Here is a 66,760-nt window from a genome sequence, read left to right on the forward strand (position 1 = left end):
TAATAATGTGCTTATTTTTTTATTGAAATATTTATTTACAATTCAAATAAAATATGGTATGATATTGTGAAACAAAATTATGTACTTCATATACTGATATTATAGGAATATAAACAGTAAAAGCGCACTCTTGATTTACACCTTTCAGAGAACGATACACTTACTCATTAAACAATAATTATTTATTTAATATTTATTTATCAGGAAGCTTTCACCTCTTATGCATGTCAACTGTCAATTATACTTACAGTCGCTTTTTCAGTAGTATCAATAAATTGATTTTTATTTACACCAAAAAATAATGATTCTATTATCACAATTTTTAACTATTTTTACGATGATCATAAGACATCCATAATTTACATAGAACTTACTTTTGCGATATTTTAAAGGCTGTATACAATAGTTGAATAATTTATAGCCACATTCTCATATAGATACAAACTGCAGACTAACCAACACAATGCTATCAATTACTAGAGTCAGTAATTAATATGTAAATAATATGTGGTTAGCGGTTTACGTTCAAATTCTAGTAATTATCGAGTCATTTACAACAATACATTTTCGTATATTTATGGTTTGAATATCAACATCTAGTATGAATATACAAATAATAGAATGAACTTTATTAAGCCCCTTTCGAAAAAAATATGTCTAGGTAATAAGATGGATACCTATATTTGTGTGAAAAATATTTAAACTCAGATGAAAACCTTGTGTATTATTTACATAAATGGGGCCCCGTAATGTGATATTATTACAGTACTTAATATTATGATAATTTATTACAGTATTATAACAAAATAGTCGTTTATAAATAATATCGTTTATTAATTACATAATTAATGATTAATATTAATAGTGTACTAATAAATATTACGTTTTTATCATTAATTTTATCTTTTATTCATCAAATTTAAACTAAAACAAAAATTGATTATTATTATCATTGTATTGTATGAGATATATAATAATTAAATAATTTATATTATTACAATTATTTGAAATTTCATTCCTACGATTTAAGATTTTTTACATACCTATATATCAAAATATAATTCATCAATATAAACTTCATTGATTCGTGAACCACTAATTATATTTTCTATTAAAACGATTGTTTATTATTAAATAACATTCCGATTAAATCAAAATATACAGACAGGAACGTTTAATTTATGAACTATGAAAACACACGACTTATCACCAACTATCCTGCACCGACCGTATATCATTTGTGTGTGTATGGTGTGTTGTAGTGTAATAACTGAACTACAAATACAAATACATTGTTTACTTTAATTAGAAATTAGTTATTACAATGTATTTAGTTTAGTATATGTAATTATTTCAATCAGCGGTAGAGTTCAAGATTGCCAAATTAATACTGATGAGTTACGTTGGTTAGGTTAAGTAATTTGGGTATACCTATAATATAATACTATTTTGGACAAATAGGTATTTGTGTGTTGTGTATGCTTTTTGTTTGTTTAATACCTATTGAACTTACTATTTACTTACTAATATGTACGAGCTCTCGTAGCTTATGAGTTACAATTGATTACAAAGGAATAATATGTAATACATAGGTACCTATATCAAAATCGGTTTATAAAACATAAATAAAATTGCACTTTTATATATTTTTTCATATGACAGACTATGGATAAATGTGTAATGTACTTTTTTGAAACTAACAAATAATACATAATATATTAAAAAAAATATACTAAAAATGAACATAACTAAGCTTAACAATCAGTTATTTAGTATCAAAACTTCCAAAAAAAAAAGTTAATTTAGGTAGTACAAAGATGTAACTACATTTGACAAATTTCATGAATGTATTATATTTACAGTATTTTAATTATTTAAATTATTCATTTTAATCAAACATAGTAGACCAATTCTTCAATCCACCAAAATGAAAATCTAAAAAATATGACGTGTTGAACGTAGGTAGTTATCTTCCATCTAGTGCCCTAGTGGCCTAGTACATTACACTTAGGAGTTTTGAAAAATTTACACCCCTACATAAAATTAGACAGTATCAGTATTAGATAAGAAATCTTATAATCGACTTTCAATTATTACTGTTATGCCAAGCACTTTATAATAGCAATACAAATAATTCAATAGGTACACAGTATTGCAGTATACCATTTTTTTTACTGCATACAATTTATTATAACAGGATTAAATTCTAATTTTCTGATAACATGTCTTCTAAATCAAAACTACCCATAAATGTGTAATAAACTTGAATATATTTTTTATCATTAACACATTACTTACCAATCGGCAATCAACAGTATATTAAATAGATATAAAATGTATTGCTTTTCAATCCTATCGGTGGAAGAAAGTAACATTATTTTCTGTTTCTACTAAGTAATTGTAAGTATCTTTAACCAGTTTAACCCCTATTTTAAAGTTTAATTTTTGACTTGTGAGGACATTTTTTCATACGATTTCATACACGGGCTATTTAAATACGTATCGGTTGTTGGGGTCCGGTTGATGTATTCGAATATTCCAAACGGCGCAATACATCGTAAATCCAAACTAACTTTCATAATGTAAAATATTCGCTACATATTTTATCGACTAACGTGTCTGTAAGATAAGTGAAAGTACGAATAAATTCACTTAAATGAAATAACGTGCTCCATATTTATCATCCTTCGGTAGCTCAGTTGGTAGAGCGGTGGACTGTAGTGGCGTTAGATCATAGATATCCATAGGTCGCTGGTTCAAATCCGGCCCGAAGGAAATTTTTTTTATTATTTAAAAATTCGATAAGTCGATATCCATTTGAAAATATTAGTTTTGAATGAATATTATTTTAAATTTTAATTCATAAAACCCCAACAAGAACGTTCCCTTTAGGTTAGGTTAGGTAACTGAAGTTAATTTTCAATATTAACTTCACAATAATATTTAACTTCAATATTTATATACTGATATTATATATTATAAAAAAAAAAAAAACATCGAACTAAATAAAAACAAAAATGTTAACATAATATATGTAATACACTTATTTTATTTAGAACATTCTTGGACTCATATAAATTTAACATTAACACTGAAACTGAATGGTGTACATATCAGTGGCGTATATAGAAATTAATTTTGGAGGGGGTTAAAAAAATGTATGATAATAGGTATTATATATTATATTATATAATATTTTAACAATCAAAATCAATGCCCATATCAACCATACATTTCAGTTAGGGTATGAACCTCTAAAACCCCCCTCTATATACGCCACTGGTGTATATTGTATACTGCTGAAACAATTTCTATGTTAATATCAAATTAAGATACAAACGAAAATGGAAACAAAAATGTATTATCTGAAGTGACTCGCTTAGTGCACTTATAAGTATGAAAAATAAATTCAATCATAATTAAAAATAGACTTAAAGAAGTAAAAAAAAACGTTAATATTATTATAATATAAATACCATTAAATTTTCAACTCTTAGCTACTATATTTTTCATAATTTTTAAACTATAAAATTTACAATTATTCTCAATTTTAATGAATTTTGTCAATACTTAACTTCAAAAATTAATAAAAATAAATTCTGCCCATGTATTCTTATAATTTTTGATTCACTATAAGACTAACTCATAAGGAACTTTGTATTATATTTTCAAATATTAAAAAAAAAAAAATTCAGAAAACTATTATTAAAATATTTTGAAAATTTAACTGTGTATAGATAACTCTAATATAAACATTTGGTGAAAATGTCAAGTATGTATATAATTACAGTGATTTGTTTTTAAATTACAAATATATAAAATCGACTTTGTCGTAACTTAGCTATTAAGCAGTAAATAATAATAAAAATTAGTTTATATAAAGTAAAAATATTATTTGTATGAACTAAAAATTGTTTAGTATTATTATAATACTAATAATTTTGTCATACGCAATAATTTTTTTATTAGTTTTAAAATAAGTATTATATTTATACTTTGAACCTATTTTTACTTTTTTTACGATATTTATATCGTATAATCTTTATCTTTATCGATTAAATATAGATTTTAAATTATAATATATAAGTTTATATAATATAGCATAATACATATAATCATATTTCATAATGATTAAATACTAATAATATGATAAATGCAATATGTTTTGAAAAACAATTAAACCAACTTACCTACCATAATATTATTAAAAACAAAATACAAATAAAAAAAAAAAATGACATTAATAACTAGGCGTATCAAAAAACATTTCGTCAAGCATAAATAATTATAGTGCGGTATAGGATGATAGGCCTAGAAATATTTTTCGTGTACAATGATAGACCATTGAATTTTTATTAAACAGATCTACAATAATGACCCACTCGACATCTAAAACAGATAGGGACCCACTTGCCTACCTTTATTTTCTTTGTAGAGTATATTGGAAAATGTAAGTAATATCCTTAGAATTTCGAGTTAATAATACGTGTTATATAATACAATTATCCAACTAATAGTATTATGGACATAAAGTTATTAAATGAAATCAATACATTTTGTAATAGTCACTATCATATTGTACGTATGTTATAATTTTTTTAACTTATGTCATGTCTACAAATTATTACATAATATTCTATCCAGTCAAGAAATCCATTGACAATATTTTATTCTTAAACACGGTTTCCTAACATTGTAAATATAATGTATAATATACACTATGCAGACGCAATATGATAACAATAAGTCACTGTAGTTTTAATTATGTTGAAGATATATTTTATAACAAGTTATTACCTTTGAAATGTAATTATTTTTACACGTGACATACGATAAAAACATATTCAACCTATTTGTCAATGAATCTTTTTTTCCCCCTAAAATACTAAATAATATTACTAAATATTATAATATTAAAACTAACTACGCTCAGTGAAATTAAAAATAAATAAAATTGAGTACATTTTTTCTTGGGTCTATTTTTATTGTATTAATATAACTTATCATATTTTATTTATAACAGAGGTTTTTTGTGCCGATGAACTTTTTCCTGTTTGTGCATAATTTATACGCCGGAAAAAAACAGACATCGTTGTCAAAATTATATTGCCATATACACGGAAACTTCATACTCTGGGGACTGGTAGACCTGCCGTCGCGTAATATGCGGCGAGTATTCGTCGAAATATTCTCACAAAACCATCCCAGATACAGTTATTTTTTTTTTATTAGTAGGTATATATGCTGAGTTGCTCAAGATTCTTACATTTTATATACTTAGCTACATAATATCTAAATGGCTATACATAATAAGTGTGTCTTAGAAAAATTATACGGTAAGAAGCTACACACGACGACCATATTTTAGCGGTGGATATCCTTTCCGGTAATTGGTTACCGAGAGGATTACGCTCTCGCGTATTTGTGTGCATTTAAAAACAAGGTGACACCGAGTTGTTGTCTCTAAAACATTTTTATTGTTTTATTTTTTTTTTATTTTTTTAACTTCACGGGACGATGGATATCACAATATCATCACTTACTATTCTTCTCTATGAGATACGCGATCCCCTTCCGTTCACTATAATGTCACACCACCGCTGCGTCATTCACTCTACGTTCGTTCTGGAACGTTGGTAATATAAATTTCCAGTGGCTGTTCGGGTGACCATTAATTGTCTCGTTCACGTCTCAGCACACGGTCCGTTTATCGTAGAAGAAGTACAAGATAGTGTCTCGTTAAACCAGATACGATGTAAACCGACGTTATTTTGCAACCAAAAAAAACCAAATGTAGTTTTAGGAATTTTATTAATTTGTAATTTTTTTGATTTTTATTCTCAATAATTGATAGATCGTCAACATACGGATCAAACGTAGCTCGGCACATTTTATAAAATTTGTTCTGTTCGAATCATGCAACCTGCAGACAGATCGCATATGGCGTTCCGGGTAGCATTGGCTACGTTATTACTCACCAACGTCGCATACACGTCAAAAAAAGTAAGGAAATATAATATAAATATTATCGCTTTTAAATTATCCGTTAGTTAGAAAACGAAAAGTATAATTAAATTTCAAATATTGACCACTTGGTAATTTGTTGTTTCTAAAAAATCTATACCATAAATACTTCTACTCTAGGATTTTTGTATAAAATCATCAAAATAATATTAACATTTAGGGTTGTATTTTTTTTAAAGAAACAATCTTTAAGTAATCTTTAATCTTTTTTAAGTTTGGTGTTATGAATTTTAGAAATAATATGCATAGACATTTTAAGATCGTTTAAATTACACAATATTTATAAGTTTTTATTCTCAAAATTATTTAATTTGGTTTACCAATGAATAATATTCATAATCTTCATTACAAATGTTGATAGAAGTATTATTTATTAATTAAATGATGACCCAGTGAATACGTTCATGTATTGTTGTCATCGGTTTTCTTTTTTTAGTATAACTCAAAAGACTGTAGATGATAAAAATGATTATTTGTTTTGAATATACAATTTTCAAACTGTTGATAAGGAATTTATATTCAATACAATGAATTATTTAATAATATAAATCTGACAAGGGAGTTATATTTAAAATATAGTCAAAACTTTGTTGATGCATTATATATTTAATATTCAACATTTTAAATTTATTCAGATTACCTATTTAGTTTGTTTGATAAATTAATTGCCAAGAACAAGATAAATCTGTTTTCTGGTTTTAATAAACAAACATAACACAAATTTAAAATATACCTAATACAATAAAACAGGTATTCAATTTGTTGATTTATTTTCTTTTAAAATTTGCATTTAATAAGGCTTGATCATTTATTATTATAATATAATTATATAAACACATATTTTTTCTTAAATTATGTATCATATTATGGAAAAAGTTATTACTTATTACCTAATAATAATAACTAATAACATTTATTTTATGCGTCCAAACATTTTTTAAATAGAGTTAATTTTTATATACGAAAACTGTACTTTAATTTAGAAATTGTATTAAATTATTTAAGGATAATAAATTAAAAAATCTAAAATAAAATTACGTTCTTACAAGATAACGGTTGTTGACCTCGCCGTTATTTTTTCATCACAACTAATTTCATTATTACATTTTTTCAAAATATATAATCACAATTTGTAGTAATTACATAATAAAAACGAACATAACATAATACAATAATAAAATTATTGAATTTCTATTGAGTAGATATGCAATATTTCTGTTTTAAAATGTTATATATTTGTATATACAAACGTGTATATTATTATCGTGTACAATATTTATTTTTAAACTATTTTAGATTCTGAACGAAACTATGAATGTATTGATTTTACAATAATATGTTTTTTTGTGTGTGTGTGTCTGCAATATCTACAATCTACATACAGGATAAATAGTAAAAAAAAATAATTCCATTTTCAACTTTGAGAATAGAAAAAAAAGAAAATTTTACATAGAAAATTAAAACTAGTTTATACTTTATAGGTATCGAAATTAAAAATCTCAGTACTTTTTAAAATAACTTGAAACAAAAAATTAAAAAAATAAAGAACATTTTTACCCAAATCAAGTTTTTGGTAAAATTAATTTTGATTTTTCTATTACTCAAAAATGAAAAACCATAGATACCTACTTGAAATTATTGCTAAATGTTTATAAAAACACTTAAGTATAATTTCAACTGTTTTTGAGCTATTTATAGATAATTAAAAATTGTCTATGTTTTTAGTTTTACTTTGCATTATAAATTTCAACAACATTTTTTAATCAGTTAAAAGATAGATAATGTAATACAAAGTCTCACATAAGTTTTATAGATATCTAAAAATATTTAAAATATTTAGACACTTATTTTTAAAAAAAAATGTAGTTTAAATATTGACAAAATTTGTTATAATTTAAAAACATTACAGCGAAGATCTAATATGTCTTTTACGTTTATTACATTATATTATATTATAATAAGTGATGTAGGTACACTGATAGACAATCTCAACTCAGAATTGTTTTTTGTATTCAATTATTTACCACTTAGTTCAAATTTAATACACCTATAACAGCAATCCACTACATAAAATCTTGAAAAATACCTAGCTACCTATTTTATAGAAATATATCAAAAAAAAATCCATGTTGTATCTATAGAGTATAGATCATTCCATACATTATAATAGTTTGAAAACTAAACAGATTTATATTAATATTATTATGTCTATTCTATTTTAATAAACTTTACTTGAAATTAACACATAAAATATATAAATAACTAATATGTAAAATATATAAACCTTTACCTTTCTTAAAATTAATAAAAATATATAATATATCTTATGACACGCGATTCATGTAATATTTACAAGTTACAATACACTTCATTTAAATTATCATGTTAAAAATTTAGAATTATATACTTTTTTTCATAATAACATATTTCATTTAATATATTTTTTATATTTTTTCCAAATTATTCATTATTGGTTTATACTTTTTCTTCTAAAGATAATTTTAATCTTAAAATAAGTACTTATGAAAAATACAAAATAAGGATTTGTCTGATAAAACTTCATAATTAAATAAAGTTTACCAATTTACCATCGTATTTATGTGAATAAAATTTGGTACGTGACGATTTTCTTAGCTATCCAATAACAGACCACAAGACAAATGTAAACATATTACCTACTTCTATAACTATATAATTAAAAACTAATTGTTAAATTATTTCAAGAATCAATGTAAATTTAAAATATTAAAATTGTATTTCAATAATAAGTAGCAGTACAAACGTGATATCACTTTTACAGCCATAAAAGGGAAGTAACTTATTTTTCCATTGTTTAACTAACAATATATATCTACTTCAATAAATTGTATTTATTGAGTATACTAAAGTATTTTTATTTATGTTTGGATGGTTTAAAACATAACACATATACATTTTGGTCAAACAAAACAATTATTAGGTTATGTTAGTTTTGCATAATTACAAAATAATAACAGAATAATATTGATAAATAATTTTATTTTTTGTACCTAAAATTATATATAATAAAATATAACATAAACATTAATAAACTTAAGAGTCAACATAGCTGCATATTTATTCTCATCGTACAAACGTACGTCAAAGCAAAATATTTGGATTCAGAAAAAAACCATTTTAAGTCTAATATTACAAAGTTAACTGATCTATTGTCAACATTTTAAAAGTAAAAACTTTCTCTATATTTGTAAATCAGTTTTTTCACAGTTAGTGCTTATGTTTGATTATAGTTCAATTCATTCTGATATTAAAATCAACAAAAAAAAAAAAATGTTCTTCTGAACTTAAATATTTTACTATAATGCTGAATATTTAACTTGACAGTCGTAACACATATGGATGTAACGTCCTCTCGATTATTTTTTGTTTCTATAAAAATTGCATGATCCTATTTTCTGAGCTATTTTTTGATAAGTTATCATAGCTTACAAAATATACCCAAGTTGAAAGCTGTGTTTAAAATATAATTTGGCCCATAAGTTATATTCAACATATTTATTATAAACTTGAGTAATTTTTTCTACAGCAAAAGCGTCAGTTATTCCATGAAAACTTGTTGCCATACTTTGGAGGTAAAATACCTGAGTCTGCATTCCAAGCAGACCGCTTAGCATTAAATATGTTGAACAAAGAAGGGATATCTGTACCCGATGGTATTTTGTTTGAAGCTCGGCCAAAAGAATCGTTCCACCAAAGTCCTCGGAATGATCCAGAATTATCCAACTCAATACTCAAAATGATCCACACGCCAGACAACAGGTAAACAATAATACATAAAATACAATATTAATATCAGTACATTAAATACATATTCTTAAAAATATAATATAATATTCATTTAGGGAATTGATGTAAGTAACGTTTGGTATCTCATAGTAGTATAAAATCAACAAAATTTCAATTTTTATAATATTTTACACACAATTTTCTTATCACTAGATAGTTTTTTTATCCCGTATAAGACTAAAAACTAAAAAACGTAACTAAAAAATTAGTTTCTGTATTAGAATCTGATCGATCGTTCGATAGAGTATCATTCCTAGGTTGCTCTCAATTTTTAAAACTTATATTTTCTATAAAAAATTACAACCCATTAAAATATATTAATACTTAATTAATTTGTTGATGCATTTCGCATTTCTAGAAAAGATTAAATGTATTTTAAAAATTATTCGATCCTTTAAACCCAATTGAAATGTGGTTTGTGTAGACCTATTATACACTATACGTGAATGGATTTTTGACCCTGTATTCAAAAGAAGAGTTTCTGAAAGCAATATCGTATTAAATTATAATTTCCATACAAATAGTTATTAATAATTATTTATTTTTCAAATTAATCTTTGATTAAATTATATACCTTTTATGTATATAAAACATAATATTTTTTATAACAAATGATATTTTAAACACTTTATTTTATAACAATTGCATTCGATATTATAAGATATTAAATTATAATACATTCCCCGATATATAACAGTTTATAATTTTTATTTTTATTTTTTTAATATACGTATAATCTGTATTACATAGAAGATTTTTTTAATTTTATAAATAGATACTAAATATAGTAGGCACCTACTAAAATAGTAATTTTTTTATGAATTCAGGACAATCCTGAACCATTATCAGGTGTAGAGTTTCAAGCCAAGTTTTATGTCTTGAAATTAGGTTTATTCCTTCGGAAGGAAAGTATGATGCCAATAGCGAAGTGGAGACAACATATAAGATCTCAATACCCACATATATGCAAAATTACCAACTACCAAAGTTTAGGCCGATAACAGAAACACTTCAACTTCCAGTTCGGCAAGTATTCGAGAACGGATTGCCAATCAGTAACTTAAGGGGGCAACTAGGAGTTCCCTTCAACACTATACCAAAGGTAAACCATCTGTAAAATAATTGTCAATTATTCTTATCCAGTATTATGGTTTTTTTTTTTTTTTTTTTATTAGCTTTCAGTATAACTAAAAGTATTATGGTTATTTCCCTAATCATTAGGTCTACCAACATATTCTTATTCCATAATATTTAATGAAATTATTAATGTTTTAAGATTCTCTGTCTAATATTTTACACCAGTTTACAATAAATATTAAAATATTTAAGTTATACCTACTCTTAAACTATTTTCAAAGTTTTACCTTTTTAATTTATTTTACACTGTACGCACTCAAACAAGTTTATAAATATTTATAAAATATACGCCAACGTCATCATAATTTAATTTTTCAAAGGATGTAAAAATACACAGTGTAAATAAATAATGATATTATATTGAAAAAAATGTCTTATGATTTGATTATTTTTTTTCTTAAACTCTTTACCAAAACTATAAGATTTGCTCAAAATGTTTTAAAACATTTATTTTATAATAAATTAAATATTTTTTCTATTTATTTGTTTTTATTTGAAGTTCTCAATTCATTAAAACCATTACACGTTAATATAATTTAACTCATTATTTTGTGCTTTATAATTAAAATAATATTATTCGTAGAAAGTATAATTATTTTGTATAAAAAAAAATAGTGACTTACGTGAAATGCATTGTTAACTGTATGTGAATTGTTTATGCTATATAATTTTCTATGAACAATATACCCATCTAAATTAATGAAAAAACTAAACGTTATATTATATTTTTCGTTATCATTATATTTTTTTTCATGCATGCTCGACACATTATACGGATAGATGCATTACATTTGTCATGATTACCATTAGCATGATTACCATTAGCATCATTAAGCCATCATTTTGTGATATTACACAATTACGTTTTAATGAGTCTTCCATTTCCAGTTTATTTCAATGAAAACAATTTAATGAACAATTTATTTGAACACAGATATTTTTATATTATAATATTAAATTTTAAACATATTCTATATAAAATCATTTATATTATAATTATCAACCTATGGAATTTTTAATTTAAATTTAATTCTAACCATAGGTTAAATAACAACATAACATATGAACTGAATAGATATATTTTATCTTGTTTAATATATCTGATTATCTGAATATCTAATATATTAATCAATATCATGAACACTTTGTTAATAGTATTGTAATCCAATTACACAATCATTAGTTAAAATGTTTCACAAAGTAATATTGTCTTTAATATCGAATAAATATAAAATATTTAAATAAAATGATAAATAATTATAATAGCAAAATAATGAATATAAGAATTATTCTTTAAAATAAATGGAATGTCTCTCCCTTTTGTATAAAAAAAGTATTGTATATTTTATTTTTATTTTTAAATGTTCTAAATTATATATAGAATGTACTAAATTTCAAGATGCAAAAGGGGTTGAACTTGAGTTATTTGAGGAAAACCCCTAAAAAGTTCAGCATGGGCCAACGGAGGATATTGTAACCATTAAAATAATATCATACAATATGTACTTAATTGTAAAATAATAAAAATAAAAATAATATAATTAAAATAGTATTTGAATTCACAAGGATTGGGTATTTAAAATAAATATTATATCAAATAATAAATTCCATAAATAATAATAATAAAATGCAAAGAAATACTTATTTTACCGGATTTCACTCTACCCAGAATACAATACGACCATATCTCTGTGAAAGAATTGAAGTGTTCAATATTTTATTTTGTTCTTTATTTATATTTAATTAGAAAAAATATTTTTATATATTTAAAATCAGATATTTTTATATCAACAAACGTATATCTACTAGTCAAGTCTTAGAACAAAAACAAATAAATAATTAAACATTAACTGTCTTGTTAATATGTAACACCTGCAGACATATAAATATTATAATGTTATGATTATTTGATTAATGAACCACTATTTATTTTTATAGCAAAAGTGTCAAATTGAATTGTGGAGTATAAGAAATAGTAAATACTGTATATCTGTAAATAGTTGTACTTTCAGTTTATAAAATTCAACAACTATTCTCACTTCAATTGACAATGGGTACACGCATGACAAACTCATAATGTATAGATTTTGATATGTCGTTTATAACCGTCTACGTAATAGAAAACAATAATAAAAGCAATACATAGCCTGTCATTTTCTAAAAGAATATAGATAACGGTTTATGAATTATAAGCCTACTGGATGATATTTTGTTCTCCAAAGCGCTGTATGTGCCGATACATCGTTGTCGTGATATAGTTATCTTTTTCCTGTAAACATTTAAAAATATAATAGCTATTAGCTAATATATATATATATACACTTGTTTATATATAAAATAAACATTTTATTGCAATGTTGTAATGTTAAGGTGGGGAATGAATAAGAAAATCAATACAATGACAATACAACAACAGTTATCCAGTATTAATCATTTATCAATCACCTGAAAAATCCGACACCGGAAAATTTAATAGATAGTCTATTAAACGAGGAAATAATATCCTGTTCCAATATATATTTATAACACTAGGGTTCCAAGAACTCGTCGGTGTTTCTTTATGATCAAGGTTAGGTAATTAATATCAAATCAATTTAATCATTCACAAAATTATTTCGTGTTTAGTATAAAATAATATAATACAATATTATACAACCGTTATAATTAAAAATTATTAAATAATTAGTTATTCAAATAACTAAAATAATTTATTTGTTTTGAAAAGTGTTCAATTAATTATCAAATGTTGTGGACTTACTAAAAAAAATTAATTTATATTTTGATATGCAGTTGATAACATGATTTAAACATGTACCAACTAAATTTTCGCCCAGTTTAAAATATCTTATTACAATAAGTATTTAATGATATGGTAAGAATCTGTAAAATAATAAGAAATATTAAAAAATAATTTCAAAATATGTAGTTCTTGGCAGAATGCTATGGAGTGTGTCAAATTTAAAAAGAATACACAGATTCCAATTGAACATTTTGAGCATGATAACTAAGGTAAATTTCTTCGTATATTTCAACCATACACTTCAAACAAAGCTACACATCAAAACTGCTTCAGAAATGTGTTTAATTATATATAATTATATAAACGTTATCGTTCACGACTAAAAAATCACCCTCATTCACTAAATCAAACACTTGACTCAAACTCAATACCTGTAAATTCCCAAAGGAGGTTTAAGAAAAGATAATGTCATGACCTAAACTCTTAATCGTAAATAAATAAAATTACATACATCGGTATGTAATTACAAACAGTCCATTACTCGAATATTGTTAAAACCTACGATTTATTATTTTACCTATATTCGTATAATCGTATACAAATATTATTCAATGACCATTTTGAGTTTATTAAATGTTATAAAAAAAACTACAAAATACGAGTATACTGCTACACAAACAATATAACTATTTGTAGTACGATATAGTTATATATATAGGTTCGATATTAAATTGTCTACATGGTAGTCTGTATGGTTTAAAAAATGGCAATTATAATAAATAAATGGTAATGACATCTCGTTTTCCTAAATCAACTAAACCATCTCTGTCCATTAAAGGAGAAATTACTGTCTTATTTTCTAAAACAAAAAATGTAATACTATAGTTAACAGTCTCAAAAAAAAAAAATTAAAACATTGTTACAAGAAATAGGATTGAAGCATAACAGTAAACTGGGTAATCTTGAATTTTCTACTTGCATGACTAATTGATTTGGAACTACCTAAATATACATATATATATAAATAAAGTATTATATATTTTTGGCGTATTTACGCTTGGACACTCTTAAAAACTTAAAAAGAGGACTCTATAATACATAGTTATAGCACCTACCACCTATATTTGATTTTAATTTAGTACAAACATTATTTCTCTTGTGTTTTTATTTGTACATTACAACTATATTCCTTAATTTATTAATATTTCCAATATGCTAATATAAATTTAAAATTATTCAACTAGTCTCAAGAACGTTTGACTAACTTGTACTTAATCTGTTAACTGTAATGACCACATAATCATCAATGCATATTACATACTTATTATGAATTAGACCATTGCAGATTTTCGAATAGATTAATTGTACTTGTACAATATATTTCAACAAAACTTAATACTTTTCCAATATAAAATCAATACATTTATTATTTAAAAATTCATTCTATGTAGGTACAATGCAATTACATTTTTAATAATAAAACAAAAATCATTAGGAAAATGTAATTATATGTTTGTGTACAATTCAAACTATTATTTAAATAATTAAAATAATCGAAACTATCCTTTAATAGCCACTATTCTTGTAAAAATATTAATTATAATCTAATTATAATAAGGATTGATTTATAAATAAATCAATAAACAATACCTAATTAATTTGTATTTTACGTGTGTTATAATGCCTACTAATGTAATTTTTCAATACAAAATATATTATTACAAACTATTTATATTTGTATTAATTTTAGTTTTATATGTTAAATAATAATTACACTAATTTTAAATTTTAAATGGAGCAAAAAATGCATTGATTTTATAACTCTGTGTTGTTGTTTTTTTGTATATTTTAAAGTAAAAATACTTCAAATTTCAACTTTAGAGATAGTTTTATGTAGCGAATTGGATCTAGTTGCTAATTTTTAAAGATTAAAAGTTAAATATTCTCAAAATCATCAGAAAAAATATTACAAAAGATAAAGAAAAATGAAAATTTTTATGTAAAACCAATTTTAAATATAATGTACTTATTTTTTTATTTGTCATACTTCAAAAACAAATATTTGTAAATAATTTAAATTTTTACATATTATTTAATATATTATTATCAACTTTACATGGCGGGATTTTCAAAATATTTTGACTCATTTGAACTATTCATAGTCCATAGGTAATTGCCAATTTTTTGTTTTTTTGATATTAAATTAAAATGTTTTCATTTTTAATTTCAATATATTTTCTAATAGAAAAGTAAATTTAGTTAGAACTATTGAGAATAATGCACATTGTTTAACATAATAATAGAGGGAAAAAATGGACAAGATTAGTAACTTAGGACAACGATTTAATTTATTTTATTTTAATTTTAAAACATTTTTTGTAAGAATTTGAAACTTTTAATTTTATGCACACAATTATTATATTTTTAAAAAATTTAGATTGATAAAATTGTATGCTATTGTTTATTTATACCATGAATCTATTCACACAGTTCTGGGATAAATTATTATTCGATATTGACTCAAAAATTAATAACATTAATAAACAATATAAATAACTATTGAAATAAATAATAACTAAATATTTTTAGTATAATACGTCATGTAATAGTTTCGAAAAAAAAATAAATCAATCTATTGTAATACCAATTATTAAAGAAATTATTATTTAGTTGCAATATAAGTATAATATAGTAAAATATATTTAATTATATCATCTTACAGTTTTTTTCATATTCATTGGTTTATCATTTTTTTGAATTTAACATAATATTCATTACTCACTAAATGACAATATACACTCTACAGTTTAAACTTACTGTACAGTCGATTAGTTACTTACATTCTCTCTTTTATTTTTTTATTCAAACTTCATTCAAAATATTTACAAAAACCATTTAGCTTAACATCAATTATGACTTGGTATACATGAAAAAAAGGGTAGCTCAAGCAATTGATTAGCAAGGATAGCTGAGGAGGCAGTGGCCATCTTGAAATTCCAATAAAACTTAAAAACAATTCTAAATTTTAGTATTTTGAGGACTGTTAACGTATTAATTACGTTTGACTCAACTATATATTATAATAGTAATTTGTATGAAAGCTTCTGAAAAGTTTGAAATATTATATAACCACGTTACAAGTATACCAAACTTAGTAGAGATCATAGTTATGCCTCCCATATAATAAATTATCAGCCCCTCACCCCCAAAGCAAAATCCTTGCTATGTTGGCTTGGTAGCAAAAATGTTTGTACATTATTTTGAAAAATGTTATAATTAAATTATATTATAATTCCTAAAAGATTTTTTTTTTAAATTAAAATCACTTTTTTATATATAAGGTATTTAAATTTGTCTAATAGAATTTACTGAATATTTTACTAAAAATACTTACTAATAAAATTAAAGTAAGATGCTAACTCCATCTATAAGTAGTTAAAAAAACGTGTATTAAGTATATTATATAAGTACTATTAAAAAATAAAAAAACAAAGTTCAAATTTTCAAGTTAATACTCATAAGAAAAATATCTGGTTAAAAATTGAACCATGTAATAGACCACCAGGTGTAACGTTTATTTGGTTGAGGAGAAAAATAATATGGAATTCCATTTCATCACGTTATAAGCAATCACAAAATATTATGACATTCTGTACTTATTTCTTGTTACTTTACAAAACGTTTTGTAGTGTTTTTATTCATAATTACAGGATGTTACGAACAGCTGTATCAAATTTGACATAGTTCTGTATTATACACAATTTAAAACATAATAAAGTATTTGGAAAAATACAATGCCTTATAAAATATATCATATTTTATAATAATTTTACGTTTCACTGTTGATCAAATCGTTGCATTTTTTGAAGGCAAAATATTTTTATTGAGAATAAGAATAATAAATCAAAATAATTTTTTAAATTAAACAAGAACATGTATACATTTATTTTATTAACCATCATATTATATTATTAATTTCACTAGTATATTCTGTGAAGAATCAAAAAAAAATTATGGAAAAACGTGATTTCTTTTAATATTTAGGCATTTTGAATTTTTTAATTCATTAATAATTTTTTACTATAAACTATAAAATGTTAATGCTATACCAAGAACCTTAAAAATGTAATACAGCATCCAATATAATAACTAGTTACACATTAAACACATTGAGTATCCACATGAATTTTGGTATAATTATTTGAAATTTAAAATAACGACAATTTGCAATTTTTTTGTAAATTAATTTATATACTTATACTAACTTATAAGTTAGTAACAGTATTAATATTATAATATTACTATGTCATTAATTTTTAACAAAATTAATTCATCTTACTATTTAATTAAAATAAAAATAAATCACTAATGACTATAGTTATCAAACTTATCTATAAACACCTAATCAGTCCGGTCTATTTTATCAGTCTTGTATAATATTTATCTTACTATTAATATTTATACTAATTATACCAATTTTATGTAAATAAATCATATGTTGTAAATAAAGAAAAATAATGTAGTATGTATGTAATATGTATATTATGTATAGTAATATGTCCTTAGAAATAGACCAACAAAATCGCTCAGAATCATTTTTCATCATAATATAAAATGATTTATTATTGAATTAAAATGTAACACATTCATTATTATGAAGTACTTTTAACAACTACTCATACTATTAAATAGTAGAGTGAGTTTTCTGGTTCAATTTTATTATTTTAAATTTTTATATTGAATATCCGACCATTAATTGGAAATTATTATTGCTATCTGTTTTCAATTTTTCATAATATAAGTAACACATATTTTTATGTGTAACATAATTATTATTGATATTATAACACAATTTATATAAAAGTCAACTATCATAATTCAAAATGTATTTTAAAAATATAAAAAAAAAATTATTGAGAATACACAACTACACAAGTAAAATAAAAAGATACTTTCTATTAATTCATGGGTGAATTCAAAAGATAGATATTTTAAGGCAGACAATACACACAAATCTAGTGCAAATGTAATTTAGTAATTATTAGTTAAGAGAATACGGACTCACCAGATGTATTCACCGTCTCATAAATATACCACACAGCAAATTTGTGTTCAGTAGTGTAGTTTCAACTTTGTGTAATAAGCTTTTATATTATAGTAAATTGACCTATTATCAAACTTAAACAGCTAAGAACATACTCGGTACCTAATTTCTGGTGGATTTTTTTTTTTTATATTTCAACTTAAAAGTGAATTAGGCGACGCATACTAGTTACCTCCCATATAGAATTAAGTAGTGGTTCATAAACTTCACTAAAAAATTCCATATAAATAGATGAATTTATAAAATTAACAAATATACTTAATATAATATAATATTTTGTATAAAATAGTTAACATTTTTTATGTATGAGACCAATTAATTTTTATTTTATTATTCTTAAAAATATCAAAATTAGATATAGTATATGGCATTTATACAAAAATTACTCAACTAAAAAAATAATAAATCAATAAATGAAACAAAATAAACGTGAACGTTGTTAGAAATCAACTAAACGTTACTCGATCACATTATATAATTTACTATAGTTTGGTTCAGATCTGGTTAGCATTATATCTCAGCATTACACAAAAGAGTATAGTATTATCTCAATTTTAAGTCGTATATATATAAAATATATAATCGTATCAAATATCAATTATAAAAAATGGCATAAATTATGACTTTTAAATTATAAACTTATTTTAATACAATATGATGTTTGAAAATGTTTGGAACCACTTAATTATTTATTACCTGACTATTATGAAGCAACTTGTACTACCTAGATCCTTTTCGTTATGATTAAATTTAAGGCGGTAAAGCACGATTCCGTACGTTTTACCTTTTTAGGAACACGATTTCGTACGATTTTGATCAAACAATAGATTATCAAAAACACCCCAAAAACAACACGATTACATCGATTGTCTGTGCAATGTTGCCATTTAATATAAATTGTCAATTTATTTAAAACATAAAAAAAAATATAAAAATTTTAAAATTTTTTAAAATGTAAAAAACTAATTATACCTAATTTAATACTTTGATATTTGTTACAAAATTTTGACAAATATTTTATACGTCGTTTTTTAATATTTATAGACAATCCGTTTAAAATATAAAAAAAATTGTAAAATTGTAAAATAATAATTATATAATACTTGATAAATACTTATATACTTATGATATACAACAAAAACTTATCTGATAGGTATATATCACTGTCGTACGTCAAGTATATAAATGTTACTAAGCAGACGACCGGATTTACAGTCCGATTTTTATATGTAGAGTTAGATTGTGGTAAATTGACAGTGCCGTTTTTCGCTGGAATCAGTAAGTTCACCCAGTACGCTGGTTCCGGCATACTGTACTTGGAGGAACAGGGCGACCGGCCGGCAAAATATTATCGTGTGTTTGGACCCTTACTTATAGTTAAGTATAAGCGAAACGTATGTAAAACGCTCTAATTAAGGCCGGGGCTATACAAGGCGTTTTCCGCCGCGGATTACAACGCGGCGTATTACGTCCGTCGTATATAACTATTAGCTACTCCGATATAAACTTTCAATTCGACGGGAAACGCCGCGGAAAACGGCCCGGAATACGCAGCGTACAAAACGCGGTGGAAAATGACGTGTCTAGCCCCGGCCTAAGCCAAATAGACTAATACCATGTGGAAATCTGGCAACATTGCATTAAACTCATGGATATAAAACGTACGGAATCGTGTTCTACCCATTTAAAGTACGTCTGGAGGCAATTCGTATAACAATTATTGACGTCTTTGACTTTGGAAGGAAACTCGAATACGCCGAATTAAAAGAGTTTTTAAATCATAATAAATAATAATGTACAAAACACTCACATCATGCCCCACCTAACCACAACCGTCAAAGTAAAAAATGTATGTTTTGTATAAATTGCTTAAAATTTTTTAAAAAAAATCAAGAATTTACTATGTAAGACGGAGTCAACAGATCCAGGGTGGTATTTTTCAACGATCAGTATCAATGCAGACTTATAAAATATATAAATCAATATATAAATGGAAGAACCTACGCCGATATCCAAATTATATAGTAATGGCTGACATGTAGTTTTCAACTTGACAAACATCGAAAGTCCTTAAACCACATACGTACAATACGCCCTATAACTATAGACATATGCCATATACTGAAGATGTGGACTTTTGATTAGAGATCGAATTTCTAATCAAACTAAAACAAATCATAAATAAAAATTTTACCAAACACTATTAAATTGAAAAAAAGTTAACTTCATATATTATATACCTAAATAAATATTATGTAATAATTACATTTATTAAATTATTATAATTTCTTACAAGAAAATTGATATGAGAAATATAAAATAGTTTTTTTTTAAAAACTCTAAATTCTCTATTATATTATTGTTTATCATACATCTGTTTTTTTGTTTATTTGTTATATTATACAGGCCAAGGGCTGAAATTAATAAGAAAAAAATAAGAGAAATAATTTTTTTTTTTAATGCGGCAAATGGGTCTACTCTACTTAACGTTAAGTTGAGTGGGCCACTGTGATGGATGTGTTAAATTTGAATACAATAATATACTATTATATATAAAAAAACGATTCTAAGGGAAGACGATCTATCAGTTTATATTACTAAGTTTATTTGATGTTTTCTTTTTTTGATATGCTATAAGGTAAAGTAGTTTATTTTACAATTAGTAATACAATAGATTGAATTAAATTTAGCCAAAAACATTGCATTTAAAAATAGCATTATTTGTACAAAACAATATAATATTATAGGCACATAAAAGTTTTATGCCCCCAAGAATAATGTTTTTGAACTTTAACCAAATAATAAATATTATTATTTTTGTAGTTTAATTTCGTTTATATTTTAACTTGAAATGTCTATATATATAATACCTAGTTATTTTCATTTCAGTATGATGATTACCTTTGAGAAACTTTGTTTTAAATTTACAACACTTTGCTATAAAATTACATGTTTTATATATTTTCAATTGCAAAACAATTTACATATTATTTTATTTTTGGCGAATTTAGTCGAAATTTGAATTTCAAATCCTTATAAAAATCAATTGTGCCTATGAGTTTTAATGTTTTTACGTATCTATGAGAAAAGCTTATGTGAAGACTTGTATTCAATTTTCAAACTTTTTGACTGATCAAAAACATTTTCATTGACATTTAAAGAAATAAAAATAAAAATAGAAAATGTCTATAGATAATAAATTTAAGAAGAATCAAAGTATTTTGAAAAAAATATTATTTATAGAAGATCATTATATAAATACTAAGTATCTATGGTTATTGTTTTTCGAGTTATATCAAAAAAAAAAAAAAAAATAGATTTTGTTGAAATCCAAATTTACATAAAAATTCCTGTTTTCCCTTACTTTTTTTTTATATTTATTCTCAGAATTAAAAATAAAAACTTTACCTGTCTAAATCATCTATCTCATGTCTCAAACCGTACCATTTCTTAAAGTATAACTGTTAAATAGCCAATAGGTATACTAACAAGTAACAACATTGATTAACATTTTACAATTTCAATGTGGGTACCCAATAAGGATTTTCCTTTTATTATCTACTAGCCGTCACCCGCGTGCTCTGTCCCAGTGGAAAATTGTTTGCAAATTATGCTATTTCAAATCCTGTTTAGATGAAATTACAATTTTACGGGAAAAACAAAAAACTATAAGTAATAATATATTTAAATGAATTATGGTGATCCAAAAACAAAAATAAATGTGTACATAATATGTGTATATTGAATATTGTTCTTAAGTAATGACTCTATAACAGCTCTAATATGTAATAAGTTGTTTTTTGAAAGTCAGCAAAATAAAAGTTAATGAAGGATATAACCACAAACCTGTCCCCCTGGGAACACCACTGTAACTTATATAAAATAAAATAACTTAAATAAATATCTCTTACCTTTTGTATAATTAATAATTTATATCGATGTTTAAACAATCTGCCTTGATTGAAGTCGATCTGTATTGTTTTTATTTAAAAATAAATAATAAAACAAGAGAATAGTACCTATATTAATATTACATTTTTAATCAATAAAAAGAATTATTATAATTTATACAAGTTGGATAAAAATAGATAGGTATTCTATGGAACAAGCGACTGAATGCCGTTTTACTTGTTGTATGGGTTTTATTTGTATTTAATGTAAGATGCTGCCTTTAAATATAATCAAATTGTAAATTGAGACATGACTCAACCATATGTGTGTTGAATATGTGATACTATTATTATGTTAGTATCTTAAATTAATGATTATTATCAATTACGTACATCCCTTGCAAATATATTTATTTTATTTTATTCTAGGGTTTGAAATTACTTGATACCCGCAGGCCATTTATTAGCTTATCAAATAATGCTAATAAAATAATGGATTTTCAACAAAATGATAACATTATACCGATGGCGAGTGTTGAGTGTGGTAGACCGGGGAGAATATATCCAGATCCAGAAACACAGTGTCAGGTAAAATATTTTTCTTATTTTCATATGTTTTTGAAAATACTTATTGGCTATTAGATTATTATAGTTTTTCGTAACACAATTCAAAATAACATTTAATTTAATATTTTTATTTTAAAAATTATGAGGTAATAAACAAAACCATAAAATTCTTTCTGTTGTAATAGTAAGTTTCAAGTTTCAAGTACAATATTATCAATAAATAAATAAATAATGAATTTTTTAGATTTAAATTCAATAATAAATCATTATTGAACATTAAAAATAATTCTTTGTGGAAATGGAATGGGAATTTAAGATTATATTATAATATTATATATTTTTATTATTATAATTTGAATACGGAACCTACTAGCTAGTAGCTGATCCCAAACGGCGTTGCCCGTCACAAATTAAATAATAATAAGTGATTCATCTGTGTGCAGTTTTACGTAAATTTTTTTATTTTTTTTTTATCAATTTTTATATTACAGATTACTTTTTGATGTCTCAGAGAAATGTTGAAATAAAATATAGCCTATTTAATTATTACTTATAGTATAAACTTAAGTTAAAAAAATGTTTTTGAATCGTTTTACGTATAATTATAATTTCTTCTTGTTATAATTATTATTCTTATTATTACTATAATTGTTATTATTATTTAGTAGTTCACCTTGTTTTATTAAAAAAAAATGTTTCTAAGAATTCTTTAAACATGGATGCTGCAATCAGGTACAATATTCATATTATAGGAAATATTAATAAATTGAATATTGATAACACGATAATATAAAAATAGCCATTTATTTATGCCTCTAAATCGCGCATCATCAAATTTAGAATTATTCACGTAACACATTTTTATAAACTGTCAAGTTAAGTGCTTGCTAAAAGATAGCTAAAATATTTATTTTTATTTTATTTGCGCTTATTTTAATGCTGAAGTTCAAAATGTAGTATTCTAATATTTTCTTAAAGGATAGTTGTTATTTAAGCTGGCTAGTGAGCGATACAATTTTTATTAATTTTATACACTAAAGCTATAATTTAATTTTTACATAAGATTGTAATTTTATTGATTTATGAATTTGAAAAATAGTAAACATTGAAGGTTATCTAAGTTATCTGAATTATATTAAGTAGACAGTCATCAGTCGAACCATTCTCTTTAGTCGAGTACCAATCACTTATCAGCTGTCATTTTAATACAAATATTTATTATTGATTCAGATTTAATTAAAATCAAAATTTTTCAAATAAAAATAAATTGTATTTAATATTTACGTAATTACTTACTTTTATTAAAAAAAATAATATTAAATAGTAGGAAATTGATTATCATGATAATCAATGATTGATGTACAAAAATCCAAAAATCCGTAATATTGTATTATAATTGTTTTCTAATCTCTGATCCACTGCTAATATACTGCAGTTGATAATAGCGCATATTATAGACTACTTTAATTCATTTTTTTCGGACATCCTGTTGTAACAATTTTAAGCAGTCTTCAATTACTCATGATTCTGTTAAAAAAAACAACAGTGAAATTTTAAAGTTTGAAGAATATGAAATAGCTAGTTTAATTACATCCTAATTACATCCTACATCGTGATGCAGCACACAGTAGACTTCTTACTCCATGTAAAATATTATTATTATATTTGACAGGGAATACGATAGTTGTGTTAGTGCTTTCAGTGCAGAAATATAAGAACAAATTCAATAAATTTCTATTTTTCATTATTATAATTTATATACGAACGACAATATGTGGCTGTGACACGATTTGTGTATAGGTATAATAGTTAGGTACATAACAAGACTTTTAATCATTGTATGTGTTTTTGTATTGCACCTTTGTGTTATTGTGACTACGTTCATTTTTTTCTTTAACATTAAATACAGTGAATTTTAAAATAGCACATCTTACCAATATTCGTCTTTATTCTAGCCATTTTATAGTAAGCACGAATGCGTTCACCTAACCATCAACTAAACAATAACGACCTTCGCAGAAACATTATTTTCTTGTACGTACGCGAGAAATCGACAGTTCACAGGTGAATGTTTGCAGGTCGGTGGAGAAATCGTTCCCTCTAGACGTGTCTATAACGACTCATTTCCCCCAGAGGTCTCCACGAGTAACCCGTATATAATATTCTCCTTTATCAACAGACTAGCACGATTTCTGTTGCGTTGATTCCGTATTCGGGATGGTACTATAAGAATTAAATCTCACCTTTTGGAATGTCATTACATTTTGCCTATAAATTTATCATATATGGTGGAAGACGAGAAAATCTTTAAATAATCATCGACTAGAATAGTGAATATCCTGATATGAAATATTTGAAAAGGCGTTTGTTCAGATCTAGTTTCAATCAAAACTTTAGTAATTTTCTTATTTCACTTGATACGGAAAAACATGAGCTTAACTTTTAATTTTTTTTTTTAGATTATAATTATTTTAATTTCCATTTATACAAATTATCTCTCATAAAAAATGCATTTTTGTAAAATGTATACTCAATTTATTTTTAAATTAATATTATTTGTGATTTGAACGTTTTAACTAAAAAATACATAAAATATGCATTTACCAACAATATTAGTTCAACTTGTGCCATTTTTATTGTGTGATAATAATATTACATTCAGTATTTATATGATTGAATATCATATTAAAATTTGTCAATAAATGATAAGTCTATTTAAGTACATCTTATTTTAAAACTATGATGAATTAATACAATATTTTTCAAACTTTTGCTATGTATCCAAAATTACATAAGGAAAAATGATAAATATATATTAACTTTTAAGTAAAACAATTTTGATACATAATATAATAAGTTTAATGTACATAGTCAGTAATCACATACATACTCGTATTATTAGAGCTCGGATTTTAAAGCATATTCTTTTTTTGTATATAAGATAAAAATTTAATTTTTGTCTTACGTCATTCTGATTTCAACTCAACCAATTTATTTTACTTTTTTTTATGTAAATACTGTTTTTGCATTTTTCAATTATTCCAGCTGTAAAGTATTTACATGTTTGCGTTTGACCACAGACTAAAACTCAAAATTAAAAATTAGTAATTGGTTCCTCATATAGACAATATTATCATATTTAAAAAGAAGAAGAACCTTCATTTTATGTTATTAAATTCATGGAACTTTGATTTTCAATACCTTTTAAATTTCTTTACGAGTAATGACTATCGTCGTATATAATGCGGCATAATAATTACATAGTTTATTTGATTATAAATAAAAAACATACCTTAATGCTTAATAGAAAAAGTATAAAATTTTACTTTTTTAGAGATATTTATTTATTAATTATTAAAGATACTTGAAAATTTAATACAATACTCCATATATACATTTTACTAATTGATATGTAAAAAATATAGACTCACTTTATTTTTGTATGAATTTTTTAAAGTTAATATGCTAGCAAAATTTATCAAAATCTTGAAAATTAGCAAATTTTTTTCAAGTTAAAAATGTATTGAAATGTGCAATTTTTATAGCTAAAGCTTGAAAATTAAAGTTCTTCATATGTATTTCATACATCGCACAGAAACCAAAAAAGTTAAATATATATATGTATATATATCAGTAAATTTTTTTTATGGACGTTTGAAGTTCAGTTATGACTTATGAATAACGATATCCATTATTTTGTTATAATTTAAAACATTAATCATGGACACATAATATATCTTTTACGTATATTATTATTTTTATACACAATGATATTTTAAAATGTAAGTTTTTTAGTAAAAATAATTCAATTTACTGTATAACTAATAGTAAAATAAAATGTAAATTACTTTATCTAATAGCAATATTAAAAAAAACAAAACATGAAATATACTTAGTGATATAAACGGAACACGCTGATAGACCGTCACCGCTTAGAATCATTTTTCGTATTAAATTATACTCTGTTCAAACAAAGAAACATAATATTCGGCGGCTGATTAATGCGCAGGGGAATGGCTAAAATACGAGGCAGTCACATAAATAGTGACTCAGTAGGGATGACAAACTATTGTTGCCTGACGAAAACTGGTAGCTACCGACAATGTATCTTAACTTAAACAGAGTATAAATATATTATATAATATAACATTTAATTCAAATTTAACACATCCACCCACTCGACACTTAGAGAAGTGCCTATCCACTTTAACTAGTTTATTTTTATTGTGTACCCACTGTAGATGTTGGTTTGTTACAATCCATTAATTTTACTTATATAGTTAAATTTAATATTTTTCAGGCTTTTCACTTATGTCATTACAATGGATTCAAAGAAACATTTGTTTGTCCAAAAGGAACTAGATATGATCCATCGGTACAAGAATGTCGATTTTGGTACACAACTCATTGTTCAGACATGCGCAAACCATTTAATTAGATATTATGTTAATAATAATAAAATTATTAACATTTTTATCATAGTAAGTAATTATTGAAATTTTGATTACCTTAACTAAGTAAACCTTGTATCTTTTAATAAAATTTATATGATAAAATAATAAACAAAATAATATTATAATATAATATTTTGTTGATCAAAGAACTGTATAATACATAATATATTTGTGATTTTTTTTTTTTTTTTGGTTTTAAAACGTTCGAGAACATTATTTTATATGTGTTTCTAAAGCATCTTCAGTGGGCGACTTCTCACTTGATTCAAGTTTTTTTTCAAATGTTTTACTGTTTTGTAAACATTACTTTACGCTTATTATACATAATTTGTATAGATATATTCACAAAATACATTTAAAAATATGTGTAGCTACATGATAAATCAAAATACAATTGTATAAACTTAAGTGTGTTATATTTATACTAAAACAATGTGATTTTTTCGGGACTATTAATTAATGTGTTTTCTTTAATTTATTTTTTCTATTATTTTTCTAAGAATCTTCTTCAAATAATTTTGATTGAAAATAAAATCATAGTCATAAATTTCCAATTATTTACTTATACATTAAAATAAAAATAAATTATAAGAATAGACTATTTCTTACAAATTTATAAATTATATTTTTTTCAAATCTTAATCGCCGAATACTAAGGTTTTTTTGCTTTCATATATTTTAAAACTATTTAGTTAATTTTGTAAAATTATAGTGATAGAAATTGAAAATCACTCACAAGCACTCTTTGTTGTGAGTTTGAATCTATTTTCATAAACATTATCATTTGATTATATCAATTAGTATGTTGGAAAAATGATATGACTATTATACAATTCTCACGTTGCCATAATTATTTCAAAAAGTTGGCAGATATAATGATGATTACTAAATTAAATACATTATTTTTTTTTTTTTGTTTGTTTGTAAAACTCATTATGTATAATCTTATTTAAAAACCAAATTATGTAATATATTATTAATTTAAATAGGTACTTAATATTTACTTTTACAAATTATTATGTCGTAAAATACGATAAGTTTCAAAATGTGTCAATAATTTTATTTTTATTTATTATTGTAAAAAATAATAAAAGTTAATAATGTATTTTCACGTTTTTGTATTTATTTTTTGCTTTGCTATAAACATATCGTATTAATATTATAATACCTACGATATTAATATTTCATAACAGATGAAAACATTTTATGTCATTTCTTTGCGAACTTATAACTTTCAAATGTGTTTAAGTACTTTACCGTATAAACAATTCTATTTATTTTCAACAGCTAAGCAACAAATATTACGATACAACTTGACCGTTTATTTATAGTTAGGTAAATAAAACGTTGTTGTTTAGTAGTCTTGTTATGTAAGTCGCCAATTCAATAATATTTACACGATGGTAAAATTCCTACCATAAATTAATATTTTTTTGAATTATAACAAAATAACTTTAATCATTAGTTGAGAAATTAATATTTTTCATTTATTTCGAATATCAAAATTTAAATTTTTAATGTCGACAAAAAGGTTGTGCTTATATATTTTGAATATTTAATTTATGGGAAACTTTGTATTATATTTTCAAAGTTTTTAGCTTAAAAAAAAAATTGAATCAATTTTAATAATAAAAAAAAAAAAAACTAAAAATTTTAAAATTTCTAATCTTAATTAACTCAAAAAAAGTCAAAATATATTTTAAAAAGTTTGTATTATAATATCAAAATATATAATTTATAATCGAATAGGAGTGTAGCTCATAAACATGTAATAATTTTTCTAGAAAAAATATAAATGATGAATACCATCCAAAAATCCATTTCTGCTTGTAATAATATATTGTTGTAATTTTCAATGAACTATGATGCATGGCGAATAAATGGTAAAACAGTTATTTTTCTTCATGTTGGTGGTTCATAATGAAAAAGGTAGGTACTAATACAAATTTATTCACTAATATTATAAATTTATCATAATATTGTTATGTATAATAAGCTATTTTCATAAAATTATTTAATGTAATATAAGCAGATCCACAGTAGTATAGTCAAGAAATTAATCAATAATTAAGTGTGATCGCAGTTTTACTATTGAAATCAAATAACATAATATGTAATAATGATTGTATACATTTTTTTTTTAATTTAAAAAAATATTATATATTATGGTTATACGGCGTTTTGAATAGGCAACTTACTTCATCATAATAGTCGTTTTCACTGGAGGTATAATTAATAATAATATTATACTTAAATTAATTAAATTAATACGTTTCATTTATAAGTTATTAAAATTAATATAATTTGATTCAAATATAATATTTTTTAAATTAGAACTTATCAAGGACTGGTACATGAATTGATAAAAAAACAACATTTGACTTACAAAAACAAAGATAAAATATAATATAATTTTACAAAAATTATTTACTATTTACAAAATACAATATACAAACACGCATAAACGATGTTATTTAATTAAATTAATATACACTATAAATAATAATAATAATAAAAAAAAAATGTTTAGGTAAAACACACCATAATTTACTATTGTTTAAAATAACGTTCAGTAGAAAAAAATATACAAAAAACAAACTAAACGTTTGATCGAAAAGAATATAAAATTTAGCTACAGTTAACCTAACGTGTTATATTAAATTTGAATTAAATATTAATGATAATCCTATTATTCTGAATTAAGGAGAGGGTAATAGTCCTGCGTTTTTTAGGATGAGAAAGATTTTCTCTCTAGGGATTTTTTCTGTTTCCCTATCAACAGCATGTTGCTCGCCAGGGCCAAACCAACTGTTTTGGGCCAAATGTTCTGCTATTTTCGGGTTTTTGTAAAACGCATTTTGCATGTGCGGAGGCAACAAAGCATCTCTCTGGAACGCGGCCACCACAATAGGATTAGTTGGCTTGCTGATAGAATTGATCTGAAAGAATATACAAAATTTTTGGTTTTTAAAGTTCATGTATTATTATTATATAGATTATAAAAAATAATGTCGTCTAACATAATATTCATACGAATTTTATCGGATATTATTATTATAATTAGTTTATATTTTTTACTGTTTATAGTATACTTATGCTTATGAAGAGGATGCGTTAAACTAACTAGTAAATTAAAAAGGTCTAATTTATATTTCTAAAAAAATATTAGGTTGGATTCAATCCCATCTATCTTAAGTTTACGAATAGACAGTATTAAAGTTTCTTTTCTCCTGAGACTATTATCTATACATTGTCCACCGTTTAGATGAATCAATTGAATGGTCATAATTCATAACCTCATAAATTATGAAAAATTATTAAAGTATAATTTGTGCTTTTGAGTGTATATTTCCATACATATTTTACAATTTAAAATACATATAAATTCGGTCTTTAGTCATAATAATTTCACAATATTACGATATAACGTAAATAATATCTAAATAATTAATATTACAATTATAATTATTTCGTTTGTTTAAAAGGATGTTAAAACTGGGCAAGATTACACAGCCAGGACTAATAGTGTTCCTTGAGCAACATGTTCTATTGAGGTAACAAGAATACTTAAAAAGTGTATACGCGTAGATATAATGTGTGCTGATAAGTGTATATGCCTGTACATGCATTAAAATGAAGAACTTCCCCACTCAGTAAAAAATAAGGTTCTTATCAAGCAATATTATAGTAGATACATGTAAAAGTACAATTCAGATATTCTTTACTCTGAGGATATAAAATAATACATATTAATTACTTCTGGTTTACTTATTATTTGGAACAAATCTACACCGAAATCATTTTGATAGTCATGGTAGGTAATTCGATTTAATAATAATATAAGCTATAAGAGGTAACTTAAATTATTGACTAAATATTTAACACATAAACATGTTTAATCAAAGACTGTCTTTTGATTACTTCATTGATATGATGTTAATACTATGCATTATGTATATATATATATTTATATATTATGCTTTGCATCAATTGGGTAATGTGTTTTTAAAATCTAATATTATATAGGTTTAATTAATTCGATTAATTTGTGTCACCTAAATGCTTTAAAGGATGTATGTTTTTGCACCAAAAAAATTAAAATAATATATTATAATCTACGTTATGTCCAAAAACCAATGTAGGTAATCTCCACCACTACCAATAACGAATTATAATATATAACTTGCACCACACCTAATTTTTAAAAGTTATTTCTATTGTATTATATATTATATAACAATTTATTTATAGGTGATGCAATATACTAATTATTTCAGTCAAATAAAAATTGGCATCAAATATATGTAATAACCTAGCCGTATGTTCAAAGTATTTTTTTAACTTAACGGTTCATTTGCGATTTTTATTTTACCAATATAAATATTAAAATTACGTTTTTGAATTTTCTTCGTTTTAGTCCAAGGAAACTATGCATATTAACGTATTTTCGCCGTTAACCTCTGACACGGTCATAAAAATTCAAGTATATAATAAAATATAATAATGACAAGCAACCATGAACTAAAAATTAAATAGGTGAACAATTAACATAAATAGAAATCTTACTTGATTTTAATCCTATATTGAATTATTATAGTAAAAAGTAATATTGTTCAACAAATTTTTGATTATAGAAAAGAAAAATTTGTTTAAGATCATTAGATTATAAATTTGAAAACATAAAATACAAAATGTATTCACTTTAGTTATCTTTGTGTTTTTTGATATTATTAATAATATTTGTGATTGAAATACTTAAAAATATATATAATGTAATCATTTTTAATAACATAATTATTTATAAAAATATATATATATATATCTCTAATTAAAACTAAAAATAGAAAAAAAATATTATAAATGAATTGAGTGCTATTTTTTAAAATATCTATAGTGATATTCATAATTAATTTTAATTTATAGACATCGTTTCGAATAAAACAATTTTGAAGAGACACTTACAAGATTCAAATTTTCATATCTGAATTTATATTGCTAAATATCAGTTTCTGTGAAAAGTGCGCGTATTGTAGGTATATTAAATATTTATAAACTTTATATTAATTCTATACTCATATTCATCACGTATGTATTTTGTTGATATAATTTTTAATTTATGATAATATTTACCTACAGTGCAAAAAAAAACTTTTAAATCTTTTTCTTTTTATCGATTATTTCTTTAAATTGTTTTTTTCTATTTTAACGAAACGAAATGCATTTTAAACCCCGTAAAAATAATTTATGTGGTTAATAAATTATGATTTAATATTAATACTGGTAGGTAATGAATAACGATGTACACTTCGTAGTTCGTACATTTACGGCACATGTTAATAATATGAGAATCGACCAACATTATTCGAGAAACGAACGGTGATCAGGGCACACTTTAGTTATATAACCTTTATATGTAAAAATAGTTATCGTGCGGACTTACTGAAGGATTTATGGCGTTGTTTTGTGGCGGTGCTACGAAACCCTGTTGGATTGGCGGCACTAGAGATAACGGCAATTGTTGAGGGCGTGCAGACGTGAACGCCATGACCGTACACGCCAAGAAAAAGAGTTTGATATACATGTTACGATGTATAGTTTTTGAGTGTCTGCGAATCAGAAAAATATACAAATAAACGTGGAATAGGTACATTCAATGATAATATTAAGTCGTTTTTGCCCAAGCACCACGACGATCGCGGTGGCCGGACGTTAATATTTATTATAAGGGGTTAATCGTTCCGTGGGTTATTTTATAGTCGGAAATCTCTCAGCGCACTTCCTGTGACTGAGGAGTGAGGGCTTACCGGAACTCTGGGCGGCGAGAATCTAAAGAGGTGACCTTTCATACAGTATCCGGTGTGTGTACTCTTGACTGCAGAGAATATCTACCTATTGATGAGAATATTCCAGGAGGCTGATCATTGAATGAAAAAATAATATAAACGGACTGCAAACAGTTAAATCTCAACAAGGAAATTACTACAAAAACAAAAACACTGACCTCGCGTCTTTGGATTTTTTCACCTCAGAGATGACACCGAAACGGCAATATTCAAATAATTATTATATGTCTCGTTAATTAAGGTACTCGTTCTTACACTATGTTTGAATTTTTATAGTGATAAATACTAAAATACTAAATTACTTATGAGCCATTATTTCGCATAACTATCGCAACGGTAATAGTGCCTATTATTGCACCGAGTAACTATAATAACAAAACATCCGATTACCTACTATAAATAACCCATAAAGTCACATTTCGGTTTAATCTCAATACCGCATAGTTCCCGATCAAGTCTTAAGCGGCGGTTTGTGTATCTTAATCCTCGGCTACAACGAATACTCAAAATTCCTACAATCCCGCATTTTCGCGCCACTGCAAACCAGCAAAAATGTTTTTGTCATTAATTATTGTTCATTTGGTTTTTCGTTGAATAAACTAAAAACTTAAATTACCGTATACCGATTAATAAAAAACTGTATTTAATTTATATCGAAAACTTATTTAAAAAATTAGCTTGTTTATCATATGAAAATAATCCCGTAGTTAAAACTTAAATATCTACATTACACCTTAGTGGTAAGTCCGATTACGTTATAACATCGAGTCATAATTATTTTTGATTTATTATTGTTACAATATACCATGATAGTGACGATACTATGAATATTAAAGTAATAAAAATTAAAATTTACAAATAACCATGCTTGTATTACGCATGAATGGTTGAAATATGTGATGATAAGGACTTGTAAAAGGTCACACATTTTCATTTCTACTTGACACATATAAACCATGTGTTCAAAATACGTCACCTAGTTTATAAACAAACGGAGGAAAAAAAATCAATATTTTTATAGATGACAACGTAGTATGAATGGAGAACCAGGAATCATTATAGTAAAATAAAAATTATTATTTTGTAACAACCTGGAATGTTTTGTGGTCTACTCGTGCATTTATCTATTCGTCCTCACCGTGAACTATTTATATGGGTCGTGATTTAGATCAATACTTATACATGGGTACACTTACGTTATTCGTGGCACATACTTAAGATATTATTTAAGAAATAAAACGATTGTTCCAGAAAAACCAACTCGACTTTGAGCACAATTTGTAGCCAGCATTATTGTGTTGAGTAATATTAAATATTGTTTACTGTTATGTTGCATACATTTTTTTCTGTGTGTCGTGAGTTGCTTGTTTAGAAAGACAAGGTTATTTATATTTGGCCATAATATTCTTTGTAGATGTAAGTCACTAGCCATAATGTCAATATAGATCGCAAAGAACATGGCATAATATTATTTGCCATTTATATATTCGTTCACTGGGAGCTTTATATGCTAATAATTACTACATGTCTATCCTTTATAGTATTATGTTTATGGATTCTTATTTCCTATACTATAGTTGTTGTAAACCGTACCTACAAATAAAAATAAATGTTATTAGGGCTTTATTTTTTAGCGTATTATGCACTTGCTTTTATACAATCCAAATCTTTAAATATTTACATAAATTCTATACTGAATATTATGTAGTAATTTCATACTTATTTATGACTTATGTAAAAAATACATTTTTATTTTAAATGTCTATGCAATTTCAACTAAATGTTCACATATATTATGCATATTGAATATTATTAATAGGCATACAAAATATTTAAAATACAGTTAAAATTAAAAACCTTAACGTTAAAATTTAAATTAAATGGTTTTAATCTTGAATTTTGAATGGGCTTTATGGAATTAATAATAGCAAGAAAAAATATTATCTCACCATTATCTGATTTTACATTAAAATGATCACAAAATAAAATTTTTTAAGAATTAAATTTCGTGATTTGAAAAATGCAGAAGTTTGAGGGTTGTAATTTTTAACATCAATAGAAACATTTCTCGTTTGATTTGCGTTACATTTAAAATTTTCAATTCTTTCTATTTTTTTTTATTTTGCATTATAAAGGAACAAATAATTATTAATTACAGTAAATTGCATACTAATTTTATTGAACTAATTATTATGTAGTACCTTAGGTACCTATAAAGATAATATTAATTATTTTAGGTCAGAGATATTTCCTAACAGGCAGAGTAGGAGCAATTTATTAATATACCATCGTTAATAAAAGATTATCAAATGTAAAACTTCCATTTAATTTGTAAATTAACAGTGGTAATTACCTATTTTGAAGATAAAGATAAGTTCTGTAATTTAATGTTTGTGTTTGACATTAATTTAAAGCAAATTAGAATTTATTTTTGCATAGATGATAATTGTTTTTAATAAAGTAAAAAAAAAGGTTATACATAACTTCTAAGTTCTAGCATTGATTATAGAAAAATCTTATAATAGTTTATAATATCAATTATGCTATACCTATAACAGTACTCACTTATAAGAAGGGTAGCAAATTTCTAATGTCTATATCCGTAAAAAAGTTAAATATTCCTCTAATAATCATATTATATAAATCGATTAATGATTTATTGCACTTATTTTAGCATACATAATTATTTATAAATTATAATGAATCCATATGAATAATGATTTATGATAGTTATTTATTAGTAAACAAATGCACAAAATGTTTTTCTGATCAAATTAAACCAAAAAAGAAAGTAGGTAATTGCTCATAAAGACATGCATCGGTTCATCTTAAGCTTCCTGTTAGACAACTGGTTTTTTAGTCCCATATACAAAGATTTTGATTCTTCTATTTAATAAAAATGATTACCCATGGGCATATTTCAGCATTACATGTATTTTTACGTAACTACTTCAAAAAAAAAAAAAGGAGTACTAAAAAAAAAAAAATACAATGAGAAATAGTTTAAGTCACTCAATGTTAAATTAGATAAAAAAAAAAAATGGCTAAAATATTTAAATTCCATTTTAGTTTATTATAAAAATCTAAAAAAAGTATATTATTTTTTTTTAATTTAAAAATAAATACATTTTATTTATGAATTAATTTACACATTAGAAATGTACTATTTATATTTTTAATCTTTAGCTTTATATATAAGCAACACACAAGTTAAGAAATCAAGGAATTTACTCTGTGATTTTTCAGGGACCTTCTAATTGAGTTAGTTTCTATAAAATATGTATTACATTTGAATTAAATTATAAATTATCAAATAAGTACACAAATTTTTTCTTGTAAGAAAAACTATTTTAAATAGAGAAGGGAATCTGTCTCCATTTCTAAGGATATTTTATATTATGTTAGTAATATTACTATGATAATTAATTTTTCTATTAATAATATGGTAAGTTTGATTTTTTTCCAAAAACATTTTCTCAATATTATTACATATTATTAATTTGTATAATATTATATACTCATATAAAATATAATTTAAAATAGTTAATGGGTATCAACGTAAGATAGAATAAGCATTTGAATAGATTTGTAGCATATAATAGAATACAAAATTACAAAAATTAAATTATATGCATATTATAATAATATACTTAATGATAAGTAATTTTTTTTCTCCATGACTAATATTTTTTTAAATAATATCAAATGTCAAAATATGAACTTCATTATGTTCATTGTTCATACTAAAAAATTTCCCACGTAATTTTGATATTTTTTAATTGCTTTAAAAACAACTTATAAGGGATCTTTAAATAAAATTGTTAAACATTTTACTAAAAAAATTAAAATATGATAAACATATATTAATTAAAAAAGGTGAACATTTTATGTCTAGATACCTAGCTCAAAAAGAGTAAAATATTTTAAAAAAGTGTTGTTGCATAAATATTGCGTTTAGCTATCGCTTTTTGTTTGTATTTTTAATTATTAAGAAGAGCAACGTGAGTTTCTTATTATTTTTAAGTATCACGATTATGTAAAAATTAAATATTATAAAATTACCGACATTACTCCATGGTTTACACATGGAGTAGTCCATACTACTTATTCTAACCATATAACTTATAGTATAAGTTCTATGATTCTAACATAAATCATTTTTAAAACATAAAAATACCCTAACCTTACTGATTAAAATAATAATACTCAATAAAACAACTTACCTAAGTATCTAAAAGTCGATGGTATACTTAGTGATTGTCAATCACTGGCTAAAAATATGGCGAAAATTTAGGAAAATGTGATGCCGGGTGGTAAGAATACTGCACTTTACGGGTACTAGAACGAAATAATACTTTTACTGTTGAAGGTTTGAATCGTTTTGCCAGAAACTGTCGTACTGCAACTAGAACCTTCGTCCTACTTTCCACCACAATACCTACCAACCACTACTAATAAAAATACGCCTTATTGGTACTTATCTGACTACTTGAATCGTGTATTAAGCAATACCTAGCCGATTTAATTAAGCCTCGAATGCTGCTATATATTAGTGTTTACAACACTATAGTACTGTATTAGTTTAATGATCAGTACCTTATTATAAATAGTAGATATACAATATTATGCACAAATTCATGCGTATTCATACATTAATTCGCATTTTAGTTTTGAAATAATAAAATAATCGTTTACCTATTCAATAAATCCTTGAAATCAGTAATAATTGTAAAAATATATTTATTATAAGATATCAATGTATAGGAAATTGTTTTTTTTTTATACCTATGTTTGCTAAAATATAAATAAACAAAAAACCGATTTTAAACTACAAATAAAATATAATATGGAGGTTATATTATAATAATTTTGATATAACCTACATTTTTCGATTATTGAAAATGTCCATTAGATATAAATTAATATATTATAACAACACATCTGATTTACATGCTAAATTGAATAATACAAAAAATTCACTTTGTTCAGTATAATCGTATAACGATAATAACGATATGCACAATACAATAGGATCAAGAAGAATAGAAACGCTATAAAAAATACTAATAAATAGATAGTTAATATTAATATAATATAATTAATCATAAATATACATAAATATTATTCTAAAAAATTTACTTATTGTATCACTTATGCAAATACAGATTATAAAAAAAAAATAATAAAATATAATATATATATATAGGTATACGCAATGAACATTATCATCATGGGGGATATAGAAGTATATAGGACATTAGGACTATAAGACCATAAGAGTATATGTTCGGCCTTGGTGAATAATCAGGTGCCTCGTTGTTGCGACCGGCGATGCTGAGTGTTTCATAGTATACTAATATATTCATACGTAATATGCAATTCTATTTGAGTTTGAACTAAGATTATTGTCCGGTATCAAGGAAAAAATATTATTATCCAGATCTATAGAAAAAAGGATCTATTAAAGACAGGTCAAAATTTACTAAAAAAACTCATCTTTTGAGGGGAATTAATTAGTTTTGTCTATAGAGAGAAGTCTTCGCCAAGTCAGGTTTTACTGAAAATGCTGTCTTGTTATGCGTGGAAATCGATCGTAAAAATTATTATAATTCAAAAATTTTCAATTATTTTAATGTTATTTGTTTCTGTTCATTTATTATAAATATAAATTGTAATATAAATAAATTGTATTTAAATTATAGTAAAAATGTAGTATAAGACGCTTAAAATATTTATATTTTAGTTATAACTTAAAAAGTTACATATAAATAATAAATATTCTTTAAAACGATTCTATTTGTTATTAAATATTAGTTATTTATTGGTAACTATTTTAGAAACATTATGGAATAATATAATAAGGTGATATAAGAAAACAAATTATTTATAAAGTACATGTAATGAATGTTGATGCACTAGCTAAATCCAAATTTTGTTGTTATGTTCATTATTCATGATTGAGTTAACAACATATTTTAATACTTTCAACATGTTATACATAGTAATTATTAGTTTTACATTAAAGATAATATTTTGATGATAACTGAAGTACCAATATAACTCGCCAGTATTAAACTTATTTACTTATCTCACCAATGATATAACGAGAAAAAAACAATGTTTCTACATTTTATAATGCTATTATATGAGGGGTTTTTTTTAATTCTTACTCTGAGATATTTGGATCTAATTGCACAACTTTTAATACATTTATAGACATAATATTATTATTTATTATAACAGTTTAACGTATACCATAAACTGGAGCCTATTTTAAAATAAATATTTCTCACGTTAATATAATATTACCCAAAACCGCTATTTATTAAAGAAAAATATTATTTTCAGAATCAATAAAATAGGTAACAAAATTTCCAATTAATATTATAAATAAAGATGATGATTACAAAGTATCAATAAAATACTACATTTAACGGTATTAAGTATTAATATTGAATTAAATCAAAAAGGTGATAACACTGACAGCTAGTTTAGGTATTTTTTCTATTTGAATTTGAAAAAATATTTGTCGTATTTGAATCACGTATATTATAATACCAACGGTAGAAAGGCGAAATTATTTAACCCATATAATCATGTTGCATATAAAATAGAAATTTTAACTGATAACGATACAAATATAATCAATATATAGACAAGTATTTAATGTAAGTACATTCTCCTCTAACATTTTAACATTCATTTAAATAAAAATAAAATGTTATTCACTTCTGAAAATGTTCATTTTTCACGATTAAAATCTTGAAATTTTCATTGTAAATTACTATAGTCTTTTCACAGCAGCTACTAATACGCCTAATGAATGATAAATGAGGATTTGGTTTAAAATTAGACAGTTAAATAAACAATAATATTATAATATACGTTTAATGAATTAACTTTGCTGTGGATTCTATCGTTTAAATGTAATAATGTAATCCGATACCGCATGTTTGCATAAAAGGTTGACATTTGTAAGTAAGTTGTCTAAAGTTTAAAGTTGAGAAAAACCACAAACGAGTCTGACAAAATCATGTGAGTATAGGTTATAACTGCTACATTTCTAAATGGAACTTTCTATGCGTACTTCAACTTTCAATTTTGTTCAAGCAGAATTGTGCATAAGTTGCAAAATAGAATAGATATTTAAATCGATAAAATATACTGTAAAACGCATTAAAAACTACTTAAAAAAAAAATATATAATATAAAAAATAAATATACACAATCACATCAAATTCAATAACAGATTTGATTTATACAAATATTTAACTTTTCTGTAACTTTTTGATTAATGTAATAATTATTTTTTAATGTCTGTAATTACTAATTACCTACCTAGTTTTAATAGATTAGTAAGAAAACTATTATTTATTTATATTTATTTGAAGTAAAAATAAATGTAAATGAAAAAAAAAGATTATTACACACTTTTTAATTTCAAGTTATTTATATTATATTGTCAATTAATACTATCTATGAATAAATTACAAGTATACACAAAAATAATATATATTTAAAATATGAGATGTTGTAAAATTTAATGTAAAATTAAACATTTTTTTTAAATGCCCAAACCTTACTTTTTATGATTTTAATTTTGTAAATAACTATTTAAATTAAATTATCAATCCATAAAAATAACAATGTATGAATTATTTGATCATATTAACTGCATCAACAAAATTCATAAAAATATATTTTAAAGTGTTCAATAAAACATGTTGCATAATAAATAATATTTTTATAATATATTATAATATTATACATACTGCCCTCTCTTTTACATCTTGTGACTAGTGACACAGTAACGTTAGTATAATAATTTGATTATGTATGTACCTAAAAGTACTCGATAATTTTATTATTTAGTATTAATAAATTGTTTAAAAAATATGTATTTAAATATCAACTGATTGACTTTTGAAAATATATAATTATTATCTAAAATACAATCATTTCGATTTATAACAGTTAAGTTATGTCATATTTGACATAATCTGTATTTAATATTTATATACCTATGATTATTATTGTTTTTTTCTTATACAACCTGTCGTAAATGTATTCATTTTGTTTTTATTTCACCATACTTAATTGTGTCACTTTCCTTTGAATCATTTCACTTTCATCTTGTTATTTTGGTAGTCGGCCAAAAAATATACGATGATTCAACACCAGTTTTTGTGAATTTTAAGGTCATTTAACTATACATGATGACGTTTTGTTAGTGATTTAATTATCGTACGAATTCGTGACTACGCGGCTCAACGCCCTCTGGATTACAAAACACCATTACATGTCTACAAGTAAACGTTTTTGAGAAAATTATAATTAGAAAATATTTTCTTTCAAAATTAAATATAGATATTACAAACTGGCTAGAATGTAGTTCTTACTTATTATTATGTTTATAATAAAGAAAAGTCTTGTACATTATTACTTTTTATAAATTTTGAAACTTATAATTTATACTTATGTAAAATAAATATTGTTCTTTTACATAATATAGATTATTACATTGTTTATGCTGATTCCATACAGATTTTTCCATAGATAATGACAAAAAAAGTTGTTATTTATCATTATGTAGTATATGTATATTATTTTAATTAGGCACAACAAAAAATCACACATTTTACTAGGATTTCCAACTTGCACAAATACAACAATGTTCTAAAAAAAATTATTTTTATTATACTGCATACTGCAGCCTTCAGTGATAATTATATAAATGGTGGATAAAGCAAATTATCTCAAAACACATTCACAAATAAGTTTGAAACCAAATACCAACTTATGAAGAACTATTACATTATTTCTTATTAAAATGACGAAAGTGTAATAAGTAGGTACCTACTATATAATTTGTTATATTTGTTATTTGTTATGTATACTTTTAGACAATTGGAATTTAATATTTAGTGAACCTATGTACTTTTTTGTTCCTAAAAAATTGCATTAGGTAAGTTCAATACTTCACTTATAATGTATTTATTATAAAACATGTAAAAAATTGTTCAATACACGAACAATTGCACCAAATGTTTATAATTTTTGTAGTAAATAAAACCAATTTAATTATTATTAAATCGAGTTTAACATGGGCACAGGGTTTAACATTTAAAGTAGTCTAATAAATTGAGCATTGTTGAACCAAGGAAATATTAAGCTACTAATATAATTATTATTACATTACATAATAATCATTGATCATATTATTGATTGTATAATGATATTTTATAGAAATAGAAGCCATAATATTTTTTATATCAAGTCAAATGTTATAGGTTTAAGTTTAAGACAGTGCTTAAGAACTAAAAACGAAATACTAAATAATAGTTATCATCGTTCATGAATAAAAAATACTCAGTATTATAAATATAATGTATTTCTAAAAACAACAAACGCTTAACACATTGTTAACGACGGCAATGATAATAATAGTTCATAGTCGTATAGTGATTACTGTGTTCTTCATTAGATAGTAGTAACTATAATATTAATTTTATATAAATAAAATTCTGGGTTAAAATCTAACGGAATTAACTGTTACACAATACGATAGTAATAATAATCAACATAAAACGATATCGTGTACAAAAATAATGATTATTATTATTGTACGTAAGTCGTATAATTTTATGATATTCCAATACTGACATGGTTCATTTATCTGGTGGCAGCAAATAGTTGGCCAAGATGAAATTAGGTTGAATTTTATGCATGTGATTTTGTTCCTGCACGCTATCTCGATTTTTATTCTCTGACCTATCTCTAACGACGTTTTCTGTCGCTACCACTATTGGCGCAGTTCTACCGAAAGGATAATAGTCCACATTGTCCACGACCACCGTATCGTCGTCACAGGGACCTTGCGAAGGCGGAGACACTGATGTGGTCGGAGTTGGAGTTTGAGTTGTCGGCGGTGTTGACGATGGTGGAGGTGGAAGGTATACCGGAGGACATCCGGTGGTCGTGACGGGATGCCAATCGTTGCATGGCTGTCGTGCTACTTGACCACCATCATCACCGCTTCGGCCGGTCACCGGTGTTTCGCCTTTAGCCGGCAAATAAAAATAATAATAATATACGTGATGATGAATATCGGTTGCCGTCCTTTGGTGTGGCTCCAACGCAGTAGGTAAAACGCGCGAAGGTAGCAAATTTTGCCTCATCACGGTCGGTGGTGGAGTTGGAGGTTGGTATACTTCCAGTGGTTGTCGAAACTGCGGCTGTTGCATAAAATAACGTTGTGGCATCAACGGTTCTTGAAAAAACGGTCTAAATGCCATTGGTGAACGCATCGGTGAAGGAAATGTGTGGTAAAATTGTGGAAATTGACTGGACCACGCTGTTGCCAATGTGATAACCGTGGCACTGAATATCGCTAAAACACAGACTATAATATTGTTATTAACACGCGAAAAAATTCTTAAATTATGCACGTGAGTAATTGTAATTATTACTGATCGCTTTCAAGTATAATATTTTATCCTATTATCTATCTGACGCATATGAACATTTATTTAGTTACCTTTAATTGGGAGTTCAAGTTAGTCAATTTATTTTATTTTATATAATTAGGTATGTATTATTATAATTACTATACTGTCACAGAGTTATATTAGTGTAGTAGGTATACCTAGTTATTATAAATAAAATAATACAAAATATATACATATATTTTTGCCTCGAATTATTAAGCATTAGTGTCCTCAATGAATATATGTGTACATCTAGTACAGTCGGGTCTCGATAACTCGAATTTCAAGAGAAGTAAAAGTTAATCCGACTTATGTATTTTTCAAGTTACAAATATTGCATTTAGTGTATAAGAATTCCATAGGGACCAAAAGAAATTCGAGTTATCGAGACTCGACTGTATATAAATAATATATGAAAACTATATTTCTGAGACGTGTTCACGTGCATTCATACGATAAATAAAAATTCTGGAAAATTATAACTATTACACTATAATATCTACCAATACTATAATAATTATATACCTGTATTTTTAGTGTACCTACCAATTAAATAAATCTTTAAATAAACTATATCTATAGGTACTATAAAAGTTATACGTAATTTCAAATTTGTATACAGTTTTATAGTTAATAAATTTATCAAAATTTAAAATTTCCAGTTATCATAAATACATAATTATAGTATACGATTACATAAAAGTAGATTTTATTATTTACTTTCAAATTTTAATATATAATGATAGTTGCTTAGTTATATTTTTATAAGTTATTATTGTTTATTAACATTCGATTTAAAATTATTTAGTTTAATATTCTAAGCTAATATACTACTTTTAAGAAATGAGTAATATTCAAAAGAAAAAAAATGGATTTATTCTATGCACTCAAATTATTGGTATTTACTACTACTTAGTTTATATAGTATAAAATTCATGTTAAATTATGAACACAAAAGTTACCACTTTTTACAAATATTTTTATTTATACATAACATTGTTTTTTTAAACATTTAATACTGATTTGATCATGAAAATAAGCAAAATGAATATAAATTCATCACTGAGATTTTTTTTTTAATTCAACAAATTTAATTATTAATTATATATTTTATGTAGGTATCTAGTTTATCAGAATTTAATTATCTATCTACTTAACTAAGAAAAAGTACTGATATATTTTTATTTTATTTTATACATATTTAAGTAATTTTACGCGTTACTAATTATAATGATATTATGATATTATTTTAAAGATAACCCTATCCAATTAAAGTCGAAAAAACAAATCAATGAAAAAAAAAAAGTCCGGATAGCAATTGATAATAAACTTGGTCCTGTAAGACACACACAGCAGATTCAAGCAAATACGCACAAATATATTTTAGGTGATTTCGTCAAATATGTGATAGATATTAAGTAAGATTAAATCGTAATAATATCAAGCTTTTAGAAATGGGTTCAGTACTGGAAGACAAGTATTTTGAACCCAAACATCAACAATTTAACCAAATATTTAAGCGGAAAACAGATATTATAATGGAAAAAATTAATTACCAACTCGAGAAAGATACAGAGTTTATACGATCTGAATACAATAAGAAACTGTTAGAGGTTACCAAAGATCATATGAATAAGTTTAACGTAAGTATGGAAATAAATATATTCTAAAAAAATATGTATTTATTTCAGTGAGATGTATATTCAATACCTACATTGAAGTATAACGCAAGAATATATAACTATTAATAATTATAAATTGTTGATAAATATTTGTTTATGATTGGAATAATTTTCAAATTAAATGTTCGATTTAAAAAGCATTGAAATATAATTTAAATGGAAAAATTTTAAAACTTAAGTTTATGATAAATTCTTAAATTTATTTAAAACACTTTAAATGATTTTTTGCTGTTTTTGCTGTTTATTGATTGTTAATATTTTGTTTTAACTACTCGTTTATTATGTAAGGTGTAACATATTTTTAATTTATTAGTTTATGCGTGTTGTTTCGACACAACACACAAACGTTTATTTCATATTGAAAGTTGCTTTGATAAAATAACTAGTTTCAACAAAATAATGTACATATATAATATATATATATATTATATGTATTACATATAATATATTATATAGTGGTAACTTTAATACTTATAGATATCTAAATAATATATTATAAACTGACTATAATAATACTAAAAATAATATAGTAGGTAGGGACATATTAGTTTTGAACTTTCTTTTTTAGATTATTATTATTTATTATTGTACATTAATCACAATTATTATGTTTTTAAAACAAATATTCTCATATTTTAACTTAATATAACATCAACCAAGTTAATAAATAACAATATAGGTACATATTTTTTAATTCATAAGCTCGAACAATTTAACATTACATTTGTACATCATACATAATAACATATTACCCATATTAACTCGTTTAAATGTCAATTTTTTTTTTTTATCTATTTCAGTAAACATTTTCAAAACTATTAGTAATATCAAAATATATTCACAACTTTAGTAGGTAAAATTATTTTTTCATTATTCACTAAGACTTAAGACGCTCCTTTAATAAACTTTGACCATTAAGTAACTTCGAATTATATAGTATATATAGTACCAAATTATTAAAATAAATTATTGAGTAAAAATAGTTTCAAAAAAATACAATATATTAATACATTATATTGATAGTTTTATTTACGAGTTTACTATAATTATTTATGCTTATCTTCAATATTTTTACACATACCTACTTTCTGCCTACATAAAAAAATGACGCTACATAACGTATTCTATTTGTATTAGTTCATGCATAATATTATGAAGATATATATAAATAATGATAAATAATATTGACATAATTTCCAGTTATCACAAATATATAATTAAAATCTTGCTAAAATTACTCAACTTTATTTTAACATTTTTCGATTTTAAATATTTGTTTATTACTAAATGTATGCTATGTATAATGTACGAACATAATGTATTTAGATTTTCTTAATACTTCATCAGTTCAGGGTTCTAATATAAATCAAGTCATTATAAATATTATCTACAAGTTCGTATAAATAGAAAATAAAAACATAAATTAAAATTGTTTCAGGTATAATATTAATTTTAACATTAAAATATCAATTCCATACAAAACTAGTTTAAACCAATGATCAATTATTATTTGTCAACCAAATAATCAACTACCTAGTATTTGGTATCTATAATATGTATATATTTGTTAATTATTAATTTTTAATTATACTGATAAATTAAAGTATGTAGATTTTCAAAATAAAAAAACACACATTAATAATGCTTTTTAAACTTTGAAATGGTGTAACTCGACAATTTCTTCACTTAATCTTCTACTTATTCTTTTACAACTTTTACTTATATTATTTTATTGTATATAATATATTTATGGTATTTTTTATAACGTTATATAACAGATGATATTTTATTAATTAATAACAGTTGTATTTAAAGATACCAAAACAATATCGATTCAGAACTTCGTTAATTATTATTCATTTAATTTAATTTTGAAAAAAAAGATCGATATAATATAATGTGAATACTAACGGCAATACCTACTAAAAATAAAGGTATGTTAAAGCACGTTTAACACAGTGCACTTGTGTGTGCTTTTATACGTATACTTATAATATTATCTGTACCTATTTCACGTAAATTTATTATTTAGTTTCATATAAATCTACTGAATAATTATTATTTTCTTTGAACCATTCCTATTATAATAGAGCAAAACAATAACAATTCGAACTAATGATCAATTTAAATAATATACTAAATACATAAAGGGTTATAATATATTTTACTGTTTTAACACAAATAAAAATCACCCATTACATTAGTATGTTTATGAAAATAATCAGTAGAATAATATTTTACTTAATAATATTGCTGACGATTGTCGTATGGTCAGTTGTTCAATTGTGATCAGTAATCGGTATTCAGTGTTAACTACCTAAAATCTGGCACTCATTAAATATTAACTTTACTCTACATAAATATAGATATAGTTATATAATATATTATTAATATTGGCCATTTTACTTATTATTTTAGTAATTATTTATATCTTATTTAACTATTGTATTTTTTTAATAATTATAATTAAATATAACAACTTTATACTAGCCTCCCAGTATCATATAAAAATTATACCAGAATTTATTTTCTAAAACTGTATTCTTTTTTTTTTTTAAGAAAAAAAAGTGAAAAGCTTATTGATATATAGTTCATAATAAATTATTAGCATATTTAAACTGTATTAATCATATTTAGAAGTATTTATAGGAAGCTATATCGGCTATTACAAAGGACTTAACTAATAAATGTGAGGTAAAACAAGAAGAATATAAAATCGATGCTAAGAATAAGATGTTTAGAAGTATTGAAAAATCATTAAAATTAAGGGAAAATTTTATAAAACAGGAATTCGGATATTTTAAAGAACAAAATCTAGCGGATTTCAAAGACTACTATCGACGACTGATTTTGTTTTATCGTTTGAATTTCGAAAAAAGACTAGCTGACATGGAAAAAAAACATAATACAAAATACGAAACGATGAAACAATCATTTGTACATCAGTATAAAAAAAAAATCGATTTAGAGAAAAAGAAATTAGAAGAAAAATTATTGTTAGAAAAACTAAACTTATTATCTGTTTCTGAGGTAGAAAAAGTTTCAGAATCGGAACCATTCTAAAAGAAAATATCAAAAATAATTTTAAATGTTAAATGAGAAAACAAATATTTTAAATTTTGTACTTAAAAATAAAAACATTGATCAACATTAATTGAATTTAATGACTTAATCAGAAAAAACGTAGTAAACAAAAACAAGATGCTTTAAACATTTTATGGAGGTTAAATATTATAAGGATAGATCCAAGATGAAGAATCCTCTTAAATTGAATTTAAAATAATAAAAGACAAACAAAGTAAAAACAACATTGTATCTGTTTACAAAATTATTGGTTTTATTTAAAAAACAAATATAAGTATATAATTATTATTTAATTATTTTTGAGTAAAATCATAATCTAAAGTAATAAAATTAAAATAATATATTGTGAACAATTATTTCTGGTAGGATAAAGTATTAATAGGCTTTCAATTTTAATAAAAAAATTTAAAAATATAAGAAGATCATTTACATAGACCTTGACAATATCGATTGGTTTTAAAATTTAAAAAATATGCTAACGATAAATTATATTATAGTATTTTAAAAAATACCTACCTAATTGAATATATGTATTACAATTTTAATTTTCTATTAAAAAATTGATTAACAAGATTATTATAATATGAGCTTTCTTATATGTGTTAAATATTTAATTACTGCAAATAGGAAAAAATGAAACATTTGTAACAACTATTATATTACATTTCATTACTGTACAAAATAATAATAAGCAAATAAATTAAATACATAATTGTATAACTAATTATGATGTCTTATGCTCATTTCAAAAATTAAAATAAGTGTCACGTACTATATTTAAATTAATAATAATAATATCAAAATATGTAACTCACTTATTTTGAGAAAAATCATAGTGTTAAATCCAAAACCATATGCATACAGCATACAATCCTTATTGTTCTTAACAGAATAGCTGTAGGAACTTCTCTGAAACCGAACTCGCTGTGCAAACCACTTTTTATAGAAATCATATTGAAACAATATTTAGAAAAACCATATAAAATAAAAACTTCTTTTGTTATGCAAACCATCGCTCATCATACAGTTCGTGATCCAAATATCGGTACTATATTGTCGTTTTTTACACTAGTCCGGTTTTAAGGAGAAACGTGTAGATCACACTACACTAACATCGTTAATGGACACTCAAATATTATTTTACGTGATTAATTACTTATTCAATGAGTAACGTTACTATAAACTTTCAATGCACGATTTCTTGAAATAATATAATAATTTTTAATTTATACATAACAAAATATATGACATTTCTAAAAATATAAAATAAACTACTCCGGTAATAAACAAAAACAATATGTGCAGCCTCTATTATACATCGTGCAATGCTTGCATATTAATAATTTTCAATTAGAACGTAGGTACGAAGAAATATGTTTCCTTATGTAACGTTATAAATTCCCTTATTTCGTTATAAAATTGTTTTTATGACAAAAAAAAATTATTAGGTACACCGTTAAAAAAAAATGTCAAATGTCATATCTATATGACTATATTATATATAAAGATAAATAGATTTACATAATGACATACGACATAGATTTTTTACCGGATTTTATTTAATTTAATATAAAAAAGTTTTTTATATGGTTCAACAACAATATTTATAATTTAAATGCATCTGTTGGCACTATGTTTTAAATTAAGAAATTTTAGTTTCAATAATAGTTATGTAGTAATAATAAAAATATTAATTTTTCCTAGTAATAGATTTACGCCTGCCTATTTTTTTTATACAAATTAAAAACTTATTGTTTAAGATATATTTTAGGTATACATTAAAAAAATAACGATATTCAAAATAACAAACGTTGTATTTTTAAAAAATGTATTCAATTAAATTAAGTAAAATAATGATGTACTTATTATTTGAAACAAATACAATCTAACCGGGAGCTGAATATTGTCAGATCAGGTTTCAAAAATTGGTAACCATCGTTTTCAGAATCGTATTATGTGTTACAGAATTATGGAGAATAAAATATAATATACAAATATGTATCATGTACACAGAAAATAATGGAATTTATAAAATGTGTGTTGTAAACATAATATTGTATATAATCCACTTGACGAGGCGTTTGATCGACCGTTGAATACATTGACGTCACTTCGATATATTTGCATACATAATAAAAACAATTTTCTCAACATCGTTATCATTAAAAATAATTCAACAATCTCAGTAAAACAATAAATGAGACTTTATTTAATGATGGAAACACGTTATACGGAGTAGTATAGATATGACAATTTTACATTAAAATTACATTTGAATGTGTCGATCATTGTGATACACTTTGTATATTATTTTAGCGTATAGGTACTGACAACTCAATAACATGGACGTTATAGTAATATGGGAAGTCTTAATACATTAGCTCATCACATTATAACAGAAAAAAATGTATTGGTATCCCACATTTACCCGCAGGTACTAGTTAATTATAGTAATATATTATCATTAATAAGAGAAATTTGTAAGTAATTATATTGTGTATTATTATTTATTAGTAACATCTTGACGAAAGTCACTAGTGATGGTAATAAATTTGCTTTCATTACTTTATCAAACATCTTATTGTTATCAAAGAACTTATAAAAAAAACAGGAAACACGCATTTTTATATTAACAATAAATTATGATGAATCAATAGACAAAAATAAGGCAAAAGAAACTGGAGAGCCCCTTAAAAGTATAAAAAACAACTGATGCTATTTTAAACCAAAATTTGATTATCAATTTTAACTCAAAAGTTAAGATTTATATCAGATTTATATTATAATTAAAATAATATATATTATAATTTTATATTTATTGTTGTAACATAACTTATAATATTGTTTTTTTTTTTTTTTTTTGAAAACCTAAGTTTTCTAAATTATTACTAAATCCTTTCAAATCTAATTATTTTTTCTGATATATCGTGTACTTGTACAAAAATAAAAATGACAAATAATTAGGTAATCAAAATATAAAATATAATACATTCATTGCTGCTTTCTCAGAATCTAAAGTAACAGAATAAAATGTATTCTTGATGTGGGTACTGAAATAATTTAACTCAAATGATAACCTAAAAAAAGGTCAATTTTATTCAACTAATAATAATAAAAACAACTTGACTACTTTAATTATTTATATTAAATTATATTTGTATGTCTTTTACTATTACCCATCAAACTATATTCAACGATAGTTAAATCAATTAATTTAAATAAAAACGTATTTTTTTCATCAAATCCTTTACGTTAATTTATTTTTGTACTCACCATAAATATTTTCATTATTTTAAAATTGCATCAAAATAATAATTTCAACCTTAACAATATTTTGTTATATGACTCTAAAGTAATATAAAACAGGTACAGCGGTAAAAAGTATATTTTATCTTTATAACAATGATGACAATCTCCCTATTACTTTTCTCAATAAAAGACACAATGAAGCTATAATATGAAAGCTTGTACGATAAAGAAGATCCTATAATATGTACAATACTTCCAAAAACCCATAGTTTACAAATTATAACGAATTATAATATTTTAATTCTACCATAATTTATAATTTTAATTATTTTAGTTCTTATACATATTATTATGACGTATATAATTATAATATATTTTCATTGTTTACCCCCTTTAACTAATTATAACCCATGTTCTCTTGTATATTTTGTTATCTAACCTTCAGGAGTCATTTTAATTATATTCTTAAATCGTTAACTTTAACATTCTTAAGTAGTATGTAAAGTAGTATACCTACTACAACAACTAATATTTTCTTTTTATTAATTGTATTATTTAAACACTTACCAATATTGGTTGTGAATCAACCAAATGTTTCTTTAAATAAACATGACTTAATGTATCATTACACATTCCGGAAACAACAATTTCTTAATTCAATTATACATCATATTTATTCTTATTTTCCACTATTTAAAATTATCAGAAAACAAAAATAATTAAAGAATTGCATTTGTTATATTATTAAATAATTTTAATTACTTTATGATAAACATTGTATGCAATATAGTTCAATTTGATTGTGCATTAAGAAAATTGTAACTACAACTAAATATGTATAAATACAAATCGCTTATTACCTATTACTTATATCGATAATAATCAATAAAGTTAATTAGAATCAACCCAATACGTTGATTCATCTTATTCCTATACTCGTAAATTACAATAAATAATTTAATTTTCAACCGATTTCTTAACATTCGACTTTTTTTTTCTCCAAAAAGTGTGAAAAAAAACTTTTGAAGTTTTGCATAGTTCGATCACAATTTAAAATGTTTATTTCAGTATAAGCATGGAAAATTATTTTTTCAGCTCAAACACTATTATTTAACCAATATTTTAATAAAAGATTAATTAGTGAAGTACCTATAAAAGTTTTGATAAAGATAATTAGACAACCGTTTTTTTTTATATATATATAAACATATAAATTATTCATTAAAATGTATATGTAGTTCAATACAACTGTTTTAAAGTAGAAAACATTTTTACTAAAATTTTAACTCATCATAAGAAATGCTACTAATAAATATTAATATTATAATTCATGCCTCAATGAATTACCATTTTTTTTTTAATCAATTATTATTTATTTTTAATTCCTTTTGGTAAGACATAGTACCAATACAATTCATAAGCATAATAAAATATGTATTATAGTTTTTATATTAAAACAATCAAACAAAATAATAGATTAAAAATCTGATTTAATAAATCTATTTATTTGATACTTGTAAATAAGCTTCTATTATTATTATTATTATAAGATTTAATCGTGAACATTTATTAATAATTTTGAATTATTCATTTCTGATTTTAAAGTTATTAGAACAAATAAATATTAAAAAATATTTGAATAATTAATTATGTTTTGAATAGAACAATTGGTAAGGTTGTAATTCAAAATGACAAAATATTTATTATGCTATTATCTTTACAAGTAATTGGAAGTAGTAATCAAAATACTATCGACATTAATACATCAATAATATTCTATTATATAACTTAAAACTAGCTAGATACCTAAGCAATATGAAAGCTCCTACCATAAAAAAATAAATTTGAAATATCTCAATTTTTTTGTTGTACAAATATATTCCATGCTTAAATGTTGTATTTAAATCATATTTTTTAAAAAATAGGTACACTTTCTTAAAATAGTTTTTATAAATTATTGTATTTCAAAAAAATCAAAATGTTACAAATGAAAAAAATAATAGTTCTTAAAAATACAAAATAATAATATTAATACAAGAGACGTTTTACTTCTTTTTACTACCTATATAATATTATTTACAATAAAAATAATCATAATTTAAAACACGCTTAATACATAAATAGGCACTTTTTGTTGCATTTATATTTTGTAGATAGGTTCAGAGTTTTTGTTTTAACTCTGCTGATTTGGGCCGATTATCTAGTGCTAATACATAAGTTAATGGTAACGCATTTCCAGATTGATCGTAATCCACTCGGTATAAGTGACGGATACCTTGAGCTGCCAGGAACTGACGCTGTTGTTCATTGAGTTCAACGGGCATGGGAACTGGTCTATTACCAAGGATAAATCGTTCATCGAGTTGTACGGAGGATGGTAATGGAGACGGTGGTACAGTACTAGTAACCTGAGTGTTTCTATGAAGCTGTTTTTGACCAACGGACTTGTCGTTTGCAGTAGCAATCTGCGCGCTCGTCTCTTCCAGCACTTTGAGTTCAGCACTGCTTAACGCCTTGAGTTCATGTGGAAATTGCAATAGTTGCAATTGATTCCTGTCTGGCAAATACTTGGATGTACCAGAACGGTTGCCGCTTTTTGGCCTTGTGTTACCTCTCGACTTGGGCAAAGTAGCCACTGTCGTCTCCGGTTGTGTTTGCTGAAACCTAGACAAAAGCGACGTTAGAAAATTGTCCGGCTCCACTTCAAATGACTGTTGTTGTTGTTGTTGTTGGTCTTGTTGCTGCTGAGGTTGAGGTTTTTCAGTTCTCACCACCTGTTGCTGTACTCTATTCGATTTTCGTCCTTCATGTCTGGGTCTTTGATTGGGTTTCTTGGGTCGAGGAATCAATATAACTTGCTCTTCTTCAACTGGATCCGCGGTAGTAGTTGATGACGTCAAAGACGAGGCACTGGTCATGGGCCCGGAAGTTACCGCTGATATCGTCTGGTAATGGTTATTCTTTCGTGGAATCTGTACTACTTGCTCTGTATCTTCGATCGCTTTGTACATCTGACCATTAGGCTGGATGTAAACCACGTTTTGAAGTAAACGACTATTAAGCTGTACAGGATTTGCAGCAGTGACTGACGGGTAGTCTATCGTTTGTTGGGTAGCAGGTTCTACTGCGTAGTTTGTTCTAGGCCTTGAGACGGATCTTTGACCTTTCGGTCGGCTGACGACTGTTTCCGCTTGTTTAGCCACTGGACCAAATTGGACTTGAGCGTATGAAAACGGTTCATCACTTGGAACAGGTACAACAGATTGTTGTTGCGGTACTAAATCTTGTTGTTGAGGGACAAAATTTTGTTGCCTTAGTGCTAAGTTTTGTTGACGTACTTGCCCATTTTGATCTATAAATCGCAGTGGTTGTGGTAGCTGTTGTCCGGAGATCGGTGAAGGTTGAATTTGAAATTGAGTTGGAAGTGGTTGGGCTACAATCTTCTGTCGAGGTCTAATTAACGCTGTTTGCTGTTCTACTAGTGTCCTCCTCGAATACTCTTCTTGTAATCGAACTTGTTCAGCAGTGAATGGCGATAATGTTGTCGTAGTCGTTGGGGGAAATACGTCAGATGGTAATCTAAAAATAACATTAGATATACATTTTCTATAGTATTGACAATATAATAAAAATTTTTACCCTTGTACGAAAACTTGTTGTTGAACATTTTGTTGTTCGAATTGTGGTTGTTCTGGTACTAAAGTGCCATCATCGTTTGCTTGTTGAGTATATTCAAAATATTCTCGTTGAAACTAAAAGAAAAAATTAAAACAAATTAGCCAATTGGCTATTGATTTGTATTTGAAATATTTTACTTGTGGTTGGTTGAAATTATTATTTTGAAAATTTGTTTGCCTTTTAGAAACAACCGATAAACTTTCTACCGCAACTTCTTTTTCATTGTAATTATTTTCTGTTGATACTGATAATACACCTAATTACAAATATTTATTTATATTAATATCAATAAATAAATATTAATAAAAAAAAACGGAAACTTGCTCAGCTATTTAAAATGTGTCAAATATCTTTTGAATAAGTATTTAATGTTCAAGTTTTAAGTATCAAAATTAAAAATTGTACAAGTTTTCAACTATAAAACAATTTGCGAATTTCGTGGTTTTCATGTTTTTTATTGGTATTTAAACTTTTAACACTTATTAAATTTTAGATGTATATTTTTGATATTTTAAAACCTCTTTAAGTACAACTCATGAGGAACTTTATATTACATATTTTATAAAAATAAAATATTTATTGAGCGTTTAATATACATATAAATATTATTATCAACATATATAAAAGTAAAAATAAAAACTCAATATTTCAAAATATATATATTAAATATCTAAAACTATGCCAAAATATATTTTAAAAATTGTATACCGTTTTAATTTTAAAAATATTTATATATTTATATAGTCGATAACAATTTCATTCAAGTATTTCGATTATTTTTTTTTTAATTACAACAAAATAACAAAATCAATTTTAAAGATTGGCCATGGGTAAATGGTTACCGTGACTCTTTTTTTAGTTTTTCTTGATTAAAAAAATTACAGTGAATTTTTCATTGTTGATCACACAAATTAATACACTACTATAAGTACCTATTACTATTCTCAACCAGAAACCACCCTCAACATTGATGATCTAACATGTTTAGCTTATTTAGAGCTAATTGTATATATTTTCAATTTTCAATTTATCTCCTATAGTTGTTATTTTTTATACACATAATAACATTTTTTATAATATGTTAAAATGTAAATGATGTCTTATTATAATAATTAATAATATAATATAATATAGATAAGTGATGTTAGTTATTTTAAGAAACTTAAAACTTTTTAGTACCTATTATGCATAATATTATTGAATACACATAATACAATTGTAAAATATTTAGATTAATTTTTCTATTAATACCACAGATTTACACACAACACTTATTTAAACCATTTTGCGTTACGTCAGAATTGACAATAAGTTAATAATAGTGTTAATTATATTATAAGGAATAACATTATTATTATTGCTATAAAACATATGTCATTTATTTTTAGCTTCAATTATTTCAACCTGCCTTTACTTATACTTTATAGAAAAATAAGGTATCAAAGGCAAAATAAATATTATTTAAAATGTTAAAATATCCTTAGAAATATAGCCAGCAGACCGTCTCTGTACAGTATCGTTTTTCGTATTAAATGATTTATGCATTACAATTACCTATTCAATAACGAAGTACACTCGACACCTAGTATAATACATCATCAGAGTGACTTCCCCTGATTTTTTATAAATTGTCCCTCATATTTTATTTTTAAAAATGTATATTAAGCGTTTAATATTTCATTAAATTTTTGTTTGTATACTATCGTTAATGTTATTTTCAAGGGAAACAAAATTATGTTTTAATTATTATGTGAATTTCGATCATAGTTAGCCAACGTGGTTTTGTAATAGTCAGACGGGTTCAATTAACCTAACCGTAATAATTTTTTTAAACCAGTTTTTTTTCTGTACATGCATTAAAAACTATCTTCTGCGTTTGAATTTTTTTCCTTTACATTTGTTACACGAAACTAATCAGTAATCACATGACAATGACACACTGACTATTGGTACCTGCGTGTAATATAGTCGTGTCGCGCAACTCTCATTCTAAATCTAACTCGACCCAGTTTTCGATTAAATACCGTTTTTATATTCACTTTATCGATCTTGCTCACAGTCAGATAGGGAAAATACTATAAATATAAAATATACACGGCGGCCTTTCGACCTCTTCCACGTGTGATATATCGTTTTTCACCCGATGATACTGTCATCTGAAATGGACAAAAGTCAAAACAAACTAATTTTATACCTGCTCGTTCAGTATTTCCTCCCATCAGACCTCACATGATAGTCGGATGTGCGCGTTGTTTACACCGCTGTTGGTGTTTATGAGTATACGATGATCGCCGTACACCTCAAGTATCACTTGACCCGTTATTCGAGTCCCTACAGAAGGTACCTAGTTATTACTTATTATTATACACGTCACTACTCTTACCTTGTCGCCAATATGAGCTTTTTAATGTTTTCAACAAACGAGTGTTGGAGCGATCTTATGAGAAGATGCTGCGCGTGCGCTGTGACAAGTCATTCGATTTCATCGGCGACCGAGTTTGTGTTATATTATGTCAGGTACTCGGGTCGAACCATTTGTTTTTAACGATGTATAAGTATTTTAACGTACATACAACTGCGGTTATGTGGTTTAGATAATGATATATTTACTCTGTGCACCACATGGCAGACACATACCCGAGCACGCGTTTTATATTATTTAATCTCTGACGTAAGCATTTTAGAAACGTATAAATTATACACCATAGAGAAAAGTTTTCTTGAAGGCGTCCCCCGCCTTTTATTGTGAATAATCTACGCATTCATTTTTTAATTTTTTTTTTTTTTTTTAATTAGTTAATTTATCGTATGAATTTATACTCATGTTTCGTAATCTTCTTGCTAGCAAAATATGTGTATAAACATCAAGAATAACTATCAAAGTTGAATAATAATATAAAAGTATAAAAGTATCTGAAATTAATAAAACATTATTTTACTAATTCGAAAATAAAAACAAAACCACAAAAACTACCACGAACTTACTGATTAAAAATAATTATAGAATAGGTACTATTGCGATAATTAGTGTTGGCTAGAAAGTGCTAAATAAATCGTATCATTCTTGTGCTAGGTACCTAATAAAATTTTTTATCGATTTGATATTGTCATAACAAGAATTTCTATTATACACATTTCCGGATTTTCTAGTATTTAAGTAAATTAAGATAGTTTCTGTAAAATTAATTTTTAAAAATACTTGTATTTTATTATCCAAACAGAAACGTAAAAATGTTTAAATATCAAAATCATTAAAATACTATTAAAACTTCCAATTAGGTACAATTTATTGAATAATAAACCTATAATTTATTATTTATATAATTATACGTATAATATTGAATAGGTAGTTATTACGTAAGTAATAAATCTTAAATTTTATATTTAGTTACTAAGGAATAAAAATAGTCTGAAGAAAACACAATGATTCAAATTTTAATTTTAAAACTGATTATTTATTCAGTTTTTGTTTAAAATGCGTTACCAAAATATTTAATCCAAACCTAGTTAAAAGTTGCATTTTTATTTTAAAAAAATGTATTACTACTAAAGAACTAGTAGAAACTTTAAGTTTCACAATTTATTGTAGGTATTATGTTCTTGAAAAATAAAACTTTTTAAAATTTTTTTAATGGAATACACATGAAACATGAATAGAAATTTGAATACAGATAGACTTGTAGTTACTCACTTCAAATTGTTACATTTTCATTAATTGTTGACATAATTTTGAAACATTAGGTACGCATAAATTATGAAATTTCTATTAAATATTACAATTAATAATAAAATTTATATTATTTTAATTTAAAAGTATCAAATGGATTTTAAAAAAATTATTTAATTTACAATTAAATAATTAAGAGTTTCTAACAAAAGCAGTCTCTAACATAATAATCATTAAGATACAATTATTTAAAACAACTTAACTAATATAAAAATTAATTTAAAGTATGTCATCGTTTTTTTAGAAATAAAGAGACCATTACCAAAATAACTCCACTTTTAAGATTTATTAGCATTCATTTTCAAATTGTTTACCTTTACTTGAGGTATATATTTTAAAGTCTGTTTTTATATAAAAGTTTAATAATTGTATTTTTAAAAGTTATTTATTGATCTTTAAACTATGAAAATTAGCTGAGTCATGATTCCTTTGATCGAATGGTATTGTAAAATATTACCGATTAGCGATTACTAAATAAAACTATATCCAAATTGTCGATTAAAAAATAAAACTATACCAATTAACAATTCTGATATTGTATGTCGATTAATTCGAACGTTTCATTAGTAAGAAAGCCAAATAACTTATTATTGCCTTTCATAGTCATTATTTTTATTTCTGCATTATGATTATAATAATATTTTTAATATTTTTTTTATCGTTTGAAGTCTTAATGGTTTACTATTGTATTTTTGGTAGAATATCGCTTTAATAATGGTATCATAGTAATAAAAATAATACCTCGTAATACGAACGTATATTGATCGCGTACGGGTTGTCTTACCTTCATGCAGAACTGCGAATATCAACACTAGGCATACAGATACGAACTTCATGTTTGTACCGTATACGTATACGGCCGTCTGGTTTGCGTTTCAGCGGATCACTGCGTCTCGTGAGACTTAGGGCTTAGAATCCGCGACGGTTAAGAGAGCACCACATGATCTCCAACCCGGCCTAGACCAGCATATTATCTACAATTGCATAATCCCGGCACTAAAAACCAGTTACGTTTTACTCACGAACTCGAAAAATGCTAAGGAAAGTGAAAGCCGACTGCAGTGCATACGGAATTACACTAGTTCTCACGACGGGGTGATTGGGTTATTCGAACGAAAACAAAACGCAGCACTGATTGTTTAATAGTCCCACTTGGTCGTGCGGTAGACGATCATTAAATTGCAGACACTGAACTAACTAAAATAATATAAGTATTAAGTATATTACTGGCCGGTTAGTACCTGCGGCGTACACGAACTCTATTATCAATATATTTCTTGATCGAGTAACTCGAAACATTATTATTGACCGTTCCACAGTTGTTATTGTTTTGATTCATTTATACCAACCCTATTTTACTGATAGTTCGTAGAGTATATGACGTAGGTATATGTATAATATTATTTTGTAGTAGACTTAAATCTATAATACTCGGAAAGCTTATGACATTTTAAAATGCAAAAAAATAGTCGAACGTAAATGGAGAAAACATTTTTTCCTTAAAGGACAAGAAAAAAATCCCAAAAATGTTGTGCACTTGTTATTAAACTGTACACTGTAATGGTGTCGTCACCGCCAAAAAGATGTAAATATTATCTACTTGAAATTAATGAATAACAACGGATATACTCGTAATATGTTATTTTATGTATAATACTGAAAACCAGTCAAATAACTTTCTATTAAATAATTATTTTCAATGTTATAGAACATATTAGTTTATTACGTATTTATATATTTATTATTTATTATTACATAAATATAAGTCTAGACGACTAGACCTTTACTACATATTATACTTAACTACCATATTCAAATTAATCAAAGATTTTATCAGCAAAAGTTAACTTACTCCCCAAGGACAATTTTGTGTTTTTTCACATTAGTGTTGTTAGTTTATACATACACAATAATTCTGCAATATGAATTAATTACCTAAATATCCTTAACGGTTAAATTCTAAATATTTTCACACGCATAATAATAAATAATATAAAAAAAAAATTTCATGTAAAACCTCTAAGATTGAGAAATATCATAAAAATATATTTTAATTATTAATATAAAATGGACAATGAACATTGAATATTGAACTAAAATTATATAAGCACGTAATTTTATTAATTTAATCACAAAAATTATTACAATGAATAAAAAATCAACAAAATATTTTAAGTTTATAAACAATTGAAATTCTTTATCGGATTTTTATCATACTATAATAATGTACATATAGACACTGACAGCGTATATTACGTATTTCAACTAACATTTGAACTTCTACCGTAAATTCAATCTAACTTAAATCTCGATATACAACGATATGAAATCTACAGCTAAAAAAAAATGAAAAGCTCACTCTGATGTATACGTAGTATAATTGTAGTATAATAAGCTTTAAATGTTTGTAATCAATTTTCAATTCAATTATAAATCACTGTATACGAACAACAATTCGGGGCGTATAAATACGATGTGTCAGCCTATATTTCTAGGGATATTTATAATATTATATGACATTTTATAGTATCATCATATCTACTATTATTTTTTCCTATTAGTAATAATAGGATAGAGTAGGACTAACTTTGGTCAAAATATTCAACTTAAAGTGAATACTATAAATTTAAGTTTGAATTCATTATAAATTGTTTGTATAAAACAGCGTAGTAAAATGTCATAATATATAAGTGTGTATAATATAGTATAAATTCAGAGTATCCCGTGAGGATTCTCCTATCATTTCGATATCTTCTGAAATAATGGAAGTATCATAGTTCTGTTTTTTATAAGACTCCCAGGAACGAGGACTACTACAAGTATTTCATATTTTAATTTAATTTAATGTTTTGGTAGAACAGTTTAAAAAAATAATTTTTTGTTTAAATATTTTCAAAAAAAATGAAGATGGCCATTTTTACCTTATTTTCTGAAAATTTGGACTTTAGTGAACACTATATTACAGAGAATTATAAAACAAATACAATAACAACTATCCTGGCAAACGAGTTCCTTTAAATGTATTTTTTGTATATTTTTCAGTCACACTATCTCTTTATCCCAAGATAAAGATTGATTCATTAAAAATAAATTTAGGCAAGTATAGTATGATATAATACAATTATACAACATTAATCTAATTTTATGATTTGATTCAATGAATAAGTATAATGAGGGATAAATTATAATGCGTATATTATGTAGGTACTGGATAATATATAATATCAAATGCAAGCAGAAATTTTGCTTATGTTTTTAAATATATCATCAGAATAAACATATAAACTATAACTTTTACCACGTATGTAATGTATAAAGTTACGTACTATAAAAAAAAAAGTTATTAAAATAAACGTAACACTTGTAAAGTTATGCGTATTTTAGAATGTCAGTATAATTATAACTAATTTATAAGTAATATTAAAGACTAAAGTGACCAACATTAATTAGGTAGGAATAGCGATTTCGAGTTCGATAATATAGGTAGTAAGTGAACGTAATTATTCAATTTAATCAAACATTTTATTTATATATTCTGAATTTTTATGGTTGAATCCTTATCAATTATGTTACTATGTAGTATTGTAGTACCTAATTCAAAACAAAACAATTATAATGTTATCTGTTTATTTTCTATCAACTTAAATTCAAAAAAGTAAATGAAATATTATTTGGTAAAAAAATTCTGTGAACTGGAGGGTGCTCAAATAAGTAACTTTCTTAAAATAATAATAGTATCCCGGTTTTAATTACCAGCTAATATTAATATTATTATTAAGAAATTGTGTTGGATCAAACAATGGACTAAATTCAAATGCATCTTTGAAACAACATTCGCTTTCATATTTTTCAATGTGTATTAAACACTTAGTAGATTATACAATACATATAAATACCATCAAGTCACTTGCATAGACTGTATTATTACATTTATTCAAAAGCAACATTATTAATCATATAATATGGTACCTGTTTCTTTTGTTTTTTTTTTTTTTAAGAAAATATCAATGTATCTACCAACCTAGCAATAGTTTTATAAATTGTATACTCATAAAATGTTTTATAAAATATTATTTGCATGTTAAGAATTAAAAAATCGAATAAACAAATTACACAGTAACTAGTAAGTATTTAATATATGCCTTTATTAATTTTCAATACCGTGAATTACTATAAAAAGTACAACACTACAATGTAATACATCGATAACTAAAACATACCTATTACATAATATAAAAAAATACCAACTCTATTATGTACTTGAACGTGAGTATAAACTTCATACAAATATACTTCACCATGTATAATACATGCGCATAATAATATAACCTGCATTTTAACTTAAATCAATTAACATAACTTAACACATAAAATCATAATTAATTATTAGTCAAGAATAAACATATTTTTTATTTATTCTGTAACTATATAGACTAAAAGAACTTAGTTCGTTTAACTTATCAGTTCAACAATTTTAATAAAATGCGTATTGGTGTTAGGTATGATTTGTGTAAAAAATTATTTGATGTACATCTACCCCCAAAAAAATTATTAAATACTTAGTTATCTTACAATACTAACAATATCATTTTTTTATACATTGGTTTACTTTGGTGTTTTTTAAAAACAGATAAGTACACAATATTGTCAATATTAAACTAACAAAGCTAAAATTATTAATAACTTTTATTATCAATATTCATATAAGTATCGGTCTACCTTTTAATTTATTGTACATCTATATTTTTTTTGTGCAATAGCCAATTTGTAATTTATTTTTTTAAGAATCTTAAAAGAGTTATTTTATTTAATGTCTAATGGAAATATATTATAAATTTTTGGACCTAAATTGTTTATTGATTATGCGGATTTTGTAAGTTTCCTATACACAGTTGGTACAATAAATTTTATTAAGTAATTTCATTTAATAAAATTGTCTAATATTATATTTATGTTTGATTTTAAAAGTGAGATGATTTTTAATATCGTTAAAGAAACTTTTTAAAATAGTTTGTTTTTACTAGTAGTAATATCATGTGCCTTTTTAGAATAATTGTTTGTATTCTATTTTGGTATTATTTTTTATATATCTTAAGTTATTTCATAAAATCCTTGCCATATAGAAATAACATAATTTGTTATAGATTATATTTATACTTGATACATATTTTATTACTACTTTAATTTTCTTAAAATAAGTAAATCGTACATTATTTATTTTAATTAATTTGTTACATCATGTTCTAGATATGCAATGTGTTAAAATGTAAGTTTTTTAAGTTAAGAAATAAGTTAATTTTCCAAAGCAATTTTTGAATGTCAACAAAAAATACTTGTACTGTATTGTCTGCATAATAAATTGGTTTACAATACATAATGTATAGGCATTCAAATAATTTACCTAGTTAATACATATATTAAGGAACGTGTATTATAGAGTAGTCCCTTGAATTAGATAGGTACCTATACTACATTATTTGTTACCTAGTTAATACATACTAAGATATCGTTGTATTCAGTATTATTGGATTAATAGTTCCTAGGTTACAAACAAACTGAATTAATACGACATTATTGTCCACAACTGTGCAGCGTAAATAAGTAATCGAATCGTATAATGACCTGACATGTATGTTAAAAATCAACGATTAAACGTCACATATTATGTCTCATCCATATTTATATAAATATCATACCATGAATAAAAAGCAGCAATGTCACTTAAAGAAAAAAACCGATTAACTTCCATGAGAAAACCATGGCTGATGTCTATATAACGTACACATTTTAATTGTAGACTGTAACCGTACGGTACGGTAACGGTAATATATTATGTATAATGTCCACTTTTCCGAAACAACTTATTTTATCCTCGTGAATTATTAATTTACGTTTTGCTGGCCATAAGGATAATATTTATACTTTTACTTGTTACAATAGAGTAGCAACAAATGATTACAAACCGTCTACAAAAGCACTTTTAGGCCATATAGTGTCAGTGGTAGATTATTATTATTATTATTATTATTATGTAATATTTTTCAAAGTAGTATATTGTGCGGATATTATTTTGATATAAGTGTTATATAAAAATATAATATAGTAACTCGTATTAAGTGACATATGTGTAACATAGCTATTCTGGTATCAATCTGGCCCTAGCATAAACAATGGAACCTTACATAAACGACATCTTTTATATTATAGCTCAAAATTATAAAATCTAAAATTGTGTTGAAAATATTATAAAATGACTTGAAAAATCAAAAAACATTATACAAGTTATTATAATAATGAACAATATAAATTATACATCTAAAATAATTTTTGTACCAATATTAAAATTTTTATCGAAAATACAAAAAATTGCAAATTATTTCTTAGTTGTAATTTATAATATTTTTAGATTCTAAGTGGAGCAACGGCTTTATTGACTTTAGAATGATGTGTATTATTTTTTTATGTGTTTGAAAATACTTTACATAGGTAAAAGTATAAATACTTTAATTTTCAACTTTGAATGTGATTTTGGTAGTAAATTGGATTTAGTTGGTAGTGGGTATAAATAAAACTCTGAAGTCTGAATACTTTTCAAAATAACTGGAAAATAAAATAAAAATTAAGAAAAAATGTTTACACAAAACTAGAATTCGATATTATCGACTATTTATTTAGTAAAAAAACAAATAGGTAACCGTAGATTATAGAATATGTAAACATAAAATTTTTTTTAAAATATTAGCAGTCGATTTGACTTTATATTAATAGTAAAAATAAATTTAAATTGACCTCTTTCCTAGGGTGTTATGGAAATAGATAGATATACATATTTATTATTTAGGTATATCAATTTATATTAAATTTAAAGCTTATTTTAACATAATTTATAAGCATTATTTGAAATTTTCGAATTTATTTTATTTAAGTGTTGATAGAAAATGTTTAAACTCAATCAAAAATCTTTAAATGTAATAAAAAATTCCACATAAGTTGTTTTTATACCAGTTTATAAATATTGGAATATTTTAAGTTCAAATTTAGGCGACATTTGATGAATAAAGTTAACACGAAAATAATTTTAACTTGACACGGGGTATATAGTGTGTGTTCCAATTTTAACAAACTTATTTGTAGAAATGTTTACTGTTACAGTTATATTGATACATAAATTGTTATAAGCTCGTATCATAAAAGAACCAAATGAATAAAAAAATCAAACAATATAAATATATACTAGGTACCCAATATAATTTTTTTAAATGCAAAAAC

General features: G+C 24.4%; 4 protein-coding genes, 1 non-coding gene and 1 pseudogene across 6 annotated transcripts; 3 read left to right on the top strand and 3 right to left on the bottom strand.

Moving 5' to 3' along the window:
* Positions 1-2,684: 2,684 nt before the first annotated feature.
* Trnay-gua (transfer RNA tyrosine (anticodon GUA)) lies at positions 2,685-2,775 on the top strand. The gene is given in 2 exon segments: positions 2,685-2,721; positions 2,740-2,775. It is a non-coding gene; the product is annotated as a tRNA-Tyr (tRNA).
* Positions 2,776-5,525: 2,750 nt separating this feature from the next.
* Positions 5,526-28,785, top strand: LOC114121813 (uncharacterized). 2 transcript variants are annotated; one of them, XM_027984286.2, is made up of 6 exons: positions 5,526-5,793; positions 5,855-6,003; positions 9,590-9,822; positions 10,738-10,951; positions 23,150-23,308; positions 27,588-28,785. In XM_027984286.2, exons 2-6 carry the CDS (start codon positions 5,917-5,919, stop codon positions 27,723-27,725), a joined length of 831 nt encoding a protein of 276 aa, XP_027840087.1. In that variant the 5' UTR covers positions 5,526-5,793; positions 5,855-5,916; the 3' UTR covers positions 27,726-28,785. The 2 variants fall into 2 exon arrangements, with proteins under 2 accessions (XP_027840087.1, XP_027840088.1); XM_027984287.2 differs by having other exon boundaries at positions 5,526-5,755.
* A 1,332-nt stretch (positions 28,786-30,117) lies between these two features.
* Positions 30,118-37,994, bottom strand: LOC114121830 (uncharacterized). Its single transcript, XM_027984309.2, has 3 exons — positions 37,808-37,994; positions 33,182-33,347; positions 30,118-30,680 (listed from the first exon to the last, which is right to left on the bottom strand). The coding sequence occupies exons 2-3, from the start codon at positions 33,320-33,322 to the stop codon at positions 30,441-30,443; spliced, it is 381 nt and encodes a 126-aa protein (XP_027840110.1). The 5' UTR covers positions 33,323-33,347; positions 37,808-37,994; the 3' UTR covers positions 30,118-30,440.
* A 4,963-nt stretch (positions 37,995-42,957) lies between these two features.
* LOC114121802 (uncharacterized) lies at positions 42,958-50,000 on the bottom strand (annotated as a pseudogene).
* Positions 44,855-49,045, top strand: LOC114121803 (uncharacterized). The gene is made up of 4 exons (XM_027984275.2): positions 44,855-44,969; positions 45,327-45,458; positions 45,524-45,714; positions 48,403-49,045. Exons 1-4 carry the CDS (start codon positions 44,915-44,917, stop codon positions 48,814-48,816), a joined length of 792 nt encoding a protein of 263 aa, XP_027840076.2. The 5' UTR covers positions 44,855-44,914; the 3' UTR covers positions 48,817-49,045.
* Positions 50,001-53,768: 3,768 nt separating the features above from the next.
* LOC114121816 (putative uncharacterized protein DDB_G0271606) lies at positions 53,769-60,449 on the bottom strand. Its single transcript, XM_027984292.2, has 4 exons — positions 60,276-60,449; positions 55,902-56,020; positions 55,726-55,838; positions 53,769-55,665 (listed from the first exon to the last, which is right to left on the bottom strand). Exons 1-4 carry the CDS (start codon positions 60,325-60,327, stop codon positions 54,246-54,248), a joined length of 1,704 nt encoding a protein of 567 aa, XP_027840093.2. The 5' UTR covers positions 60,328-60,449; the 3' UTR covers positions 53,769-54,245.
* Positions 60,450-66,760: the final 6,311 nt, after the last annotated feature.

The sequence above is a fragment of the Aphis gossypii genome, chromosome 2 (genome assembly GCF_020184175.1).
Source record: "Aphis gossypii isolate Hap1 chromosome 2, ASM2018417v2, whole genome shotgun sequence".
NCBI lineage: Eukaryota > Metazoa > Arthropoda > Insecta > Hemiptera > Aphididae > Aphis > Aphis gossypii.

Bases quoted from the DNA above. Each gene is read 5' to 3' on its own strand.
- LOC114121813 (XM_027984286.2), top strand. From the start codon at position 5,917: ATGCAACCTGCAGACAGATCGCATATGGCGTTCCGGGTAGCATTGGCT. The intron at 9,823-10,737 runs GTAAACAATAAT...TCTTGAAATTAG, and splicing joins ATCCACACGCCAGACAACAG to GTTTATTCCTTCGGAAGGAA. The intron at 10,952-23,149 runs GTAAACCATCTG...ATTTTATTCTAG, and splicing joins CCTTCAACACTATACCAAAG to GGTTTGAAATTACTTGATAC.
- LOC114121830 (XM_027984309.2), bottom strand. From the start codon at position 33,322: ATGTATATCAAACTCTTTTTCTTGGCGTGTACGGTCATGGCGTTCACG. The intron at 30,681-33,181 runs GTAAGTCCGCAC...ATATTCTTTCAG, and splicing joins ACAACGCCATAAATCCTTCA to ATCAATTCTATCAGCAAGCC.
- LOC114121803 (XM_027984275.2), top strand. From the start codon at position 44,915: ATGAGTAATATTCAAAAGAAAAAAAATGGATTTATTCTATGCACTCAA. The intron at 45,459-45,523 runs GTGATTTCGTCA...TCAAGCTTTTAG, and splicing joins TACGCACAAATATATTTTAG to AAATGGGTTCAGTACTGGAA. The intron at 45,715-48,402 runs GTAAGTATGGAA...AAGTATTTATAG, and splicing joins ATCATATGAATAAGTTTAAC to GAAGCTATATCGGCTATTAC.
- LOC114121816 (XM_027984292.2), bottom strand. From the start codon at position 60,327: ATGAAGTTCGTATCTGTATGCCTAGTGTTGATATTCGCAGTTCTGCAT. The intron at 55,839-55,901 runs GTAAAATATTTC...TTTTTCTTTTAG, and splicing joins ATAATTTCAACCAACCACAA to TTTCAACGAGAATATTTTGA. The intron at 55,666-55,725 runs GTAAAAATTTTT...TGTTATTTTTAG, and splicing joins CAACAAGTTTTCGTACAAGG to ATTACCATCTGACGTATTTC.